This window comes from Rattus rattus, chromosome 1, assembly GCF_011064425.1.
Source record: "Rattus rattus isolate New Zealand chromosome 1, Rrattus_CSIRO_v1, whole genome shotgun sequence".
Lineage (NCBI taxonomy): Eukaryota > Metazoa > Chordata > Mammalia > Rodentia > Muridae > Rattus > Rattus rattus.
The window spans coordinates 126,654,059-126,726,147 of record NC_046154.1 but is presented as its reverse complement, the minus strand read 5'-3'; the positions used below and the strand labels follow the sequence as shown (position 1 = coordinate 126,726,147).

Sequence of the window (72,089 nt, the reverse complement as noted above, 5' to 3'; positions counted from 1 at the left end):
GGAGACATGTGTAATACTACACAGAAACTCTTTTCTAATATCCCTCCAGGAAATAAAATGCTGAACCTTCTTCTGCAGAACTTTGCAATAATCTTTAGTTAGATAAAATAACAGGATAAAAAAAGACCAATTCAATAAAATAGCCTTCAAATACACTAAAATGATGCTGTAAAATCACACAATTTTAGAATCCCCTGGCTGTACTAAACAATGAAAGTTAGAACTCTTGGAGGTTTAGTTATGTGGCAGAAAGTTTTATATATTCACTAAAATGTGTACTATTTTCTGCATTCTGGGTCTATATCTTTTCTGAACAGCAACTATTTGTGATAGTAAACCTTTGATTGGATTCATTATAATGCATACTACTTGGATGAAATTAAGCTATTTCACTTCAGACATATTTTCTTAGAAAATGGAAATTGGGAGGGAAGCTCTAATTTAATAGGAGGTCACAAGGATCCAAATTGGAAAGGACAAAGTCAAAATATCACTATTTGCAAATGATATGTTAGTATACTTAAGTGATCCTAAAAATTCCACCAGAGAACTCATTTAGCTGGGAAACAACTGCAGCAAAGTGACTGGATATAACATTAACTCAAATCAGCAACTTCCCTCTACTCAGAGGATAAATAGGCTGAAAAAGAAATCAGGGAAATTATATCCTTTAAAATAGTCAAAAATAGTATAAAATATCTTGGTGTGACTCTAACCAAACAAGTGAAAGATCTGTATGGTGAGAACTTCAAGTCTCTGTAGAAAAAAATTAGATAGAAGACCTCAGAAGTCAGAAAGATCTCCCATGCCCATGGATTTTCAGATTAACATAGTAATAGTGATAAAAACAACGGACGAACAAACAAAAAAACATGGTATTAGTACTGAGACAGGCTTGTAGAGCAATGGAATAGGATCAAAGTCCCAGAAATGAACCCATACACCTACAGTCACTTGATCTTTGACAAAGAAGCTAAAATCATCTAGTAGAAAAAAAGACAGCACATTGAAAAAATGGTGCTGGGTTAAGTGGTGATTGGCATGTCGACGAATACAAATTGACTCATTCTTATCTCTTTTTACAAAGATCAAGTCCAAGTCGATCACAGATCTCCACATAACCAGATACACTGAATCTATTAAAAGATAAATTGGGAAAGAGACTCAAAACTTGGCACAAGGGGAAACTTCATGAAAAGAACAATAAGATTAAATATTGACAAATGGGACTACATAAAATTGAAAAGCTTCTGTAAGGCAAAGGACACTATCATTAAGACAAAACAGCAACCTACAGATTTGTAAAAAATCTTTACTGCCCCTTCATCAGATAGACAGCTAAAATCCATTATGTACAAAGAATTCAAGAAGTTAGACTCCAGAGAATCAAATAACCCTATTGAAAATGGGGTACAGAACTAAACAAAGAATTCTCAACTGAGGTTTCTCCAATGGTCAAGACTCACCTAAAGAAATCTTCAACATCCTTAGTCATCAGGGAAATGTAAATCAAAACAACCCTGAAATTATACCTCATACTAGGCAGAATGGCTAAGATAAATCCTCAGGTGACAGCAGACAGCAAGTGCTAGATGTAGAAAAAGAGGAATACTGTGCTATTGATGGTGCAATTCAAGCTGGTACAACACTGGAAATCAGTCTGACTATTTCTCAGGAAATTGAACAAAGTACTACCTGAAGACCCAGCTATACCACTTCTGGGCATATACCCAAAAGATGCTCCAACAAGGACACATGCTACACTATGTTCATAGCAGCCTTATTTATAATAGCCAGAAACTAGAAAGAAACCAGATGTCCCTCAACAGAGAAACAGATACAGAAAATGTGATACATTTACACAATGTAGTACCACTCAGTCATTAAAAACAATGACTTCATAAAATTCATAGGCAAATGTTTGAAACTAGGAAATATCATTCTGAGTGAGGTAACCCAGTCAGTCACCAAAGAACACACATGGTATGTACTCACTGCTAAATGGATACCAGGCAAAAAGCTTGGAATACCAATGATATAACTGAAGCCCAAAAAGAAGGAAGACTAAAGTGTGGATATTTCATTCATACTAGAAGGGGGAACAAAATCATTATAGGAGGTAAAGGGTGAGAGGGACTTAGGAGGAATAGTGAAGGGGGAGAGGAAAAAGAATGGGGAGGTTGAAGTGTGGGAGGGGATGTGGGAAATGCACAGTAGGTCAGAAAATTCAACAGAAGTTTGTAACAATGGGGGATTGGGATTTGGAGGTAGCTACTAGAAAGTCCCAGCTTCCAGGAAAGCAAGAGTCTCCCAGGACTCAACAGGGATGACATTAACTGAAATGCCCAACAAAGGAAAGAGAGACTTGGTAGAGATCACATCCAGAGTTTAGGCAAGACCCCTGGTTTTGTGATGGGGCCACCTACCCTTCTAAAATATATAAACCAGAATTGTTCCTGTCTAAAGAAAATAGAGGGTCAGAGTGAAGGGCAGAGACTAAAGGAAAGGTCATCCAAAGATTACCCCACCAAACCCAGTCATTATTGCTAATGCCAAAGAGTACTTTCTGACAGGAGCCTAATGTGCATGTCTCCTGAGAACCTTGTCAATACAGATGTGGATGACTGTAGCCATCCATCGGACCGAGCACAGGGACCCCAATGGAGGACTTAGGGAAAGAACTAAGGGAGCTGAGTGGGTTTGCAATCATATATGAAGAACAACAATATCTACCAACCTGACCCCCCCTCCATGAGAGATCCCAGGGACTAAAGAACCAATAAAAGAATACACTGGGAGGGACCAATGGTTCCAGCTGAATATGTAGCAGAGGGTTAGTTTTATTTGGTTTCTATGAGTGGGGAGGCCCTTGGTCCTTTGAAGGCTTTATGCCGCAGCATATGGGAATGCTAGGGTGGTAAGGCAGGAATGGGTGGCAGGATGGGTGAGCAACCATATAGAAGCAGGGGGAGGGGATGAGAGAGGAGGAATTCTGATGGAAAACAGGGAAGTGAGATGACATTTGAAATGTAAGTAAATAACATTAAAAAATAACAATTTTAAAAAAATGAAATAAAAAGGGAAAAAGACAGTCAACACAGGAGAGGAAGCTGCAAATAACAGAAAGTATGTTTTTATCTTTTTTTCTTCCATTTTTATTAAATTGAATATTGCTTATTTACATTTAAAATTTTATTCCCTTTCCTGGTTTCCTATGCTTTATTCCCCACCCTCCTCTCCCTCCCCTTCTATATGAGTGTTCCCCTTCCCATCTACTCCCCCACTACAGCCCCCACAAAAATCCCATACACTGGGGGTCCAGCCTTGGCAGGACCAAGGGCATCCCCTATCACCGGTGCCCCAACAAGGCTATTCACTGTTACCAATGCAGTTGGAGTCCAGGGTCAGTCCATGTATATAGTCTGGGTAGTGGTTTAGTCCCTGGAAGCTCTGGTTGGTTGGCATTGCTGTTCTTATGGGGTTGCAAGCTCCTCCAACTCTTTCAATCCTTCCTCTAATTCCCCCCAAGGGGGTTCTGTTCTCAGTTCAATGATTTGCTGCTAGCATTGACCTGGAGGCTTTCCTGTTTTCTTTCATCCGGTTGTGGGAACAGAGTATTCTGCTCTCAGTCGTGTAGTTGCTCCTAGAGGCTGGCTTCCAGCTATCCGTGAAGGCTGGAACCAGAAGGATCCTTCCCCTACTTCTTCTATGTCCCTGTGCGCAGAGTGCACAGACGGCACAAGGTTTTTTTTTCTTCTTGAGTCAGGAATGTGGTAGTTTCCTCTGGTTTCACAGAGTGTCTGCATCTCTGATGGTCTAGCTCTCCCTCCCAAGGGATTTGGGTGCAGGGAGCTGTTTGACCAGTTCAGTGCAGATCAGGGCACAGATCTGGACCACGGGGCTCCTGCAGCTGACTGCCCTTATATTCCTGTTTCCAGAGGCACTATGCAGTTTCTTCTTGGGCCAGGGATGTGTCTCAGGATTGCCCACACTTCTGGGTGTTCTGCTCTCTCTCCCACGGGAGGGATTTGGGAGCAGGAAGCTGTGGACAGGGATCAGAGAGTTTCGGGTCACAGCCAAGAACAGGAAGTCAACAGGAATTATGCTAATAATTCCTCAATTAAGTGAATTTATATATATATATATATATATATATATATATATCTTGACTTAAATCTCACACAATAAAAGATAATCATGACTTGCACTAGTATTTAACCAACTACTCAGTGATAGTGAGGTTATGGACCTTAGAATATAACCTGCTATGCTATACTCATTTTCTAGGTAAATGTAATTGTGAACTACATCCTAAAATGTATTCTTATACCCACTAATATATGTAGCCTCTACCCTCATCAAAACAGCTTCTATTTATACCTAATAGAGACCATGACACAAAAACACAAGTCATAAAACAGAGATCAACATATCACATGATACATAGACCCAACCAATACTTCTAAAATACAACTATTACATCTAAAACACAAAGACTGTCTTAGGTGATAGAAAAATTTTGAGAGCCAGAAAAGCAAGATAGCCTCCTGCAAAGCTGTATCTTCTAGAAATGACAAAGTGGCTATAGCAATAATACTTTAACAGAATTATTTGCTAAGCAAACCTGAACAATGATGACTGCTGCAAGAGGGAGAGCCCTAAGTTGTTTGATTATTCTATACCAAGTTATAAGCCATGAAATTATACAAATCACACTAAATGGATTCAGTGTGTGTCTGTCTGTGGGAGGGGGAGCTAAGGAAGTGATTCATTTTAGAGGGTATAAAGGGAGATGTGGAAAGACTTCAATAGAGGACAAGTAGTAAGCAAAGTGATATCCACATATTTTAGCTTAATTTTAAAAAATAATAAAAGATAGAAAACATTAAAACCATCTTCCTTTAATAAATTCACCCCTCCTCCATTGTTTGAGATGCAAGTGACAACAATGATTCTCTTAGCTACTATTCAGATCGTTCTTTCAGCAAGAAATAAGCTTCTATGTAAATAACTTAGAGGATACAGAGGACCTTCCTCTCACAAAGAATCACCAAGAGAATCAGGAATGTTAATCATGCAAGGTTGGCTCCTAAGTAAATGAGATAAAATCAAATACCTGCATTCCATCCAGAAAGATGAAACGAATTGGTAATGACCTGGTAACCTTTTTGCAACACACCTCACCCAACATTTGCTATAAAGGTAGATGTCATCCCAATTTTCCAGAATGTTCATACCAGACCTTTCAGTATCTCTAAGGTAAAAGAATCCATCCTTAGAGGTGATGTCTTGTGCTCTTTATAGCCTTTGACCTCTATTCTATCTTGGTCAGAGGTTATACTAGACTTTGGGCCTTTTATCATTAGGAACCACCCTTGTGACAAAATGCACATTGTAAAGAGGTGTCTATGTAATCATAACTTCAGCTTTATCTTGTACCTGGGACTTCATAGATTGTTGCCTTGAAACCTCTTCCTAAATTTAAAACCTATGTTCTGAATATACCGACAATGGAGCTGACAATAGACTCCCTCTAAGATTGTCATCAAGTACATTGTTTCCAAGTATAACACCCTACAGGGACCCTGTCAATGTTAACTTCTGCCTTGTGGGAAGCATTGTTCATATTGGAGATTAAACTGTACTTAGAGATACAATTTTAACACCAAATCATAGAGTGCTGTTAATTCTGACTCTAATTAGCAAAACATTCTATATCTGTGAAGAAGATGTGCATGGTTGCTTTAAAACATGAGTGATATACTTGAATAAACGTCTAAATGTATCCCCTACTGATGCTATGCTCTTTATTCAATATTTATTGCACATTGACTCCAACAAGCACAAATATGAGTGAAGAGTAGGATCATGAATGCTTTCCTCAAGTGGCTATCTGCAGACATGGTCAATAATTACCTTAGAAAGCATTTATAGGTTCTTTCTAAAACAAGAATATTAAGTAATCAAAGTCCCAAAGACTCCTTACCAAAAACCACAGCCAAAGCAATTTTAGCATGGATAACCTTCAATGCACATAATGTCAAGTGACTATCATGAGGATAAGTAAGTCTCCAACAAAATAGCCTTGCAGCCTCAATTTTGAGAATATTTGTGTAAATTCCTGCAACATTCAAAAAGTTGGATAATTTGAAAAATCTAAAAATCGATTTAATATGATTTTCTAAATAAAAATTTGAGATAGAAACCAACTGAGATAAGAAGATTATCTTTAATAATGAAATATTTGACTTAAAAATAATTGTTGTTACATCTTTTCCCCAAAGATAACTTTTTACCTTCAGGAGAATTAATTCTGTTATAATAACATGTTATTTATTATCAGCTTTTACTAAAATTCCTTCACAGGGGAATACTTTAGTGATTTCTATCACTCCTGTCAGGTATCATGAAGAAATTACCACAAGATTTCATCATTTATTGCTCTGGAGAACCAATTGATTTATTGGGTTTACTTTCTGATAGAATTTAGGTGAGGGTTTATTACAGGATAGTGGCCACTCTGAATCTGTAAAACTGAAATGTTTAACCGCTCATGGAAGAGAACATGCTATAGTCATGACACAAATGTAGAATCCATTCTAGTTTTCTCCAGACTATATGTACTCTACTTTATTTCCTGGCACATTAAAAGATTTTGACTATTAAAAAAGATATTAATGAAAGAATATTGCCCTATATTTAGGGGTATAAACCATCAAGAATGCCAACTGGATGATCTTTTCAAGTTACCTTCTACATAGCAGAACTCACAATATGGGAGTTGCTTGGCTTTGGTCACAGCCATTGACTCTTAGCATCTGCAGAGGAAAACTTCTTCCCCCCAGTGGTAAAAAGACTATAGAGATCTTGATCAATACTACACTTATAATGATACCATTTTCTGCCTAAGTTAACCAGATAAGTAACAAAGAGCACATGCTTGAAGAAATAACCCATACATACAGATAAAATTATATACCTTGAATTCTAAAGGATTTTAAATTCCTTTAATGGTGTATAGCATATTTAAATCAATCTTGCATTTTGTTTTATTTTACATTTGAAATATTTATTTTTTATTTATTTTCTTTTATTAACTTGAGTATTTCTTATTTACATTTCGAGTGTTATTCCCTTTCCCGGTTTCCGGGCCAACATCCCCCTATCCCCTACCTCTCCCCTTCTTTATGGGTGTTCCCCTCCCCATCCTCCCCCCATTGCCGCCCTCCCCCCAACAATCACGTTCACTGGGGGATCAGTCTTAGCAGGACCCAGGGCTTCCCCTTACACTGCTGATCTTACTAGGATATTCAATGCTACCTATGACGCTCAGAGTCCAGGGTCAGTCCATGTATAGTCTTTTGGTAGTGGCTTAGTCCCTGGAAGCTCTGGTTGCTTGGCATTGTTGTTCATATGGGGTCTCAAGCCTCTTCAAACTCTTCCAGTCCTTTCTCTGATTCCTTCAACAGGGGTCCTGTTCTCAATTCAGTGGTTTGCTGCTGGCATTAGCCTCTGTATTTGCTGTATTCTGGCTGTGTCTCTCAGGAGAGATCTACATCCGGTTCCTGTCTGCCTGCACTTCTTTGCTTCATCCATCTTGTCTAATTGGATAGCTGTATATGTATGGGCCACATGTGGGGCAGGCTCTGAATGGGTGTTCCTTCTGTCTCTGTTTTAATCTTTGCCTCTCTATTCCCTGCCAAGGGTATTCTTGTTCCCCTTTTAAAGAAGGAGTGAAGCATTCACATTTTGATCATCCATCTTGAGTTTCATGTGTTCTAGGCATCTAGGGTAATTCAAGCATTTGGGCCCATAGCCACTTATCAATGAGTACATACCATGTGTGTTTTTCTGTGATTGGGTTACCTCACTCAGGATGATATTTTCCAGTTCCAACCATTTGCCTATGAATTTCATAAAGTCATTGATTTTGATACCTGAGTAGTTTTCCATTGTGTAGATGTACCACATTTTCTGTATCCATTCCTCTGTTGAAGGGCATCTGGGTTCTTTCCAGCTTCTGGCTATTATAAATAAGGCTGCTATGAACATAGTGGAGCACATGTCTTTTTTTATATGTTGGGGCATCTTTTGGGTATATGCCCAGGAGAGGTATAGCTGGATCCTCAGGCAGTTCAATGTCCAATTTTCTGAGGAACCTCCAGACTGATTTCCAGAATGGTTGTACCAGTCTGCAATCCCACCAAAAATGGAGGAGTGTTCCTCTTTCTCCGCATCCTCGCCAGCATCTGCTGTCACCTGAGTTTTTGATCTTAGCCATTCTCACTGGTGTGAGGTGAAATCTCAGGGTTGTTTTGATTTGCATTTCCCTTATGACTAAAGAGGTTGAACATTTCTTTAGGTGTTTCTTAGCCATCCCGCATTCCTCAGCTGTGAATTCTTTGTTTAGCTCTGAACCCCATTTTTTAATAGGGTTATTTGTCTCCCTGCGGTCTAACTTCTTGAGTTCTTTGTATATTTTGGATATAAGGCCTCTATCTGTTGTAGGAATGGTAAAGATCTTTTCCCAATCTGTTGGTTGCCGTTTCGTCCTAACCACAGTGTCCTTTGCCTTACAGAAGCTTTGTAGTTTTATGAGATCCCATTTGTCGATTCTTGATCTTAGAGCATAAGCCATTGGTGTTTTGTTCAGGAAATTTTTCCAGTGCCCATGTGTTCCAGATGCTTCCTAGTTTTTCTTCTATTAGTTTGAGTGTGTCTGGTTTGATGTGGAGGTCCTTGATCCACTTGGACTTAAGTTTTGTACAGGGTGATAAGCATGAATCGATCTGCATTCTTCTACATGTTGACCTCCAGTTGAACCAGCACCATTTGCTGAAAATGCTATCTTTTTTCCATTGGATGGTTTTGGCTCCTTTGTCAAACATCAAGTGACCATAGGTGTGTGGGTTCATTTCTGGGTCTTCATTTCTATTCTCTTGATCTACCTGCCTGTTTCTGTATCAATACCATACAGGTTTTTTTTTTATCACTATTGCTCTGTAATACAGCCTGAGTTCAGGGATGGTGATTTCTCCAGAATATCTTTTATTGTTGAGGATATATATATATTTTTTGCTATCCTGGATTTTTTGTTATTACAATTATATTTGCAAATTACTCTTTCTAACTCTATGAAGAATTGAGTTGGAATTTTGATGGAGATTGCATTGAATCTGTAGGGTATTTTTGGCATGACAGCCATTTTTACAATTTTAGTCCTGCCATTCTATGAGCATAGATCTTTCCATCTTTTGAGATCATCTTCAATTCCTTTCTTCAGAGACTTGAAGTTCTTATCATTCAGATCTTTCACTTGCTTGGTAGAGTTAAACAGAGTTATTTTATGTTATTTGTGATTATTGAAAATGGTGTCTTTTCCTAAATCTCTCTTTTAGCCTGTTTAGCCTTTGAGCAGAGGAAGTCTATTGCTCTGTTTGAGTTAATTTTATATTCAGACACTTTGCTGAAGTTATCAGGTTTAGCAGTTCTCTGGTGGAACTTATGTGATCACTAAAGTATACTATCTTATCATCTGAAAATAGTGACATTTTGATTTCTTCGTTTTAAATTTCTTTCCCTTTGACCTCCTTTTGTTGTCTGATTACTCTGGCTAGGACTTCGAGTACTATATTTAATAAGTAGGGAGAGAGTATGCAGACTTACTTAGTCCCTGATTTTAGTTGGATTGCTTCAAATTTCTCTCCATTTAGTTTGATGTTGGCTACTGGTTTGCTGTATATTGCTTTTACTATATTTAGTTACGGGCCTTGAATTCATGATCTTTCCAAGACTTTTAAAATGAAAGGGTGTTGAATTCTGTCAAATGCTTTCTCAGCATCTAATGAGATGATCAGTGTTTTTTTTTTTCCCATGAGTTTGTTTATATAATGGTTTGTGTTCATGAATTTCTGTATATTGAACTATCTCTGCATCCCTGAAATGAAGCCTACTTGATCATGATGGATGATCATTTTGATGTGTTCTTGAATTCGGTTTAAGAGAATTTTATTGAGTATTTTTGCATCAATATTCATAAGGAAAATTGGTCTGAAGCTCTCTTTCTTTGTTGGGTCTTTGTGTGGTTTAAGTATAAGCGTAATTGTGGTTCATAGAAGGAATAGGGTAGTGGTTCTTTTATTTACATTTTATGGAATAGTTTGGACAGTATTGATATTAGGTCTTCTATGAATGTCTGATAGAATTCTCCAATAAACCATATGGTCCTGGGCTTTTTTGGGTTGGGAGACTAATAACTACTTCTATTTCTTTAGGAGTTATGAGACCGATTATACAGTTTATATGGTTTAACATTTGTACCTGGTATCTGTTTCTAAAATTTTGCATTTCATCCAGACTTTCCAGTTTTGTTGAATATAAGCTTTTATAGTAGGATCTAATGACTTTTTTGAATTTCTTCAGATTCTGTTGTTATGTCTCCCTTTTCATTTCTGATTTTGTTAATTTGGATACTGTCTCTTTCGCTCTCTCGTTAGCCTGGCTAAGGTTTTTTCTATCTTGTTTATTTTCTCAAAGAACCAGGTCCTGATTTTGTTGATTCATTGTATAGTTTTTTTTTGTTTCTACTTGGTTGAGTTCAGCCCTGAACTTGATGATTTCTTGCTATCTATTACTCTTGGGTGTATTTTCTTCTTTCTGTTCAAGAGCTTTTACATGTGTTGTCAAGCTGCTAGTGTATGCTTTCTCCAGTTTCTTTTGGAGGCACTCAGAGTTATGAGTTTTCCTTGTAGCACTGCTTTCATTGTGTCCCATAAGTTTGGGTATGTTGTGTCTTTATATTTATTAAATTCTAAAAAAGACTTTAATTTAATTCTTTATTTCTTCCTTGATCAAATTATCATTGAGTAGAGCAATGTTATCTTCCATGTGTATGTGGGCTTTCTGTCATTTTTGTTGTTATCGAAAACCAGCCTTTGTTCATGGTGACCTGATAGGATGCATGGGTTTCTTTCAATCTTCCTGTGTCTGTTGAGGCCTGTTTTGTGACTCTTATATTGTCAGTTTTGGAGAAGGTACCATGAGGTGCTGAGAAAGTGTATATTCTTTTTGTTTTATGATGAAATGTTCTATAGATATATGATAAATCCATTTGTTTCATAACTTCTCTGAGTTTCTCCATGTCTCTGTTTAGTTTTTGTGTCCATGATGGGTTCATTGATAAGAGTAGCCAGTCTCCTGCGTAAAGTGAATACACACTGTTTAGGAAGACCCAGAGATGCAGCGTCTTAAGAATTTGCAATACATGAAAGGACATTCAAGCATTTAGTGCCCTTGGGGCACTTATGCTTTTGTAACTAATTCCAGTAAGCATACCGATTCATTAAGAAAGACTTAAAAGAAATATTTTGCTTTCTTCTGTCTTGGTTTGGTTTGGTTTGGTTTTCAGTTTTTGCTTTTTGGTTTTGATTTTGTTTTTGTTTTGTTGGGTTTTTTTTTGTTTGTTTGTTTTGGTCTTTCTCTGGTACCTTATCTATGGTGAATAAAAATATGTATTCACAATTCTTGGGAAAAGGACTATTATAATTTATATTTTATTATAAACCAAATTCTTCTTAGCTATTTATCTATTGATAGGGATCTAACATACTTACTTAATTTGGTAATTGTGCCTGGTGCTACACTTAGCATGGATATGTATCTTTGATCGTTTTTGGCATGTACCCAGGAATAATAAAGCTGGAACATCTGGTAGTTCGATTTTTAATAGTTTGTGAAATTTCATAGTCACTAGACTAATCTACATTTCTCATTAAAGATTATTTAAGTATCTTTATTTCCACATACTTGACTACGAAGTTGTTTTTGATTGTTTATTTATTGATAATAGCCATACTAATAGGATAAAATAAATCTCAACTTACATGTTATTTGTATTTCCCTGAAGAGTAAAGATATGGAACGTGTTTTATATTGTTACAGACCACTTATGTTTCTTTTTTGAGAACTATGTTCAGTTCATTGAACATTTACTGATTTAGTTATTTGTATGAGGCTTTTTTGTTCTTTTTATTTCTTTCTGTAGTCTTAATGGTAATTCTCTGTTGGATAAATAGCTTGAAAGATCTTATCCCATTGTGTCATTTGTCTCTTAACTAATTGCTTTTCTGGCTGTGAAGAACTTTTTAATATCATGTTATTTATTTGTCAAAACTTGGAATTATTTCTCCTGGTATTGGTGGACTCATCATAAAGTTCATGTCTATGTTTATATCTAGAATTGTTTCATCTGCTTTTCCTCTTGTAGTGTCAGTTTTGAGTCTCATTCAGGACATTAGCACATTTTTATTAATTTTGCAAGGCTCTGATTTTACTTCTATAATGGTTTATATTTATTTTGATTAATGCAACTTTTTACAGAGAATTTTCCCCTCTAATATGTATATCCTTTGTTCAAAATTTGTTGGTATTTTAATTTATTTCTGCATTTTATTCTATTAACATATCCATGTATGATATTTTATTACTCATTTTTGTTAGTTCTTTAAGAATTTTATGTAACACACTTGATCAAATTCACTACATCTCCGAATTCTTCACAAATATACTTCATACTAACTTACCCACCAAATTTTGTGTTCTCTCTCTCTCTCTGTCTCTCTCTCTCTCTCTTTGTCACACACACACACACACACACACACACACACACACACACACAAACACCACCTCTCATTTCCAGTTCCAATTTCTGCTTACTTTTATTGTCTATCATATGTGGCCTTCCATTAGAGAGTGGTCAAACTTCAAAAGGTCATACACTTAAAAAGAACTGATTCTAGTTAATGTCCTGGCTTCTTGTACTTCCTGGTGGCTACACCCAGGTCCCCATTCCTCATTGCTACACACTTCTGTTCAATTTCCTGACCCCTGTCTTAGAGTTTCTATTCCTGCACAAACATCATGACCAAGAAGCAAGTTGGGGAGGAGTTTCTTCAGCTTATACTTGCACACTGCTACTCATCACCAAAGGAAGTGAGGACTGGAACTCAAGCAGACCAGGAAGCAGGAGCTGATATAGAGGCCATAGAGGCATGTTACTTACTGGCTTGCTTCCCCTGGCTTGCTCAGCTTGCCAACATATGGCACCACCCAGGAATGGCACCACCCACAATGAGCAGGGTCCTCCCCACTTGATCACTACTTGAAAATGCCTTAAGGTTGGATCTTTGAGAGCATTTCCTTAGCTGAGGCTTCTTTCTCTGTGATAATTTCAGCTTGTGTCAAGTTGACACACAAAACCAGCCAGTACAATCGACCCCTTGTCAACTTGACACAAACACATAACTATTAAGCCACAACAGTTACTTGCTTATTCATCCCCAAGATCTAAATAACTTTAAAAATTCCACAGTCTGTACAAATTCTTACATATTAAACTTTCAGTCCCTTTAAATTATTCAATCTCTTTTAAATTCAAAGTCTTTTTTTCCATTCAGTCTCTTAACTGTGGGCTCCACTAAAATACTTTCTTCCTTCAAGAGGAAAACATACCAGGGCACAGTCACAATCAAGAGCAAAATCAACATCAAAATACCAATCCAATTCTTCAAAGAGTTAGACAGAACAATTTGCAAATTCATCTGGAATAACAAAAACCCAGGATAGCTAAAACTATCCTCAACAATAAAAAGGACTTCAGGGGAATAAGCTGTCCCTGAACTCAAGCAGTATTACAGAGCAATAGTGATAAAAAACTGCATGGTATTGATTAGTACAGAGACAGACAGATAGACCAATGGAATAGAAATGAAGACCCAGAAATGAACCCACACACCTATGGTCACTTGATTTTTGACAAAGGAGCCCAAACCATCCAATGGAAAAAAGATAGCATTTTCAGCAAATGGTGCTGGTTCAACTGGAGGTCAACATGTAGAAGAATGCAGATCGATCCATGCTTATCACCCTGTACAAAGCTTAAGTCCAAGTGGATCAAGGACCTCCACATCAAACCAGACACACTCAAACTAATAGAAGAAAAACTGGGGAAGCATCTGGAACACATGGGCACTGGAAAAAATTTCCTGAACAAAACACCAATTGCTTATGCTCTAAGATCAAGAATCGACAAATGGGATCTCTTAAAACTACAAAGCTTCTGTAAGGCAAAAGGACACTGTGGTTAGGACAAACGGCAACCAACAGATTGGGAAAAAGATCTTTACCAATCCTACAACAATATAGCCTTATATCCAAAATATACAAAGAACTCAAAAAAAAGTTAGACTGCAGGGGACAAATAACCCTATTAAAAAATGGGGTTCAGAGCTAAACAAAGAATTCACAGCTGAGGAATGCGAATGGCTGAGAAACACCTAAAAAAGAAATGTTCAACATCTTTAGTCATAAAGGGAAATGCAAATCAAAACAACCCTGAGATTTCACCTCCACCAGTGAGAATGGCTAGCTGAATCAAAAACTCAGGTGACAGCAAATGCTGGCGAGGATCTTGGAGAAAGAGAACACTCCTCCATTGTTGGTGGGGTTGCAGACTGGTACAACCATTCTGGAAATCAGTCTGGAGGTTTCTCAGAAAATTGGACATTGAACTGCCTGAGGATCCAGCTATACCTCTCTTGGGCATATACCCAAAAGATGCCCCAACATATAAAAAAAACACGTGCTCCACTATGTTCATCGCAGCCTTATTTATAATAGCCAGAAGCTGGAAAGAACCCAGATGCCCTTCAACAGAGGAATGGATACAGAAAATGTGGTACTCATCTACACAATGGAATATTACTCAGCTATCAAAACAACGACTTTATGAAATTTGTAGGCAAATGGTTGGAACTGGAAAATATCATCCTGAGTGAGCTAACCCAATCACAGAAAGACATACATGGTATGCACTCACTGATAAGTGGCTATTAGCCCAAATGCTTGAATTACCCTAGTTGCCTAGAACAAATGAAACCCAAGACGGATGATCAAAATGTGAATGCTTCACTCCTTCTTTAAAAGGGGAACAAGAATACCCTTGGCAGGGAAGAGAGAGGCAAAGATTAAAACAGAGACTGAAGGGACACCATTCAGAGCCTGCCCCACATGTGGCCCATACATATACAGCCACCCAATTAGACAAGATGGATGAAGCAAAAAAGTGCAGACCGACAGGAGCGGATGTAGATCGATCCCTGAGAGACACAGCCAGAATACAGCAAATACAGAGGCGAATGCCAGCAGCAAACCACTGAACTGAGAAACAGGGACCCCGTTGAAGGAATCAGAGAATGAACTGGAAGAGCTTGAAGGGGCTTGAGACCCCATATGTACAACAATGCCAAGCAACCAGAGCTTCCAGGGACTAAGCCACTACCTAAAGACTATACATGGACTGACCCTGGACTCTGACCTCATAGGTAGCAATGAATATCCTAGTAAGAGCACCAGTGGAAGGGGAAGCCCTGGGTCCTGCTAAGACTGAACCCCCAGTGAACTAGACTGTTGGGGAGGGGGCAATGGGGGGAGGGTGGGGAGGAACACCCACAAGAAAGGGGGAGGGAAGGGATGTTTGCCGGAAACAGGAAAGGAATAACACTCAGGAAATGTACATAAGAAATACTCAAGTTAATAAAAAAAAAAAAAAAAAAAAAGAGCAAAATCAAACTACCCATCCACCATCTGGAATCTACCCATGATCTTCTGGCCTCCTCCGGGGGTTGGGTCACCTCTCCAGCTCTACCTTTTATAGCACATACCTTGTCTTCTAGGATCCAGATGCCTGTTCTCCACTTCTGCTGCTGTTCTTGATGGTTATCTCATGGTACCGGCATCTCTGAAACACTGCTGTCTTCCTCTTCAACTAGGCTTCACCAATAGCCTCTCATAGGCTCTCTTCCTGGTGCCAAGCCTCCATTCATTTGCATGACCCTTTCTCAATCGCAACTGAGGCTGCACCTTTACCAACAGCCTTCCGTGGCATCTCACAGTGCAGAGCATCCACTGTGTTTCATGAACACTTCATGCCTTCAAAACCAGTACCACCTGGGTGATTCTTACAGATGACCAAGTCCAGCCACAGCATGAGGTACAAGCTTGGCTATCTGTGGAACATAGCCTCTTTGTGCTCTTAAAAAAAACACTTCCCTGAATATTTCACCTAAATGATGCTGGTCTCTTCTTATCTACCAGTAATATCTTAGCTCCAGCTAACAAGCATTAATAGTCCCAGGAATGCAAAGGGAGTTCTGGTATCTTTTTAATCACAGCTGATTCTTCAGCCCCTGCTAATCCAAACCACAGAATTGTCACAATCAAAATAGCAATGCCCCTGATAAGAGTCTTTAATCTTCTCTGTGAAATTTTACAAGCTAGACCTCTATCTTCTGTACTGTTCTCAACATTATCTTCAAAGTGCCTACAGAAGATCCAGGAAGCTCTTAACATCCCAATGACTCTTCTAGCTCAAACTTCCGAAGTCCTTCCATGTTCTGCCCCAAACATTGTTAAGTTGTCACAGGAATACACCACATGCTGGTACCAATTTGTGTTAGTCAGGGTTCCTATTCCTGCACAAACATCATAACCAAGAAACAAGTTGGGGAGGAAAGTTGTTTATTCAGCTTACACTTCCACATTGCTGTTCATCACCAATGGAAGTCAGGAATGAAACTCAAGCAGGTCAAGAAGCAGGGACTGATGCAGAGGCTATGGAGGGATATTACTTACTGGCTTGGTTTCCTAGATTGCTCAGTTTGCTTTCTTATAGAACCCAAGAGATTCCACCTTAAAGGGATTGCACCACCCACAATGGGCCAGGCCTTCCCCACTTAATCAATAGTTTGAGAAAATGCCTTATAGCTGCTTCTCCTGGAGACATTCCTTCAGCTGAGGCTACTTTCTCTGTGGTAATTCCAGCCTGTGTCAAGTTGACACACAAAAACAGACAATACAACCCCTGTCTCCTCCCATACCTGATCCTGCCTCCCTTTTCCCCCTCTTCCTCTTCTCTTCCTCCCAAGCCCCTCCCACCATCTACCTCCCTTAAATTTATTGTTCCCCTTCTCCCAATAACTGAAGTATCCACACTTCGGTCTTATTTCTTCTTGAGCTTCACGTTGTCTGTGGACTGTATCTTGTTACAGCCGGAACTTTTAGGATAAAATCCACTTATTGGGGAATACATGACATGTTTGTTCTTTCGTGACTGGGTTACTTTACTGAGAATGATATTTTCTAGTTCCGTCCATTTGCCTGCAAATTTCATGAAGTCATTGTCCATTGTGAAATATACCCCATTTTCTGTGCCCATTCCTCTGTTGAGGGAAATCTGGGTTCTTTCTAGCTTCTGGCTATTATAAATAAGGCTGCTATGAACATAGTGGAGCATGTGTCCTTGTTATATGCTGGAGCATTTGGGGGTATATGCCCAGGAGTGGTATAGCTGGGTCCTCAGGTAGTACTATGTCAAATTTTCTGAGGAACCTCCAGACTGAGTGCCAGAGTGATTTGACCAGCTTGAAATCCCACAATGAAGGAGTGTTCCTCTTTCTCCACATACTAACCAGCATCTGTTGTCACCTGAGTTTTTAATCTTAGCCATTCTGACTGGTGTGAGGTGGAATCTCTGGGTGGTTTTGATTTGCATTTCCCTGATGACTAAGGATGTTGAACATTTCCTTAGGTGCTTCTCAGCCATTCATCATTCCTCAGTTGAGAATTCTTTGTTTAGTCTGTACCCATTTTTAATAGGGTTATTTGATTCTCTGGAGTCTAACTTTGTATATATTGGATATTACCCTTCTAAAGGATGTCGAATTTGAAAAGATTTTTCCCAATCTGTTGGTTGCTGTTTTGTCCTATTTACAATATCCTTTGTGTTACAGAAACATTTCAATTTTAAGAGGTCCTATTTGTCAAGTTTTGACCTTAGAGCATTGCCACTGGTATTCTGTTCAAGAAATTTTCAAGTGCTTGAGGCTCATCCCCACTGTCTCTTCTTTTGGATTCAGTGTATTTGGTTTTATGTGTAGGTCTTGACCCACATGGCCTTAAGCTTTGTACGAGGTGATAAAAATAAATCAGTTTGCATTCTTCTACCAGCAGACTGCCAGTTGAACCAACACCATTTGTTGAAAATGCTATCTATTGTCCACTGGATGGTTTTAGCTTCTTTGTCAAAATCAAGTGTCTGTAAGTGTGTGGGTCTTCAATTCTATTCCTCTAATCAACCTACCTGTCTCTGTATTAAAACTATGCAGTTTTTATCACTATTTCTTTGTAGTTCAGGCTGAAGTCAGGTATGGTGATTCCCCCCAGAAGTTCTTTTATTGTTGAGAATAATTTTCACTATACTTTTGCATAGTTTAAACTCAGATATTACAATATTTTCCTTGTTGAACTTTTAATCAAATTACTTTGACTATTTGCAGAGTTTTATGCTTCTATATGAGTGCTAACATTTCTTTTCTTCCTTTTTGTAAAGAATATCATTTGGAATTTGATAACATGTGTATTGAATGCTTATATTGCTGTCAGTTATTTGAAGATGTTAATAACATTACTTCTGTACTTCAGGAATATGGGACTTTCTTTCATCCCTACTCTATTCTTTGATTTCTTTCTTTGGTATAGGTTACGTTTTCTTAGTCTTTCTGCAGGTGATTATTTGCCCTCATTTCCCCACATTATTCCTTTCTCAATTACTTTGTTATTGGGTAATAGGAACATTATTGAATTTTATGTTGACAATATGGTATAAAAATAGATTAATATTACTATTATTGACAGCAATTAGTTATAATATTCATAGTTGATAATCTTAGTTCTTATAGTTATTTAGCAAGGTAATTAGATTACAAAATTATATGTAAAAGCTATATCCATCCGGTACTCAGTTCCTTGAAGTAGACTCAGGATCAATGCAGAAATTGTGTATAATACAATCAGAGATTTTGAGATCTATTACATACTTTAATATAAGAAGCATATGAGAGTAACAATACGATGGCATGGAATAGAATGAGTGTGACTATAAATTATTTTTTATTTTCCTCAATATCCCTAAGGAACATTTAATGTTTGAAACAATCAATGCATCAAAATTTTAAAATAATATTTATTTCTGAATTTCCATACATGGAAAAGTATTTGTAGAACTCTTAAATAGTAAAACAAGAAAAAATTTAGAGCCATTGCTTAACATGAATATTAATTATTGACTGAAATATATACTTGATAATTTTTCAAAACAGGGGTTTCTGAAAATCCTAATTATTGATTTTTTTCTAGAAATGCAGAACTGAAATTATGAACAAATCCTACAATGTGTATATAATCTTGATTCAATTAATATAATAAAATGAATTCTCTTTAATAGTAAATGTAGATTAATATTAAATATTGTTCATAAATGTAATTATTATACTTTTCTGTGTAAAAATCAGGACTACTACAAGATAGTTAATATTATTATACTTGTGTCTACTTGATGAGTAAATACAATAACTTTAAAAATATATATATATATACTCAAGATGTAATTGAATGTAAATGAATAGAATAAAAGAAATAACTTTTGTTGCAAACAATGAATTTCACATAATAAATCCAAGAAAATAAGATTTCCTTTTAATTGAGAAGAGTTTATAAGCTTGGTAAATGTTAAAAGCAATTTAAAGAAGTTAATAAATTCTGAACACATTAACAAATAGAAACTGAAGTGAAATAAGAAATATTTAACATAGCCACAAAATTAAATTATATTAAACAAATCTAAAATTATATAAAGAAATTTTATAAAATTTTGAAACCTCTGAAAAGATGCAAAGGAAAATCTAAATAAATGGAATAATAGCAGGGTTTTAATGATCAAAGATATATCTAACAATTGCAGTTTTGATTCAGTCATGAACAACATAACAAAAGAATTTTCAAAAGACTTTTAATTTGTCTTTTGTTCTTTACATTGAGACTTTTTTATTAACCACACTAATTATTTACATTTCAAATGTTATTCCCCTTCTTGTTCTTCCCTCCATGAACTCCCCACTCCAAAGCAGTCTCCTTTGGTTCTAAGAGGATGCTCCCCCACCCACCCAAACACAAACCCATTCCTGCATTACCCCCAGCATCCCCCTTCTCTGGGATATCAAGCTTCAACAGGACTGAACACCGCCCTTTCCACTGATGCCAGACGAAGCAATCCTCCTCCACATATGTAGTAGGAGTCATGATCCGGCCCACATAAACTCTTTGACTGGTGGTTTAGTCCCTAGGATCTCTGAGGGGTCAGGTTCAATGATACTGCTGTTCTTTCTATAGGGTGCAATCCTCTTCAGCTCCTTCAGCCCTTTCCCTAAATCTTATATTGGGCCCTCTGGACTCAGTACAATGTTTGATCCCTTCCTCACTCTCTGCCTTGACATTCTCCTACACAGGAGGGTTTAGCTTGGAAGGACCAAGGGCTTCTCTTCCCATTGGTGTCCAACAAGGCCAACATCTGCTACATATGCAGCTGGAGCCATGGGTCTGTACTCTTTGAGTAGACCCTAGGACCACCGGTTGGTTGCTATTGTTGTTCTTAAGGGTTTGCAAGTCCCTCCAGCTCCTTCAGTCTTTTCTCTAACTCCTCCAGTGGGGACCCTGTTCTTACTTCAGCAGTTGGCTGCTAGCATTCACCTCTGTATTTGTCATGCTTTGACAGAGCCTTTCAGGAGACAGCTATATCAGGCTTCTGTCAGTATGCACTTCTTGGCATCAGCAATATTGTCTGAGGTTGATGGCTGTATGTATATGGGCTGGATCCCCAGGTGGGGCAGACTCTGAACGACTACTCTTTCAGTCTCTACTCCAAACTTAGTCTCCATATCTCCTCCTATGAATATTTTTGTTCCCCCTTTTAAGAAGGACTGAACCATCTGTACTTTGGTTGTCCTTCTTCTTGAGCTTCGTGTGGTCTGTGGATTGTATCTTGGTCAACTCGAGCTTTGGGGCTAATATCCACATATCAGTGAGTACATGTGTGTGTGTGTGTGTGTGTGTGTGTGTGTGTGTGTGTGTGTGTTTTGTGATGGAGTTATCTCACTCAGGATATTTTCTAGTTCTATCCTATTACCTATGAATTTCGTGAAGTCATTGTTTTTAATATTTGAGTAGTATTCCATTGTATCCATGTACCATATTATCTGTCTTCATTTCTCTGTTGAAGGACATCTGGGTTCTATCCAGCTTCTAGCTATTATAAATAAGGCTGCTATGAATATAGTGGGGCAAGTGCACTTGTTATATGCTGGAGCATATGCTCAGGAGAGGTATAGCTGGGTCCTCAGGTATTGTAATGTCCAATTTTCTGAGGAACCTCCAGACTGGAGTGTTTGGACCAGCTTGTAATACCACCAACAATGGAGGGGTGTTGCTCTTTCTCCATATCCTCACCAGCATCTGTTGTCACCTTAGTTTTGAACTTAGCCATTCTGACTGGTGTGAGGTGGAACCTCAAGGGTGTTTTGATTTGCATTTCCCTGATGACTAAATATGCTGAACACTCTTTTAGACATTTGATATTCCTAACCTGAGAACTCTTTGTTTAGCTCTGTGACCCATTTTTATAGCGTTATTTTAGTCTCTGGAGTCTAACTTCTTGAGTTCTTTGTATATATTGGATATTAGCTCTCTATCAGATGTAGGATTGGTAAAGATCTTTTCGCAATCTGTTGGTTGCCATTTTTGTCCTAATGGCAGTGTCCTTTCCCTTATAGAAGTTTACAGTTTTATGAGGTTCCATTTGTTGATTTTTGATCTTGGAGCATAAGCCATTGGTTCAGGAAAATTTCCCCAGTGCCCATGCATTTGAAGCTCCTTTATAAATGTGTGCCTTTGCATTTGGGGGCATAGATCTTCGGAACTGAAAGTTTATCTTGGTGGATATTTCCTTTAATGAATATGAATTGTCCTTCCCCATCTCTTTTGATAACTTTTGGTTGAAAATCTATTTTATTGGATATTAGATTGGCTACCCTAGCATTTTGTTGTTCTCATGGTTTCAGCAGAGAGAGGAAGAGGAGGTCAGGAAATGGGCAGCTTGCGGGGGAGGTTTGACCTGCCACAGCTGCCACAGCTGCTCCATCCTGGTACTCATGGCATGAGAAATGATGACAAGTGAAATTGGGTGTGAGCTACAGTAGGATAGATGGTGGGATGGCAACTATATTGATAAATTCAAAATCTACATATCATCTAATGGTTCCTGGAAGTAAGAGGGTTAAAGCTAGGCAAGAAAGTCCAGCTCCCGGAGAATGAAATCCAAGGACTCTGCTGAAAGTCTCAGGAGATCTTCCTCAGTCAGCCTATCCTTTTAAAACTTGATGCACTACTCAAGATATGTGGTGACATCCACAGGCAGTGCTGATTTGTTCTGTCTGTTTGAATAAGCCGACTTCCCTCCAGATAAAAAGTATTTGTTTCTCTAGGACTTTGTGGACAGGAGCAAACAGTCACTAGAGACAATCTGCCTCTTTCTGGCCTACAAAATCAAGTATCAGGAGAACATTTTCCTTTTCAGAGGGAACCATGAGTGTAGCAGCATCAATAGAATCTACGGATTTTATGATAAATGTAAAACATCATTAAGCTGTGGAGAAAGTTCACAGGCTGTTTTAACTGCTTACCAATAGCAGCCATCGTGAACAAGATCATGCTGTCATGGAGGATTAACACCAGATCTTCAATCTATGGAGCAGATTATGAGACCAAATGATGTACCCTATCAAGGTCTTCTTTGTGATCTTTTGTGGCCTAACATGATAAAGGTATCTTATGCTGGGTTGAAAATGACAAAGGTGTGTCCTACACATTTCATGCAGAAGTGATTGCAAAATTTCTCCATAAGCGTGATTTGGATCTTATATGTAGAACCCATCAGGTGTTTAAAGGTGGGTAAGAGTTTTTTGCACAGTGGCAGTTAGTCACTCAGTTTTCTAGATCCAACTACTAACGCAAGTTTGACAATGAAGGCACTATGAAAGTGTGGATGAAACCCTCTTGTGTTCCTTTCCAGATTTTAAAGCCTGCAGAGAAAAGGAAGCTTGGAGACCTGTTACATTGCCACCAGGTATGATCACAAAGCAGTCAAAGAAATAGATGCCACTTGACACTGCCTAGTTGTGACTTGTAACATAGCGTACATAACCTTCCTTTGAAAATTATAATGTGTGCTGGTCAGCTTGCTCAGGAAGATCTGTCAGGCCCTCCTCCATTTTGATCCTCCTGGCACATGCTGCTTATAGCAGCCACTGAAAGGCACTTCATTCTCAAGAAAGTGATTTTTATATTGTTTTGTTTTGTTTTAAACCTCTGTTCTCTTTTCAGACAGTTCTGATGATGCTGTTAAGCTATACACCGTGACAGTTTATTCTGGGAGGGGAGAAATTATACAACTGAGAAAGTGTGCAATTAATCTTTATAAAATCAGTATAAATCATAATTAATGTAAATGCTTATTTTCTTCCGGATATAAAGATAGTCATAAGGTGCAGGAATCTGTACATGTAATTGTCATAAATACATTCTGTTGATACAAACCACTGTGATTTTTTTTTCAAGTTAGTTGGAAAGGGACTGCTTTCTCTCATTGTCTTGTCATGTACAAACTAGTATCTTTTGCTGTAGGCAGCAGGAGTAATTGCCAGCCCCTCTGCCCAGACTATCTGTAGCATGCTCCCTCTGAATTCTGCACACTGAATAACGATTAAAGCCATTCTTTGCATTGTCTGTGATTCCTTCCTAAAGCCAAAGTTTCTGTTAGACTGTATTTATTGGCATGTCCTGGATATGAGATGGCCAGGGCATTAAGGCTATGTGCCCAGGCCGCCTCTGTGGCTACTCAGAAGAAGGTTATTTTAACTAGTAATAGTGATCTAGTGCTGGGTAAGCTCTTAACGATGGAAGTTAATGACACTTTGTACAGTTCCCATATAGTCTATTCACTGAGTAATCTTTTTTACAGTTGGATTAGGCCTGAACCCACCCATTCAGAAAGCTTCAAATTATAGAAATGACATTTTCCTATATGAGTAACTGATAATTCTTTCTTTGGCTACATTCTTTATTCTGAGGTGGCATTGAGGCTTATAAATCAAAAGGAAGTAACTTGCTGTCCACTAGTTTTGTTTTATTTTGCTTTGTTTTTGTTTTAAAAAAGAATGGAACTTAATCTTTATTTATAGGACATGACAGGGTATGAAATTCCACATAGAAATAAACTCAGAGGACAGCTTCATTGAGCATGTACAGTTTATAACTGTTTAAGGATAGATTCTTTTGTAAAAAGTGATACAATAACAAACCACATTTAAAAAGAGTTCTTAGTAGAGAAACAGTAAGACAAACTTATGAGAACACAGCATAGCACAGCACATAGCTGAGAACACAGCATAGTACAGCACATAACTAACAACTTTATGTTATGTACTTGTTTGGACATTAGAAGTTAAAGGTCCTGGGAGCTCCATCCTGAACTTGGAAGGCAAAGCCTTCAGAGGTAGTTTCTGGAACCAGATTTTGATCTTCCCCTTTCTCTACTGAGAAGTACTTCTCAAGTAAGTTTAATGAGCCCTTGTATACAGACTCATTTTCATGGCTTTGTAGTGCTTCAATTTTATCAAAGTCTTTACATTCTTCAATTATTATACTGATATTTTCTGTTTTACTTATTTTCCTGGCAGCCTGAAAGGTATTTGAAATGGCATCAAGAATAACCTGAATAATTGTGGTATCTTTTACACTCAAGAGGTTCATTATCCCACAATAATCAAGATATACAGTCTGTTCAATAGTCCCACCATGGGTATAATTAGTTACAGCCCACGCAGCTTTCTTCTGTGTCTTAAACTCTGCCTTAGAGAGGACACCAACAAGAAATGGGACTAGGCCATGATTCACAACTTGCTGTATCTGGTCCTAGTGTCTGGCTGTAATGTTCAACGTTGTCCACATGGCCTCCTTCTGAATATTAGTTTGGGGCTCTGTTAGCAGTCTGGGAAAGACTGCAAGTGCTCCTGCATCTATCACTTTCTGAGTCTGTTCATCCATTCCGGCGACAATATTCCCTATGGCTCTTACTACTGGTGTCACAAGGGGCAATTCAGTAGCTCCTGGAAGCGTCACAAGTTGGGGAACAACTCCTTTCCTCACAATCATCTCAATGCGTTCATTTGGACCATCAGTCATGTAGGAAATGGCCCAGCAGAAATCTTATAGTACTTCTGGATCATTGTGGTGCAGGGGTCGAACTAAAATAGGAAAAATCTGCTCAACAGCGTCTAAGGGAGTCCAGGAGTCTTGTTTCAACAAAGGTTTGAAAGTATCCAGGTAAGATTACGTAAGTAACCACATGCCAAGGATGACAGATCAGGAACTGCGTGAAGTGCCAAAAGTGGGTCAATTATACCATGTTTGATAACTAAGTCTCAGAAAACTGAACCATCACCTGCAACGTTTCCAAAAGCCTATACAGCCTGCTTGCTAATGTTAGCATGGGGAGATGCCTAGAGAGAAATAAGTGCTGGGATAGCGCCTCCATCCACCACAGCTTTGGTCTGTTCAGATGTTCCAGAATCAGTGCTGGTGAGTACCCAAGCAGATTCAGACTGAACAGACTACAATCAGTTTGCCCAAGAAGGGCACACATTTTGGAATCAAACCAGCCGGGAAGATGATGTCTGTAGGAGGCTGTTATTCTCTGGAAAGCAGTTTCCGACCAGTTTGAGTAGCTTGGAGCTGGCTTTCCAAATTTTTACTGTTTATGCCTTTAACACTGTACTAAACAGATTAATTTTCAGTACCCTGCTTGTTTTGGTTTTCCGATCGTGGAGAAATAGCATCATCAGGAAATGAGCTGACATTTCTCCTTTTCAGCATCTGGTCATCTCTTTTAGCTTTCCTAAGTTCCACATTAACTTCTATTCGGCCACGCCACATTTTTTTAATGTCTTTCCCCTTGTTCTTGAATCTCTTGTGCCGGGCAGCTGTTGAATTAGCATTCTCATTGGTGGATATGTTTGCAGGAACCAGGAGGAAAGCTTCACAGTCGGTGGCTGTCAACGTCCCCTACCCCTCAGCCCTCAGACTTTGTCGCCATCCACCAGTTTATACAGAACTCATAGTATCTATGATTTTTTAAAAAACTACAACCTGTTAAAAATGAATCTGTTTCCACAGATGCCTGTGTACAATGCCATGTGCTGAGAATGATTTCAGACTTGTTAACAACAACAAAAAAAGAATGATTTCTCCAGCTTGTTTCTTGGGACCATTTGCTTGGAATTACTTTTTTCAGCCTTTCAGTCTGAGTGCTGTCTGTCTTTGTCTCTGAGGAGTGTTTCCTGCATGAAACAAATCCTAGGTTCTGTTTAAGTATCCAGCCTGTTACCCTATCTCTTTTTATTGGGGAATGGAGTCCATTGATATTGAGAGATAGTAAAAATCATTAATTGTTGGTTCCTGTTATTTTTGTTGTTTGTGTTGGTATTATGTTTTTTAGGTTCTCTTCTTTTGGATGTATTGTGAGGTGATTAATATCTTGGTTCTTCTTAGGTATATTTTCCCTCCTTGTGTTGCAATTTTTCTTCTGTTGTCCTTGGTTGGACTGGATTTTCAGAAAGATATTGTGTAAATTTTGTTATTTTAACAGAATATCTTGGTTTATCCATTTGTGGTAATTTAGAGTTTTGCTGGGTGTAGTAGCCTGGGCTGGCATTTATGTTATTTTAGGGGCTGTATGACTTTGGCCCAGGATCTTCTAGATTTTAGAGCCTCTTGAGAAGTCAGGTATAATTATGATAGGTCTGCCTTTATATGATACATGGCCCTTTTCTCTTACCACTTTTAATATTCTTTATTCTGTGCATTTAGTGTTTTGATTATTAGGTGCCAGGATGAATTCCTTTGTAAGACGAATCTATTTGGTGTTCTATAGGCTTCTTTTATGTTTATAACCATTTTTTTCTTTAGGTTAGGGAAGTTTTCATCTATAATTTTGTTGAAGACGTTTCCTGACCCTTTGCAATGGGAATCTTCTCTTTCTTGCATTGCTACTTTCTTAGATATGGTCTTTTCATTGTACCCTAAATTTCCTGGATATTTTGGATTAGGAGACTTATGCACTTTGTATTTTTCTTTGACTATTGTTTCAATATCTTCTATGGAAACTTTTACGGCTGAGATTTTCTCTTCTTTCTCTTGTATTCTGTTGGTGATGTTTGTATTTGTAACTTGTGATATCTTTCCTAGGTTTTCCATCTCCAGAGTTACTTTATTTTGTGATTTCTTTATTGTTTCTATTTCCATTATTATATCTTTTACCTGTTTGGTTGTGTTTTGATGTATTCCTTTAATGTACTTATGGATTCAGTGTCACCACAACATAAGGAAGATTAAGAACCACTGTTCTAAATGATCTGAGATTCTTCTAAAGACTAATTTGTTCTAAAGCTCTGATGATCCAGATAGTATGTTACCAAGTCAAAATGAACAAATAGATAAGTATAAGGGAACTGAACACCTACATAACACAACACACAATGTAGCAACTAATTCTGTAGAAAAACTTATAACCCAGATAATTGAACTTCTTTTCCACAAATCACTAGGACAATGGTTAGCCATAGAAAAAGGAATTGAATCATTTTATTTTACAGATTAATTCAAATGTTATAGTGATAGCTAGTTTTTGATTTCAAATATATACCATCTGAATTGACTATTCAGAATTAATTTATGGATAAAAGTCACAAAATTAGACTGCTTTATTTTTTTATTTTTTTATTAATCTTTCCATTCATTTACATCTTAAATGGTATCCCACTTCCTGGTTATCCTCTCCACCATCCCTCCCATACCACATCTGCCCATCTCCCTCCCCTTTCCCTGTATGAGAAATTTTTAAACGCAAAATTTTATTTTATTTCATTAAAAAAGTCCACATACATTTTTAAGCATGTGCCCTGAAAGAAGTATTTATATCCACAATGAAAGAAACTATAAACAACACAATTAGTCTTTAAAAATGCCTATTGTACTCATAAAAAATACTCGTTAGAAATCATCAAAGACTGATTCTTACACACTAGGTTGATTAAAATGGCAATGCTAAAGCCATTAAATATTCATGAAAAGTAGAATATGTGAAAAAACCTGGTGTGGTGGTTTGAATATGCTTGGCCCATGGGAAATGGTGCTATTGGAAGTCCGGCCTTTTGTAGAATATATGTGGCCATGTTGGGTTAAGTATGTCACGGGGCAGGTGGTTTTTAGGTTACCTAGTATCCAAACTCTCCTCCTGGCTGCCTGCAGAAGATAGTGCCAACTCTTTAATCACCATGTCTACTACCTGCATGCTGCCATGCTTCCTGCCATGATGATAATGCACAGAACCTCTGAAACTGAAACCCAGCTCCAATTAAATGCTTTCTTTTATAAAAGTTTCTTTGGTTCTACTGTCTCTTCACAGCAATAAAACTCTTAACTAAAATACCTATGTTCTGAAACTGAGGGAAAATGTGAACATTGTTAAGATGCTTCCAAGCCCCTTACCTGCCTAATTGTATAAGCTTCTGATCCTTGCAAGAATGATGTTAAAATACAAGAATGAGGTGAGAGTAGCCTGTGCTCTAACGGTGTCCCTGTATTTTAAAGTCATTGAATCTCATATCTTTCTACTTAGCACAAAAGACATAAGACAGATCAGCTGATCCTATCTATATCTCTATCTGACTGTCATCCATTTGAAGAAACCACTCATTTTTCCCTCATAAGAAGAAATAGCAATATTTGGCTCTTCTAACTTTACAATTGCTCACTCTCCCTTACTGAATTCTCCTTTATTCTACTGAGCATAAATAACCTCTTAATTGAGTTCTTTTCACATTTCCCAATTTGAGTGGTCCATTTATCCTTAAATGGATATCCATGATCCAGGATTATGTAAATAAATATGTATAACAACAGGTAAGAAGTACTAATGTGAATATGTGAATATAAGTTGATAAAAAAGATGGACATATAAAATTTTTAAAAATGTGCATACTGTGCATATTTACTGATTCCATTCCTAAATTTATGTCTAAAGAAGCTTTAAAGATGATTTTATACAGCAATTTTTATAGAAGAGTTTGAATGTAAACCAAATGTCAATCAAAGTAAAATGGATCAATAAAACATTTTTTCTTATAATAGAATGTTACATAAATCTAAGAGTAAACATAGGACAACCAAACTAATGGCTTAATCCAAAATAAAATAATATGACAGAACATTTATAAATAAACCACCCTTAGTTTTATTTTAAGTAAATTTTCAAGTGTATGTAACATATAGAAAATCCATGGAAATATAATCTATGGAATAACTATTAGGTGTTTAAAAGCAGAGCAAACAAAAGACAGTAAGTGGAGGAAGAAATGGGACATTTCCAGGAAACAATCTCCATTAACAAATACAAAGCAATTTAATTCGTAAGTAAGTACTGTATAAAAGAGAACAACCCTGGACATTTGAAGAGGTATAATATTATACATAGGGGAATAAATTTAATGCCAAAATATTGATTACTATGTAACTAAGCTGTGATTCTATCTATAACCTAAACAAATAGTATTAAAATGAGTAGCGTGAAAACAAGAGCTAAACTGTGATCATAATACAAGTAATGAACATGCGTAGGTTTTCTAGTATTCATTTATTTTCAAATCCATCATTTATCCATGCATGAGTATATAGTTCTCAGAATTCGTAATGAGCACAGTGCAAACTCATAAAGGCATTTGACAGTGTATCCCTTCCCTGCTGGGGTTCCTTTCCATTGCATTTCCTGTTTAGCAATCCTCTCACTCATGTCTAGAAGGTTGCCTGAGTGTTTCTCAAATATAAAATAAATATTATTGAAGGGTATAGATTAATACAAGATGAATATTTTTCTCTTTATAATGTCAAATAAATTTCAGTCAATACCCAGAGAATAATACACAGTCATTGTAACCATACAACCATTAATGTATCTTGGTTCAAAGAAAACCTGGTAGGATCACAGACACAGAAGGGATTTCCACACCCCACATTATGTACAACAAATGCTCAACCCTCCTTGGTGCTTTTTTTTTTAATGTAACAATTATTTCTCACTCAGATTTTTGTTCTAAAGGTTTTTTAAATATATGTGTGAGAAAACAAATCTCCCAATTTTAATAATTTCCAGAGAAATTGCATAAAATTCACTATCTCATTATGTTTAATATTTCAGAAATGCTTCGATCTATTGAGTATATATAAATAAATATTGATATCTACCATTTCTATCTGTTTTTTCTATATAGTGGACCCTAATGCACAGATAATTTCTCTGAATCTACTTCAGTAACTCTATCAAGTCCTTAATTTAATAACTAATAACAATAGTATCACAAAGTAGATAATATAAACAGAAAAAATATTAAAGGAAGAAAATTGCATGATTGCATACTGTCAATCTATATCACCACTACATTGCCAATCAATTTGAATTTCACGGACAGTCAGTTTGAATAAATATTTTGTTTATCAACCTGAGTATATTGCCTCTCAATGTATATGTGTATAACTACAATGTCAATCAAACTGGATGGCTATATTTTTGCCAGCACATTGGGAAAACTAGAAAAAGGGAAATATTTAGCAGAACCATGTATAGGTTATTGGAAATTTTACTAGGAAGCAGGTACTCAAAGATCAGTGTTTTATAATGTAACTTCAATGTCAATGATTCCTTGCCTAAGTTATAAAGGCCAGAATGAAAGCTGACCCTCAAGTCCACTGCTAAAACTTGAATATCAAATATCTGTTGAGTGCTTGAGACCCCATTGGCTGTGCAGTTTGTGAAGGTTATGAAAAATTAGGGGATAGGACATTATTGAAGGCAGTTAGTCAAGTAGAAGCATTCTTTGAAGGCTATACTTATTCTCCAGTCTTTCTTACTTCTGCTGCCTATCTGCCATGACAGAAGTAGCTTCCATTATTCATGCCCCTGATGTCATAGTGCTTCGCCTCAGAATAGGACCATAGACAATAGAGTTTGAGAGATTGTGACCTGAAATGTCTGAAACTTCAAGTCATAATTAATATCTCTTCCCTTAGTATGTTAATGCCAGGCGTTTTGTCAGAGAGATGTAAAGTCTGCTATATGTGTATGTGTGTGTGTGTGTGTGTGTGTATACTTTCTTAAATTAAATTATAATTGCATTTAAACATAACTTTTTTTCTCAATAGTAAATTGAGATCTTTATTATAAAGGTCATATTTTTAAAAATAAATTGTTCTGCTTATAAAGCATAACACATTAAGTCATAACTTCATATAATAACTCTTTATTACATAATGTTTTTCAGCTTAACATCTGTCAACCCTCTTGGTAGACAACCTAGAATTTCTGAAACAATTTACAAATAACAAGATTTCATGCACACTTACTATTCTTAGATATTATCGGATTCCTCCCCAGGGTCTTGTGGGAGCTTCTTTTATCAGGCATTGATAAATATCACCGATTCTTCTGAAAGAAGGTAATTTTAAGAGACATGAGACAAAAGAGACCAATGTGTCCTTTCAAGAGACAATAAAGAGTCACCACTCCAAAAGACCAACTAGGGAGGAAAAATAAAATTAATAGAAAACGTTAAACACAAGAAATAAAGCAGAGAATAATTGATATAACTGAATAAAATTTGTATTTCAAAGAAATCAAGATTAGAAATCAATCACAAAACTTGTGTGAAATGGAGAGAGCCAGTACCAAGTACCCCAGACCTGAAGTCACACATTGTATGTGTTTTCTTTTATGTCAAGAGTTAGCACTTGAATATTTGGTATGCATGTTTCACTTAGACTATCCATAGGTTAAGTAGATCCGAAGGACCCAGGGCAGATGAAAGCTCTTCTAAGAAGGAAAATACAAATCAGCAGTATAAAAGGGTAAAATGATGTGAGGTCAGGATGAAGAAGGGAATATGGAGAGATACAACTAGCACTAAAGGTCCTTTCAAAGCCCTATGGAAACCTGACATTTTTGAAGCTTCTGGAAATATATAAAAGAAATGTAAATAGTATCAACTATCAAGAATCACAAAGACCTCTCAGAAACATCACAAACTATTGCAGAGGCTATTGGTTTCTTTTCACAACATGACAATAACACATATTTTTGCTGAAGACAATACTTCCACATGTAGTTTTACATAGAGAACTTGAGATGGTGCCTGACTAGAAGCTTAACCCCACTGAGTAGCATCCATGATGCTAAAAGGTACTTTGCACATTACTAAAAGGGAAAATTAATCATTAATAGCATCCACCTACAAATCCTGTGACCTACAGTAGCAACCTTCCTGCAAAATATTGTGGTGCAATGGTTGCATGCATGTTATGGGTGTAATTAATCACGTTTTAGTTGGGTTTCAGACTTATGCCATGAGCTAGAACCCGTTGACAGTGTTAATGAGCAAAGATGATAAGAATAAATAGGTGAAAGAACCTACAGGCAAACCTTCTAGTAGTATTCTGATAATGAAAATAGGAATAAAATGACTTTTAATGACATTTGTTGTCAGTGCATTTATTCAACCCTATTTAGAAATGTTTCTTTCAATAGATTTAAAGCATTAAGATTTAAATGGTTACCCAATCCTTCCTCTTCAGGCCAAGGTATTTATTAGGAAGAGAAGGCAAAAAGATTGTATGTACTAAAGCTGGTGGATGACTCCAAGGAAAGAGTGTTTTTCTGACACAACAGGAAAGATGCAAATATGAATACACAGAGACTCTGACAACATGTGCAAAGCATACAGGTCTAAACTACATAACAACCCAGCACAGAGAAGAAAAAGTAGATGCAAACTTTGACCCTTAATCATGAATCTGTTTGCAACTAATACATGCTAGGAAAGGAAAAATTAGTTTTCTCCAGTTTAATGTCACTGGGTACAACAATTACACTCAGGGAAGTTCCTGTGTGCCACTGTATTCTGTTTTCTGAACAAAAGTCATTATTCTCTTCTTTCTTTGGATCTTTAGTATAATTATAGCTATCTTTTAGACAGCTTCCTAATGAAACATAAATAAATGGCCATGTATTATTTCAGTGTTTCTAAGTTTTTAAAACATTAAGTAGAATTAGCCTCAGTGTCAGAATGCTTGATGTTTTGTAGATAACACACACACACACATACACATGCACACACATACACATACACACACACACATACACATACATACATACATACATACATACATACACACACAAACACACACACACAAACACAAACACACACAAACACAAACACAAACACACAAAATAAAAGACATTTCTGAAATCTTCCTTTTCTGACCCAGCTCTGCCTGACTTGTACTCCCTTCTATTGTAGGGTAAAATACCTTTGAAAATATATTATTAACACAGTCAAAGAATCAACAAATACCTTTCCTGCACTACTAAAACCTTTCTGATTTTGTAAGTTATTTACTGTGGCTTCTGTAGATACCATACTTTCTACTTTTTTTTTTTAATCTGTTGGTCATCTTCCTTAAGGACCAAGAGAAGGAGGATACACAAAAGTTGAGAGAGCTCATAGTATTTACTAGAAGAACATAATAAAAATATGCCATGTAACTCTCAGTGGGATGAGTAAACTTTATTTTTTCTTTCATTTTATTGGATATTTTCTTTATTTATATTTCAAATATTAACCCCTTTCCTTGTTGCTTCCATCCCATTCCCCTCCCCTTGCTTCTATGAGGGTGCTTCCCCAACCACACACCCACTCTTTCCTGCCTCCCCACCCTGGTATTCTTTTACACTGGGGAATGGGGCCTTCAAAGGACCATTGATGATCCCCACAAGGCTATCCTGGGCTACATACGAGGGCAACATATGAGACTGGAACCATGGTTCCCTCTATGTGTACTCTTCGGTTAGTGGTTTATTTCCTGGGAGCTCTGGGGCGTCTAGTTGGTTGGTATTGTTCTTCTTCCTGTGGGGTTTCAAACCCTTTCAGCTACTCCAGTCTTTTCTCTAACTCCTCCATTGGGGAACCTGTTCTCAGTCCAATGATTGACCATGAGCATCTGCATGTATTTGTCAGGCTCTGGCAGAGCCTCTCAGAAGACATCCATATCAGGCTCCTGTTAGCAAGCACTTCTTGGTATCTGCAATAGTGGCTAGGTTTGGTGACTACATATGGGATGGATCCACAGGTGGGGCAGTCTCTGGATGACCTTTCCTTCTTGTGAACAACACCTCAGTAAAATTTTCCACACTTCATATTCCACAAATTAAAAAAATATGGAATCAGCTGAAATATTTTTAGCCCAGCAAATCCTGCAAATTAAGTTTAAGAAGACAAACATGAAGTTCAATATAAACTCCAAGCCATGAATTATCCATATTTTTTATTAAAATTCTATTTTGTCAGCTTTTCTGTGACATGCATGTAGTTTTTACTGTTCATAGTAGACCCACATTAAAGATTTAGCTTTACAATGCATGAATCTATCTATTAAAAATCAAATTTAATTCTTTGAAAAATCCATGCATGCACATAGTGTTTTGGGAACAAATCCACTCACATTTCCACATTTCCTCCTCTTCAGTATTTTCTACTTTCCCCACACTCGTTCCCTAGCAAGTTCTCTCTCTCTCTCTCTCTCTCTCTCTCTCTCTCTCTCTCTTTCTCTCTCTCCTTTTTATACCATACTGAGAGCATTTAGTGCTGCTTGTGTATACATGAGTGTAGGAACAACTATTGGGGCATGTGTAGATTCTGTGGGTCAGTATCTCTGAAGAAACAACTTTGCCCTTTCCAAGCAATCATAAGTTGTCAATAGCTCTTTAACTAGGGCTGGGACTTCATAACCCCTTCCAAAACTCATTTTGGAATTTTGGGAGATTGCTCTTGAGCAAGCTGAATGTAGTCACAGCTATTGTTAGCTCATGTGGGCTATAGTCTAGTGTCCAGCAATTACTTTTCTGCTATAGATGGCTACCCGCTCTGGCTCTTGTACTCTTTCCACTCCCTTAACCATGGTGAAATCTGAGCCCTGAGAGGAAGAACATGTAATATAGTTGCCATATTTAGAGCCAATATTACTATAGTCCTTATTGTCTGCATGCTGACAAATTGTAGGTCTATGTATTAACCTCTATCTGCTGCTTCAAGAAGAGATACTTTAATGATGGTTGCGAGATGCACTAGCCTAACAATCTACAGATAAGAATTTAAGAGACAATTTATTATCAAGTCTATTTAACAGTAATTATATTAAAATCAGTGATACATTATCCTTTAGTAAATATTATTTTCAAATTTATATTACTAGAGGCAATATTTATTTTATGAGTATCATAATATACCAATTTGCCATATTAAAATAGAAATACTGAAGCATGTAACTGAAATATATAATACTTCTAAGAGATTAGCTCCTCATGTGAGCATGTCAATTTGTCAAAACTACTTAGTTAATTTAACTATTAACTTATTAGTTAACAATTTTGGTCCCACATTCTGATCTTAGTCATTCATCTTATATTCATTCCTATCATCTGTAAATATATTTTTTAAAGTATGCAATTTTCTTTCTCAAAGGAAACATAATTTGAAAATTGACACGTAAACGCACAATTGAAAAAGTGTTTAAGCACTTAAGGTTTTAAGTTGCAAGCTTGATAACTAGAAAATCTGAGGTAGAGTGGAAAATACTTTACTTTTTTATGTTGAGATTCTGTTGTATAAAAGAAAAAAACATATTAAAACATAAGCTTAAATGGTCTACTTCTTAATTCATCAAAAGCTCCCTATGAAATCAGCCACAGTACATGTTTTTCCCCTCACTCCCTTTCTAGTTTGACTGTCAGCCTTCTTCAGTAGGCCTCAAACAACCACATGATACTTTTCTTGGACATGGTCTATTGAAAACTAAAATATGATAATGGGCAGTCAAATGATTAGAAGCTAGTTAAAGCCCTCTGCTGATTTTCACTGTGTATCCCAAACCTATCTTCTCAACAATAAGTAACAGAGTAAAATTCTGATTTAATGTACCCCTTCCTTTAAGATCCAGATCATTAAATTTTACTGGGAATGTAATAATTACCCAATTATTTAATATGGTTACACATTTTCTAGTATTATAATTTGCTATTTCACAGCAAAGAAAAGTCTATGAGAATACAACATGTTGAAAAGTAACAGACTTTGTCAAACACAAACATATGTAGTGCCTTGTGATATATATATATATATATATATATATATATATATGTATATGTTGTTACGGTTCTGAAAATCATGACACTATCCAACAAAAGGAGCAAGGTAAGGTTTTGGCCACACTTCTGTTAACTACAACATCCCCCATATTTCAACGAAATGTTTAAAATTTTGTCCCATTGCTGTTTAATCTCTTTCTCTCAGCTCTTCATGGAAGACTCACCTTATTTCACACTCGATGGCTGATAACTTTTGAAAGCATAGCAAGGACAGAGGCAGCATCTTAGTTAAAGAGTCTCAAAAATGCCCTTATTCTTGAAGGCTGTATATTTCTGTCCCAATCATCCTTTAACTAGCATAGCCAAACACCTTTCTGTCATATCTAATCTCACAATTATGACAGTGTAATGGTTTGAAAATTATTCAGAAGTTGTTATTTTTGTAAATTTTCTTAGCACGTTATTTTGGCTAAAATTGATACTCAGGACTACAAGATATTATGTAAGTTTCATCAACTATGACTGGTTGATTGACTGAGAACATTTATCTTTATTTTAAATTAAGAATAAGAAAGCACTTCATTACCAGATAGCTTTCCTTTCTTCTCATGAAGAACTTAAGCTTTAATACGTTTTTAAATATCAATTGAGGTTTGTGACTTTTTATATTCTCATTTAATAAAATGATTAAATTTAATAGTATTTTATGTTAATTTTTATAATTATGTTTTTATCATGAAAATTAAGGCAGAATTTTCCTCAAAGTGAAATATTCTCCTCACAAAGAAAGACTAGACAGGATTTCTTTAAACCTTTATATATTTTTAGAAAACATATAAAGGAATTCTTGTAGATAACATTATACCTAAAATAAGGAACAAAGCCAAAACGTTCCCTCTTTCCACTACTTAGGTATCAAAATAAAGCAAAAACATTCTGAGTAGGAGGGAGAGTAAAACACTAAATGGTGAAGCTAGAGAAGAGGCTCCACAGGTAAGCACTGCCTGCTGCTCAGTCACAATGACCTTAGATAAAAGCTGGTGGCCACATAAAAGACCAAGCATGACCACCAGTCTGCACCTGCGATGCCTTGGAGAATGGAACAGGCTTAAGAGGCTTGCTAGCTACAGACCAGAAACCAAGCTCCAGGTTCAGTAGAGAGAATTTTGCAAGGAAATGAGGCCAAATCAATAGAGTCAGAACCCAAAATCTTCCTCTGGTCTCCACCTGCTCACACAGTCGTACACCCATACCGGAAGAACCATCTGTAGGCACATGGACACATAAACACACATGTACACAGACACGTAAAACACACGCGTGTGCAGGGCACACACACACACACACACACACACACACACACACACACACACACACACACACACACACACACACACACGGTTATCAAGGCTCTGTGACCTAAAGAGGAGATTGACAAGTCCACTAGCAAAGGAGTTAGATCTTATTCTTTACTTAATGTCTACCATTAAACCTAGGACTGTACCAGTTACTTAGATACTCAAAATAAATCTATATTGAACCTTCCTTTAAAATGTCATCTTTCTTATACTAAGTAACTAAAATATAAAAAGGAATTACTAAAATACATTTCTGGTAGAAGTATCAGATTGTAGAAGATCCACTGATTCCGTAGGCTTTAAAAGAAGACACCTCTTCACAGTGTGTTTAATTTTTACATTGCATGCATGAAAAGAGTTCATTACTGAGAAAAATTAAAGTTGAATGTAATATTTGAAGTATTTGTCTTTAGGCTTCCTGGTTTAAAAACGATGAAACTCATAAAAGAAAAATAAACCTAACTTTCTTTAAATAGAGTCGGCATTAGGAATTAATCCTGTTTAAAATTTCTTACCATAAAACCTGATCCAAAACTTTATCTTTATACCTGTTAAAGTATAATTTAATAAAACTTTATCAACAATAGAGATGAGAATGTAAATGTGTACATTGCTGTGAAAATGTAATTACTCGAACATAAGGATCTCATCACCTTTGCTCATGTGTTCTTCAAAATACATTTACAATTTCCATGTTAGATTCTGATATTGGCTAAATAAAGGAATAAATGAGGCAGCTAATTCAAGTGTGCCTATCAGCTCTAAGAGCCACCCTTCTTGGCATCAATGTGTAAAAGAACATTCATTCTTCAGTTTTGCAATTCTGTTGCAATTTTGTTAAGCCCACGTGCAGCAAAATTAATACACAACCATTTAAAAGTATACAATGAAGTAATATTAATTAAGTATATTCTAAACATAGTATGAATATCATCCATTTTCACAATTTCAGTACACCTGAAGGGAGTCCACAAACACTTCAGTTATAAGTCTTCTTTCTCCATATTTTCAACCTCTGGAATCACTAATACTATCTCTACGCTTTTACCTGCTCTGGATGCTTCCTGTTAATGGAGCCCTAGAATGTCTGAATTGTAAAACTCTATGCTTATGAAATTGGAAAGACTGAAAAGAAAAGACCTGTTGCTTTCTACCTTAATTATTTTAAAAGTGTGCTTTATTCAAGCTTGTTCATTAAATACTTAAGGAATATCCATTGGTGTTTACAAATGAGGGAAGAGTCTGTGGTGTATTGAAGAAATTAACATGAAGGAGAAAGTAGAAGGATTAAATATTTATTTTACAAGTTATCTGTGTGGAATATATCTATTTATGATGATCCTATAGAACAGATTTTCAAATAAATTTATAAACTAATATGAAATAATAATTGTTTTCAATTGCTGAAGTTAGCATTACAATTTTACTTATTTTGAGCCTATGTTTGGCTGTAATTTTGAAACAAAGCCCAGGTCTGTTTTTATCTACTCCTTTCCATCTACTACTTTGCTCAATGCTAATTCTTCTTTAGTATTTTTCTGTTCATATGATCAAAAAGAGGGCAATAAAGTTAACACCCATACCCCCAGGCAAACATACAAACAAACAAAGCTGACTGAGCCTTACGAAGTTGAAGGAGACCCTGTAGGTGTCCAAAGAGGTGAGAAATAAAGCTTACTTCATACTGACTTCTTTAATCTGGATCGGACTTTCAAAGCATATTAAACACATAGTATAGTTCAGGAAAAAAAGTACTAAAAACATAATATATCATAAATTCATACCTAGGAATGTGGGATGTTGCTGTGATGGTCATGACCATGTTGGCTTTGGTGCGCATTATGGAAGAACTTGAAGTCTTTGGATTGAAAAAAATCCTTAAGTGCTTAAAATCTAATGGGTTATTCTATAAGATCTTGGAAGAAACGGATACTGAGAAAGAGTTTATTATGGATATCTGGGCTATGAATAAAAAATGTTCCTCAAAAATGCTATCACAGGTATTTTTTTTGATATTTTGAATAAATATCTGTAGTTTCTGGTTCTGGGACCGAAGAACTAGCTATGAATAAAAGACACAAATACCAATAATGTGACATATTTACTTTATTGGTACAATGGTGCTGGTTATCTAGGACTGAAAAATCAGTGTGATTAATAAGAGATGAGTACAAACAAGGTGAAATCTCGTGCAAGTATTTCTTCAGAGACAGCACATAGAAATTGTGTTCTGTGGACTACAGGGCTGCATCTGAAGCTAGCTGGAGAACTTGGCAAATAATATATAAGCATTTTCCATGTGGTTCTTGTTTTGAAGGCCTGAAAGAGTCAGAGAAGTTGAAGCTTGCTACTATGTACTATGTATGTGGAGATAAAACTTAGATCATTAGGTTTTCATTGTAAATGCTTTCATTCACTTAAACTTCATTTGAAGTCCATCAATATTTTCTTTCTACATATGGATATGTTTCAGAAAAATAAAAAAATGTAGAAAAAGGAAAATCTCAGTCAATTCTATTCAAATTTGGCTCACATTATTCTCTTCCTAACACACACACAAATACACACACACACACACACACACACACACATTCTTTCTTGTGATAACATCAGTGAAGAATATAACAGCTTTCTCCTTATCCCCAGAAATGTATACATTTATCGTAACCCTCTTTCTTTCTTTCTTTTTTTTTTTTTTTTTTGTAAAATTCATTGAATTGGAGAGAAATCTGGGGTGGTGGCTGATAGCTCTTTGAGCAAACACGATTTAGGGCATACATGCCTCCTTTGGTTCTTATCGTATTCAAGTTTAATATTAACCATTTGCAATATAAAGAAAACTTATAAGAACAGAGTATATTTTGATTAAAACTATCCCAAAGTAGGTCACTTATGAAATCTCCTCATTGAGAAATGATCCAAAAAGAACACTAAAACTAGAATAATTCTGAAGAGAATTGTACCTATCCAATGTGTAGTGTTCATTTTTCAATTCATCAAGGAGATTATTCATTTTACTTAATGGACTGCATATCCATCTTCCTCTTATTATCTTTCTTTTCTTCCATCTCTGCACAGAATTTCAAACCTTAATAATTTTCCTCCATTTTACATAAAATTGGATGACCTTAAACAATATGAAAAGTTTTTCTGTTAAAAAAATTTGTTTGTAAGGCAAAGGACATAGTCAAGAGGACAAATCACCAACCTACAGATTAGGAAAAAATTTTTTCAGTAACCCCAATCCAATCGAGAACTAATATCTAAAATATATGAATACCTCAAGAAGCTAACCACCAAAAAAAACTGAATCAAGAAATGGGGTATAGAACTAAACACAGAATTCATAACAGAGGACTCTCAAATGGCTGAGAAGAACTTAAAGAAATGTTCAAAGTCCTTAGTGATCAGGGAAATGCAAATCAAAATGACCCTATAATTTCACCTTACACCAATCAAAATGGCTAAGATCAAAATCTCAGGTAACAGCATATGTTGGCGAAGATGTGGTAAAAGAGGAACACTCCTCCATTGTTGGTGGGAGTGCAAACTGGTACAACCACTCTGGAAATCAATCTGGAGTTTCTTTACACAATTGGAAATAGATGTTTCTGAATCTAACTATAACACTCTTGGGCATATAACCAAAAGATGCCCCACCATGCCACTGGGGCACTAGTTCTATTATGTTCATAGCAACCTTCTTCATGATAGCCAGAAGCTGTCAACAACCCAGATGTCCCACTACAGAAGAATGGATACAGAAAATGTGGTTCATTTCCACAATGGAATACTACATGATGTGGTCTTCAGCAATAGGGTTTTACCATAAATTTGTGGAAATCAACCAACAGCCATGGCTACATCCTGGGTTATTTTGGGGGTTTCTATGAGACCCTTTTGACCAACAGCTAAGTTAGATGTAACCTACTCCCAATAAAGGAATTTTCATTAATTGACAACAATGTTCAGTTGGTAATCTGTCTCCTTCATTATCTGGCAATTTCATTTAAATAAGCTTGATGTATGAATGTATTATTTTAGGAAGCTTATATAGTATTAGCTTTCCATACAACCCCTTGCATGGCCCTTACTTTTAGCTTCCCCTACCTGTATTCCTTCTTCTTTATCTCTTTTCCAGCTTCTGTTTGAGAAACCTGTTTTTAATCTAGCAGTCGCCCATTACCAAATACCTTTCTGTCCTTTGTGCAAAATGGTGACTCCCTTTATGAACGGGTAAACAGTCTGCATGGGTTCCTGGCCTTGTCTGAAAAGTGACCTTGCCCAGAACTATCTGCAAGAATACATAATTCAGCACACTTCCGGCTCTGGCATCCTGCCTGTATGATGCAGTATTATAACTAATAAGCCCTTACAGATATCTTGATGCTATGACCCATTAGCCCTCTCCACTGAACCCTTAAAAATGCCCTTAGATATACTATCTCTGAAACAATAAAGTAAACTTGTCTCAGTGCAGCAGTCTCTACAGGTTATTCTGCTATGCTCACATATGTTCTTAGTGCTGAACATTTGGCACTGAACAACCAACATGGGTGCACGTTTCTGGAGAAGGCAATGTCTCTCATTACCAACTTTACTCCGATACCTCTAGTTCTTTACAGGGTTGAGGCCTCATGGGCTTTTCTCCATCCAGTTTACTATGTTGTTGGTACCTTCTCTGTTCATCTCATGTTTTGGCTGTCATGTTAATGAGACTTTATGAGTAATCTCAACTTTAAAGAGTGCTAAACGTTTTCCATTGAATGAAAAATATTGCTAGGTCATAATGCAATAATTTTCTCAGTAATCAATTGAAAATATTTTATCAATAAAAATTTTAAATATCTTTATATCCACTTTAAGTGATTTGGTGACTGATAATGTGAGATGCTCTTGTCAAATACCACAATAGTCAAAAAGAAGGGAAATAGAATTACATTTACCAAATTTTACCATTTGATAGTTGATAAATCATGGGAACATGATGTCATGTGACTTGGTAAGAGATGGTATAACACAATTGAAGGTAGAAGAGAAAATCTTAGTTATAACAATAATTTCAGGAAAAATGAAAATAGAAATTATCTCATAATGATTTAAAATAAAAATCTTAAACAGAAATTAAAGTAAAATATATAATAATGGTAATGTAAATAGAGCACAGCTTGTAATAGAGACAATAAGACTAAGCAGGTCAAGGAAAGCTTCTGGGGAAAATGATAATAGAAATAAAATCTGCCTGCAAACACTGCAGAAAATGTAATCAGTAATGGGAAAGACAAACTCATGAAGTGACTCCAAATTTCAACAAAAACATAAAATTTTTCCCTTATTGTCTCTGGTGACAAACTTTGGCAACATTCCATCTCAAAATTTAAAGTTGCCTGTATTCCAGCCAACAATGAATTCTACGGATTTTTCCCTATGGGTGGATAACAGTTCAGAAAAGCAATAACCTGCAAAGTCTAGACAGATGAACAAATGGTCCCCAATTGACAACTAATGTTTCCTTGATCCAAAGTCAGTGAGACATAAAAATGTAGGGTAGGGTGAGGAATCTGGATCTATGCTCCAAAGCATGAATAAACAGCTCTACATGCAGACTTACATTACCTAAGCCAAGGATTGTGTTACTTAGCCAATTAACACTTATATTGTCATTGTAGTACCATTTCTATAGAATGCAGAATAGTGTATGAAAGCATGCTGATTTAAATGAGCAGTTGTCACTCTTATAATCAGCACAGAAATGCTGAAATTCAAGTCTAATATACTAAACACTAAAGGGTAAAATCATTTAGAAGCTGTATACTCAATGTTGAAATTATAGTAAGCACAGAACATACTTTTGCAACTTTATCATAAACTTGGGAAAGTGAAGCTACCTAAAACCCAGGCGTGTTTGATGTTCCTAGTTAATTAGACACACTGCAAGGGGTCATTAGATGCTATCACATCAGAAAGAGAAGCATGAAAGTCAGAAATAATCCTCAGTGTTCAGGAAATTTGAATCACTTGTGGTTTTGTGTGGTTTTTTTTCATTGGATATTTTTTATTTACAATTCAAGTGTTATTCCCTTTCCCAGTTTCCCCTCCAGAAACTTGCTATCTCCCCCTGCTTCTATGACGGTGCTTCCCACAAAAAACTCTCTCCCAACTTCCCATCTTGAAATTTTCCTACACTGGGGCATGGAGCCATGAAATGACCAAGGACCTCTCCCCCGAGGGATGCCCGACAAGGCCATCCTCTGCTACATACGCAGCTAGTGCCATGGGTCCATCTAAGTGTACTCTGGGATGATGGTTTAATTCCTGTGAGCTCTGGGGGGACTATTTGGTTGATATTGTTGCTCTTCTTATGGGGTTACAAACCCCTACAGCTTTTTCAGTCCTTTCTCTAAATCCTCCACAGGGGACCACGTTCTCACTTCAATGGTTGGCTACAAGCATCCACCTCTGTATTTGCCAGGCTCATTTGGGTTTAATGGATAAATATGGGGTGGACTCTGGATGATCTGTTCCTGGCTTTGTCTCCATATTTCCTCCTACGAGTATGTTTGTTCCACCTTTTAAGGATTTAAGCATCCATACTTTGGTCTCCATTCTTCTTAAGCTTTATATTGTCTCTGAATTGTATCTTGGGTATTCTGGACTTGGGTATCTTGAGATTTGTGGCTAATAATCACTTATCAGTTAGTGCATACCATGTGCTGTTTTGTTATTGGGTTACCTCACTCAGGATGATATTTTCTAGTACCATCCATTTGCCTATGAATTTCATAAAGTCATTGTTTCAAGAGCTGAATAGTACTCCATTGTGTAAATGTACCACATTTTCTGTATCCAATCCTCTGTTGAAAGACATCTGGGTCCTTTCCCTCTTCTGGCTATTATAAATAAGGCTGTTATGAAAGTAGTGGATCGTGTGTCTTATTATATGTTGGAGCATCTTCCAGGTATATGCCCAGGAATGGTAAAGCTGGGTCCTTAGGTAGTACATTGTCTAGTTTTCTGAGGAACCTCCAGACTGATTTCCAGGGTGGTTGTACCAACTTGCAATCCTACCAACAATGGAAAAGTGTTCCTCTTTTCTATATCCTTGCAAGTATCTGCTGTCACCTGAGTTTTTTGATCTTAGCCATTCTCACTGGTGTGAGGTGGAATCTCAGGGTTGTTTTGAATCTCATTTCCCTGATGACTAAGGATGTTGAAGATTTTTTAGGTACTCAGCTCTTTGATATTTCTCAGTTGAGAATTCTTTGTTTAGCCCATTTTTAATAGGGTTGCTTGATTTTCTGAAGTCTAACTTCTTGAGTTCTTTGTAATATATTGGATATTAGCCCTCTATCACATATAGCATTGTTAAATATCTTTTCTCAATCTGTTGGTTCCCATTTTGTGTTATTGACATTTTCCTTTGCCTTACAGAAGATTTGCAGTTCTAGGAAGTCCCATTTGTTGAATCTTCATCTTAGAGTATAAGCCATTAGTGTTCTGTTCAGGAAATTTTCCCCTGTGCTCATGTGTTCAGGTTTATCATCATTTTATCTTCTATTAGTTTCAGTGTATCTGGTTTTATGTGGAGGTCCTTGATCCACTTAGACTTAAGCTTTGTACAAGACAGTAAGAATGGAAGGATCTGCCTTCTTCTACATGTTGACCTCCAGTTGAACCAGGACCATTTGTTGAAAATGCTATCTTTTTTCCACTGGATGGTTTTAGCTCCTTTGTCAAAGATCAAGTGACCATAGGTGTGTGCGTTCATTTCTGGGTCTTCACTTCTATTCCACTCATCTACCTGCCTGTTTCTGTACCAATACCATACAGTTTCTTATCACAATTACATTGTAATGCAGCTGTTAGGAATGGTGATTCCCTCAGAAGTTCTTTAATTGTTGAGAATAGATTTTGCTATCCTGGGTTTTCTGTTATTCCATATGAATTTGCAAATTGATTTTCTAACTCTGTGACTACTTGAGTTGAAATTTTGATAGGGATTGCACTGAATCTTTAAATCGCTTGTAGCAAGATGAATATATTTTCTGTATTAATCCTGCCAATGCATGAGCATGGGAGTTATTTGCATCTTCTGAGAACCTTGATTTCTTTCTTCTGAGTCTTGAAGTTCTTGTCACATAGACCTTTCACTTGCTTGGCTAGAGTGACACCAAGGTATTTTATATTATTTGTGACTATTGTAAATGGTGTCATGTTTCTAATTTCTTTGTCAACCTGATTATCTTTTAAGTAGAGGAAGTCGACAAATTTGTTTGAGTTAATTTTATGTCCAACAACTTTCCTGAACTTGTTTTTCACCTTTAGGTGTTCTCTGGTGGAAGTTTTGGCATCATTTAGGGATACTATTATATCAACTGCAAATAGTGATACTTTGACTTCTTCCCTTCCAATTTATATCCTCTTTTTTGTTGTCTAATTGCTCTGGCTAGGACTTTGAGTACTATATTGAATAGGTAGTGAAAGAGCGGGCACCCTTGTCTAGTCCTGATTTTAGTGGGATTATTTGAAGTTTCTCTCCCTTTAATTTGATGTTAGCTACTGGTTTGCTATATATTGCTTTTACTGTGTTTAGATATGGGCCTTGAATTCCTGATCTTTCCAAGACTTTTATCATGAGGGGGTGTGGAATTTTATCAAATGTTTTCTCAGCATTTAATGAGATGATCATGTGGGTTTTTTTCTTTGTGTTTGTTTATATAGTGAATCACATTAATGGATTTCCATATATTGAACCATCACTGCATCCCTGGGATGAACTGTATTTGATCAAGATGGATGATCATTTTGAGGTGTTCTTTTAATGGGTTTGTGCACATATTACTGTGTATTTTGGCATTGATATTCATACTGGAAAATATTCTGAAGTTCTCTTTCTTGGTTGTGTCTTTGTGTTGTGTAAGTATAAGTGTAATTGTGGCTTTGTAGAATGAATTGGGTAGTTTTTCTTTTGCTTCTATTTTGTGAAATAGTTTGGAGAGTGTTGGCATTAGGTCTTCTAGGAAGGTCTGATAGAATTCTGCACTAAACCCATATGGCCCAGAGCTTCCTTGGCAGGGTGGGGGACTTTATGATTGCTTCTATTTATTTAGGGGATATTGGACTGTTCAGATAGTTTACCTGATCCTGATTTTACTTTGGTACCTGGTATCTATCTAGAAAATTGTCCATTTCATCCAAATTTTTCCAGTTTTGTTGAATATATGCTTTTGTAGTATAATCTGGTGATGTTTTTTTTAATTTTCTCAATTTCTGTTGTTATGTCTCCATTTTAATTTCTGATTTTGTTAATTTGGATACTGTCTCCATGCCCTCCAATTAGTCTGGCTAAGTGTTTAATCTATCTTCTTGATTTTCTCAAAGTACCAGCTCCTAGTTTTGTTGATTCTTTCTGTAGATCTTTTTGTTTCTTCTTGGTTGATTTCAGCTCTAAGTTTGATTATTTCCTGCTGTCTATTCCTCTTGGGAGTATTTGCTTCTTTTTGTTCTAGAGCTTTCATGAGTGTTGTCAAGTTGCTAGTGTATGCTCTCCCCAGTTTCTTTTTGGAAGCACTCAGAGCTATGAGTTTTCCTTTTAGCATTCCTTTCATTGTATCCCATAAGTTTGGGTATATTGTGCCTTGATTTTCACTAAATTCTAAAAAGTCTTTAATTTCCTTTTTATTTCCTTGACCAAGTTATCTTTGAGTAGAGCATTGTTCAGCTTCCGTTTGTATATGGGCTCTTTGTCATTTTTATTGTTATTGAAGACCAACCTTAGTCCATAGTGAAATGATAGGATGCATGGGATTATTTCTGTCTCCTTGTATTTGTTGAGATCTGTTTTGTTATCATATGCTTAATTTTGGAGAAGGTTCCATGAGGTGGTGGGAAGAAGGTATATTCTTTAGATATCTGTTAAATCCATTTGGTTCAGAATTTCTGTTAGTTTCACCATGTCTCTGTTTAGTTTCTGTTTCCATGATCCTTCCATTGGTTAAAGTGAGGTTGTTTTTTGGTTTTTGTTTGTTTTTGTTTTGTTTGGTTTGTTTCTTTCTGTTTGTTTGTTTTCTGTAACATGAATTCAGATTTAGCACATTATCATGACATTAAGTGAGGAAGAGTATGGGAATAATCATCAGAAACTTTCCAATATGCTTGTAATAATTATACGTTTCAGGAAACTTGGGTACATAATAATGTACTGAGCAACAGTTACTGACTACAAAAGAATATTTAAAAGAAAGAGGAGATAGAAAAAAATGGAAAGTGTGCTTTAAATTGTTTCTGGGTTAAAAAAGAAATGAATAATAAGTAATTAATCATAAAAAATAATTTTTATGAAAAATGGAGTTTTGCAAAATTAACAATTGTAAGCAAGAAACTACAAGCATAAATCACAAAAGAACAGTTTGCCATAAAAAGAAGGAAAATTACAGATGTATAAAAAATTCATATGAAATTTCTAAGATTGATAAATTCTATTCTGCTTTTTAAGTCTATGAGGGTCTATTTACCAAAAACCAGGGAAGTATTATAAAAGCTCTGAGTAACAAGGTAAGAATCTTGAAAAGGATTTTATTTATACATACATATACATATACATATATATACTTATGTTAAGTATAGATATGGAGACAAGTAATCAATGATCATTAATTATGTTAGGCATACAGAGAGACTGTTTCATTTAAATTTATGTGTAAGACTATGAATGCATAGAAGTATTGATAATAAATTCACATACAAGTTTGTAAAAGTTTATGTATTTTAAAATATACTATTATATTAATAATTAATAATGGTTAACTTTAAACAATTTTAATAAAACAAATAGAAATTCTAATAATGAATCAAAGAGTTTTCAACTTCCACTGGCCCTTAAGTCTTAGAAAGGATAAATAATATTAAATGTCCTTTTACTAATTTTTCAGCAAAACATGAAATACCATACCTGCAAATTTTCTAGAAAAAAATAATGGTAACAAAATTTCCTAACAAAATCAGTTAGATGAAGTAAAAATAGATATCAGAGGAAAATTCATTGTATTAGAGAGTTGTTACATCAATATACAAGAAATAATCAGAGACATTATTCAATATCTTGCTAGCCATATTTCAAAACTAGATTTTTCAGACCTTATCTTAAATGTCCTGCAAGGTCTTTTCCAACTACAGCTGATTGAAACTTAAGGACCTACTGTCAAGTTTAGGTCATGGATGCCATGGTTCCTAAGAGAGCACTGGCTTGTGGGTATATATCTCTTTCACTCATCTGTTTTCTGCAATGGTGTGACAGTTTTACTCCCTCAGATGATCCCATACACATGTAATGTCCTGATAACAAAGGACTGAGTAAGGGGTCTTGTTGATTGTGCATGGGGACCTCCAAATCTCTGATCCAAAATGAATATTTGTTTTATAACTTGTTTATCATAGGAAAATGAATGTGGGAGTGTGTGTAGGGGGAGTGAGGTATTTTCTAGTATTTACTTTTGTAGTTTTCCTCTTTGTATTTTTTCCATCAATTCTTTTCACTGCTGTTGTTTTGAACCACAATATTGTGTAGCACAGGTTGGCCTACAGTTCACAATCTTCCTAGCTCAATCTCTCAAGAGATATGTCTGGCACATAGTCTACGGATTAAAAACAAGTTGCTTTATTTTGAAAAACTATCCAATTTGTATTCTATTGATGTGGTAAAAACACCATGACCAAAAACAGCTTGAGGAGGAAATGGTTTCTTTGGATAATATTTCCACATCACTGTCTATTGGGCAAATGGAGAATTAATAAGTCCCTGACATCTGCTTACCTCTGCACCTAGGTTCTACAGAGTTAATCCACCTCTGTTATCAATGCCTCAGTCACAGCTGCCCTATTTTTTTTTACTTTTAAATATATATGCCCCTGCTCATCTTATATTTTACCTCTATGTGAGCATATTCTTGGATACCTTGTATAAACTTCTATCTCAGATATATTTAATTCTGATTCTGGTTTCTATTGAGAGGCAGCCATTTTGTGTCTTATCTTAATAAATCTCTCAAGTGAGACCCTGCCCTTTGGTGTGATTCTGGGGTCACTTGCAAGCTTCTAAAAAAATCTGGGAAACTTCATCACTGAGGAAAGTTGGGGTATGAACTCATGCTAGGAAAAGGGAGGCAGGAACTGCAGCAGAGACTACTGGAATGCTGCTTTCTGCCTTGTTTCCCAGGGCTTGCTCAGCTTGCCTTCTCAAAAAATCAAGGACCATTTTCTTAGAATCACATATCCTACAGTAGCCTTTTTTATCAATCAAACTAATCTAGAAAATTCTCCAATAGCCTTATGTACAAGACCATCTAGTGAAAATCATAAATCATCTGAAATTCCTGTGGAAGATTACCTCAAGTTTGTGTTGTTAGCAAAAAAAACCAAACAACAAACAAAAACTTTCCTATAGAGAAGCCTTGTTTGCTTGTTTTTATTCTTAACCTAGGGTCCCATAAAGAACAAGCTGACCTCACACTTACTCTGCAGCCATGAATAAAGTTAAGCATCCACCTGCACCTACTTGCAGGTGATATGATTATAGATATGTGCCACCTAGCTATTTTTTGATATTCAATTAGTGGAAATGAATTGCATTTTAAATCTTCATAATTAACTTCAAATACATCTTAGTCAAAGTCAGGAACAAACACAATCAACAAATGGTTGTCGTGAGAGATAAGTTTGCTTCTTTTTCTAGCAGAAAGGAATGTGTTCATCTCATTGATCAGCCTGCTTCACAGATGCAGTGGTTGCATAGGTATTAAGACAGTTGTAGTGGACAAGATGAGCGTCACACTACCAAACAATAATAATAATCTCTATTTTTAGTTTCCTTAATAGTTTAATGTTTTATTTGGTATAGATCCTCTCATTAGTCCAAATGAGCAACTCCTCAGAATTTTTCTATGAAATCCACTTCTGACTACACATCAAAAACCCAATAGAGATTGTTCCTGGTTGTAATATGTCTGAAAAGATAGAAGGAAAGAGAAATTGAAACTGTCAGGAAACAAAGGGCTTGATTTTTGGCACCCATATGACAGCTCACAACTTCCTATAATCCAATTTTCAAGAGATACCACAGGTCATAGACACAAAAGTGTGGCTCATACATTCAAGCATTCAGTTACACAACATATTAAATAAAATAAAAGATCTTTAAAAATTAAATTAACTTTATGTCTGTAAAAAAGATGAATGAAGGTGAAGAAAAGAGAGGAAAAGAAAAGAAGGGAAGAAGAGAGGGGAGAGGAGAGGAGAGGAGGAGGAGAGGAGAGGAGGAGAGAGAGAGGAGAGGAGAGGAGAGGAGAGGAGAGGAGAGGAGAGGAGAGGAGGAGAAGAGAAGAAGCAAAGGCATTTTTGACTATTGGGAAGTGTGGTTGTTTCTTCCTCATGACACAGCCACTTATTGAGCATTTTCACCATTCCAATTTTCTTCAAATGCTGAGCAGCCCTTGAATGGTCAATGTTGGTCAATTTTGCAGTTTGTGTATCTGTAAGAGGATCACCTTTAGTGATTGCTCCCAATGTCTATCAATTTCTAATGACCATCCACTAATTTCCTCATTGTCAATGCTGCTGTCCCCTTTACAAAACTTCAGCCCACACTGCACTTGATGCCACTCTCTGTATGTACTTACTGGGTAGATGCAAAAAGGAGGCAGTCCTCTGGGTTCGTTTTTACAAGGGAACCTGTACAGTTCCTGAGGAATCTACCATCCTCACTTAACCATTTCTCAACAGTCTTGCCCTCCCAATCATATTGTATCGAGAGCAGATTAAAGTATGTGCATAGCGAAAACTAACAAACACTAAGACTATAGAAAATATGCTGACTAGTGAAGCAGCAAGATAAGTTAAATATAAAGCCCCAATAGTCAAATTGACTCTAAATTTGATTAATCAAGTCGCCAATACTGTTCTTTCATCTTCACTGAGGCTTTCTTATAACTTTATCACAGAGTGAAAGAAATAAAAATATCTCATCTATCAGGAACAATGACATAAAATGAGATTCACAATACAAACTTTTGCACATGTAAAATATATTTATCAATGGAAATTGTACTAGCTTATATTATGATTAATCCATCAGACTAGACTGCATTTACTGTATTCCATGTTGAGGGAGGAAGTCAATATAACTCTGAATAAATGTGCTATGCCTTCTTCAACTCTACTCCCATAAAAAACATACTAGACCCCAGAAAGAAGCAACACAGAAGACAGGACTATTGCTTTTGTAGGAAGGCTAAAATTCCCCATTAACTTTATTTTACCTAATGAATTATGTTTACATTGGGACATTGGGAAGAAAGAATTCTATTATCTTTACCAGTTCTTACATAATTTATTCCTGGGGACAAATACATAGTCTAAATTTTTATGATACATGAAATGTCTCAATATTTGTAAAAAATGAAAAAAATAATTAAATACCCATGTCCAAAGTTTTCAGATAAATACTGTGTTCCATATGTTTTGATTTTATCTGGAATTTTATTTACATTTCTCCTAATTGTGGCCTACCTTTAAACCAGTGGATCTTAATCTCTGTGATATGATCCTGAATGTCAAGTGTTTACATTGTGCAAATTGTTTGTATATCAGATATTTACATCAACATTCATAGCAATAGCAAAATTACAGTTATGAAGAAGTAATGAAATAATGTTATGATTTGGAGTCATCACAGCATGGACAGGATTAACAGGTTGTAGCACCAGGAAGGTTGAGGAACACAATTCTAAGTGTGTCTATTTTTTGTTTCCTTGTCTTCTTGACACAACAAATACAAAACTTTATCACTTCAGAGTAGGAAATACTTCGCATATTCTCCTACTGATGAATCCCACAAGTATGTATATGCAGTATACATACTTCAACAGCATGGAAATTATACAGACTGTCAAATCTCGGTAATTTTGATGCTACAGAATTTATCAAAGTAGAGAATGCTTACTAGAAATAAGTCCTTCAAGTCAATGAAAGCCCTAAGGAAAGGAAGCACACACTGTTGGACACATTACCACATATACGACATCTGATTGAAATATATCTACATTTTACCAGATGGAAACAAGTCAGCACAATAATTCTTCAGTTTTTAAATTGTCATAGAAAATGCTACTATGTTATTTCATCAATTGGCGCAAAATGGCAACTCTATCAAATGTGCCTTCTGCACATTTTTTGTTTTATTTTATTGTGATATCATTCTTAAGGATACATTCAAACTTAACAGTTTGATTGTATATAAAAAGAAAATAAATAAATAAATAAAATATCAACAAAGTTAAATGGCAAAAAGAAATTGTGATTTATCCTTCTTTCCTGCCTACTTCATTAACACATTTTTAGAGTGTTACTACATCTATTACTTAATGCTTACTTCACTTATAACACTTTCTCTTATATTTTGCAGGTTATCTCTAAATGGAACTACTAGAGGGGAGATGCTTGCAACCAATTTATTCATCATTAAATTAAATCATTAAATCTATCGTAGTGGAATCCAATGAGATGTTTTATTATCAATATCTTTAATTTCTAGATAAAATTGAGTGGAAATCAATACAGATAACTGTTATTTCTTCCTAAAATAACAGACTCACCAGCCCCCCCAATAGTAAGCAATTAAATCTCTGAAACTAATTACTTAACATGAAGCAAATCATATCTATCTCTACTGCTTTAGGCATTTGCATAATAGCACCCAAACAGTGGCTTGAACTGGAATTAATTCAGGTATCCACATGAAGTATCTAAGCAATAAACTGATTATAAAGGAACAATAGCTACACAGAGAGAAAAATGATCTCAGTATGCTGATGCTTGGCAACAATCTGATAAGCAGTAAGCTCTGACAACCTCAGAATGAGAAATGTGCCAGGGGAGTACTCATTTAAAGACAAAGGGTGACTTTCAATGTCTTGAATTAAAAGGATGCTGTTCTGTCCAAAATTACACATTTATTGTAAATTCATTGTCTATGAATGGTGAGACTTTTGTGATTTAGTCAAGTGGATTTCTGAGAATATGTAAATTTCGAAATAATAAAATGAAGTAGATTTTACTGTTTTAAAGATTGCATATGTGTTATCAAAATAGATTGAGGGAATTAAAATTCTGTCTTAGGTATTGAAATATATTTTATGAAAATACAGAAACGTTAAATAAAAGTTGAACTGTTTGTTTTACCATGTTGAATAATGAGTGATGGTATACATCTGCAATGGGAAGTTCTTCCTAGATTGCATGATTTTATGTCTGTTTGTTCCAGCAGAAACTTATTTCTAATTGTAGTCCTGGCTGGGATATATGTATGGTTCTTCATTATTGTTGTTTGGTCAGATGGAAAGTGAATCTCTCTCTCTCTCTCTCTCTCTCTCTCTCTCTCTCTCTCTCTCTCTCTCTCTCTCTCTCCTCCTTCCCTCCCTCCCCCTTTCTCCCCCCTCTGTGTGTGTTACTGTCTGCCTATCTCTCCATATGTGTGTATATGTGCATGTATGTGGAAATACTTGTAATTATACAAAAACCTGAAGAAAAAATTATGGAAAAGGAAAAGCAATGACTTGAATCACTAACTTGACTGCAATTGTATTAAACCTGGGTTTAATACTTTGAGTGGAAGGAAATAAAGAGTGTTTTTAAATAGGTCTGTGCTTCTCAAGACTCATCTAACAGAGTCTTAAGATATTTATATATAAGTACTTTGTGAAAGGCATCTCTTCTGACCTAGCAACATATGTCCTTGTGCCTAAAGCTCATTTTATTTTTGGAAAACTAGTATTTACTAAAAATATATAAATGCTATGCTAATAACAATCTGATAATAACAGTAAAGTATATGAATTAAATTATTGAATTGTTTTATATTTTTATTGCTTATTCTATTTATTTACATTTCAAATGTTATCCCCCTTCCGTGTTTCCCCTTTGCAAACCCCCTACACTGTCCCCACTCCCCATGCTTCAATGAGGGTACTACCATGCCCACCTACCCACTCCTACCTTACCACCCTAGCATTCCCCTAAGATGGGGCATCAAGACCCTGCAGGGCCAAGGGCCTCCACTCCCACCGATGCCATATCAGCCATTCCTCTGCTACTTATGCAGCTGGAGCCATGGGTCTGTCCATGTGTACTCTTTGGTTGGGGGTTAGTCCCTGGGAATGTTATGCACAGTTCATGAAAACCCCAGGAGACGACCAGGGTCCACAACACTGATGGAAGCACAGGAGTGTCTTTTTATTCTTGTTCAAACCCAGGAGGTAACCCTCCTGCAAGGCAGATTAGGAATGGGACAAGTCTAGGAGCTTAGGGTTTATGTAGGGGAAATGCACAAGCTTGATTTTCAAGCCTTGGCTTTACATGGTTGGATAAAGGGGTAAAGGAATATTACCTTCAAACTGATAGCTTATTCAGACAGCTAGGATGGACCATACATCTGGGAAATAACCTCTTTGACCTGGGAAGAAATAACTTTTCTCTCCTGTTGCTGCAAGTTGGCTACAGCAGTTATGTCTCTTTAAACAGCTGGGAAATGTTCGCTGTCTATTTCCCAGAGCTTAAGGGGGGGAGTCTTACACTTGAGGTATATTAGTTTATTAATTTTTTTGCTTTCTCCAAGAACAGGAGACAGCTTTGTCAGAGGGGGTGCTGGCTGCATAGGGGAAGGGGGGAGGCAGTGCTGCTGTTAAACTCAGCACCTGGACTTACACCAATGGCAGAATTGGCTTTTTTTTTTTTCACTTCAGGAGTTCTGGGGGATCTGGTTGGTGGATTTTGCTGTTCTCTCTGTGGGGTTGCAAACCCCTTCAGCTCCTTCATTCCTTTCCCTAGCTCTGCCATTGGGGTCCCTGGGATCAGTCCATTGGTTGGCTATAAGTTTGTGCATCTGTATTAGTCAGTGCTGGTAGAACCTCTCAGGGAACAGCTTTACCAGGCTCCTGTCAGCAAATACCTCTGGTGTCAGCAACAGTGATGGAGTTTGGTGTCTGTAGATGTCATGGATCCCTAGGTGGGGTTGTCCCAGGATGGCCTTTCCTTCAGGCTCTGTTTGATTTTTGTCCCTGCATTTCCTTTGGACAGAAACAACTCTAGGTTGATGGGGTGGCCCCATCCCTCAACCAGAGGCTGCGCCTAACCTTTGGATATGTTCTCTACAGGTTCTCTCTCCATTTTGTTAGGTATTCCAGCTAAAGCCATCCCTGTTGGGTCCTGGAAGCCTCTTTGCTTTCCTAGCATTTGGAACTTCCTAGTGGCTACCCTCAACTCAGTTCCCCATCCCATATTGCTAAAAACTTCCATTCAATTTCCGGACTGTCTGTAATTCCACCGTGTCTCCTCCCATACCTGACTTTACCCCCCTTTTTCCTCCCCCTCCTTTCTTCCTCCCAGGTCCCTCCCTCTACCTATTGTGATTATTTTGTTACCCCTTCTAAGTAAGACTGAGTCATCTAAGTAAGATAGTCATGAAAAATGGGTTACAAAAATAAAATTCAGATAATTGGATATGTTTAACTTATCTGTACAACAATAGTTTATGAAGATTGCATATTTTGAAAATGTCTTACACAGTTCACATTTGCTGGGTTGAGGACTGTGGACATGGTGGTTGAAGTTGTAGACTGCATCTGTGCTGTAAGGTCCGATTCTCATTTTGTTACTTAATGAAGCAGGCAACCCTCAGCATATAATCATCTCTACTATTGCCTATCGCAACCCAAATTCTGAAAAAAAATGTAATGTAATATCTACAAGTCCATGCAAGAAAATCTTTGTAAATGTTATTTTAAATATTTAATTATAAGAATATAGGCATATTCTGTTTTTCACAGAGATAAATACTTAAAGTATTGTGGAGAACAGAAATATAGGGAAGCTGGTCAGAAAATCATTATAGGAAATTAACCTAGATTTCCAAGATGTTAAATGAAATGAATTTGGAGGTTGTTAGATGGGTAGTCAAAATTGTCAGATAACCTTCACTTAACTCAAGGATTTTTGGAGTGAAAAAATAGCTGTATAAGTTCTTTCAAAATAAAATTTCTAGGGAGTCTAGGAATACAGAAGCAATGTACAATAGGCTCACAGCCAAATTCATGGTAAATGTGGAAAAAAGCCACAAAGCATTCTCACTAAAATAAGCAATAAGATCTATGTCCTCTCTGCTCCTATTCACTACAGTGTTTGAAGTTTTACAGAGTGATGTGACAAGTAATAAGAGCATAAGGGAAGGAAAAGTCAAATTATCGTTATTTCAGAATATAATTCAGTATAAAAGGCCTTAGGGACTCCATCAGAATGCTGATACCATTGACAAATGCACTTAGCAAAGATGAAGCACGGTGCAAAATGAACACACAAACTTCAGCCCACCTATATACAAATAACAAGCTTACAGAGAAAGCTATCACAATCCCACTCGTGATAGGAAGAAAATGTAGATCTTGGGTTAAATCTAACTAAGGAAAGGGCAAATATTATAAGAAATACTTCAAGACACTGAAGAGAGAAACTGAATTTGATACCAGAACATGGAAAGACCTTCCTGTACCACATTACTTTTAAACCAGATTCCCTTCCTCAAATTGGGGCCCACTGTTCTGTCTAGGTTAAGTAGGGAATGAGATACTATGAACTTTCTGTCTCTATCTTTCAAGCAAGAACTTTATAGGAAGTCCTTGTCATTCCTGGTTTTTGTGTAGGAAATAGAGATCAGAGCTCAAGCCTCGTGCTTACTTTAACAACTGGGCCTTTTTTGATGACCTCTGATACCTACATATGAAAGTATTATTTCCCAAACCTGTTTTCGCTGTGCTTCCTTTGCAATATCTTACTACATAATGTTGATAACTTTTTAATGATTAAACAACCAAATTTTCAAATAATTGTGTGTGGGTGGTGTGAGAGAGAGATGTTTCATGTTCAGAAAATATAATATATTGCTCTATTTAAGTAAAATACTTACCTTGATTGGTTTAGATCATTGGGGTTGAAAATTTACAGCAGTTACTCTGGCCAATACAAGTCTTAAAGTTAACTTTCAAACACAAATGTTCTCAATCTACAAGACACATCTACCATTAAATTTCAATATCCATCCTAAATGTCATTTCCCTTATTCCCATTTGCAACAAGGCATTTGCAGTGAAGGCAAACAGCTAGTTATTTTATCAACTACAGCATCTCACCCATAGCAGGAGAAAACTGCCCAAGTATGTCCAAGAGCCTCTGCCTGCTTGTACCTGTCCTCCTTCAGACAAGCTTGAACGCTGGTCTCAGCTTTCAAACAACCTGCTCCCACATGCATCTCTTAAATATCGCTGAATTCAACAACCTTTGAGATTCTGATATATCGGAGAGCATACATGAGCGTTTTCAACAAACTCACCCTGGGAAAAATGAGGCAATCAAACGTTTTCTTAGTTGGGATAGTATAATGGCTAAATATTACATTATGGTTGTTGAAATAGAGTGTATGTTTGTGCCTGATCTTAATTTGGACCATGAGAGATGAAAATAAAACACCAAGAAGCAATCTAGTGCATATTCTACAGCTACTTTATAGGAAAATATCAATATGGAAATAAAATTATATCCTATACACTCCTAAGAATTCATAGAATTTTGAGGAAAAGGAATGTGTTTCGTTTTACTTTGTCTGAGCCTCAATATCAGTTATAAAGATTATAAAATATTAGGAGCTCCAGATAATTATATCCTTTCACTTGTCTGCATACTACATTTCTTACTTCAAAACACATTTTTGATTTTATGGTATAGAGCATATATGAATGTAAAATAAGAATAACTAGGAGAAATAGAAGAAGACTTATATGTAAGCTATCTTAATCTAAGAATAATAATTTACATCTCTAATACTTCTTAGCAGCTCACATAAATAATGACAGGAAGGTCCAGAATGCCTATACATAAGCTCTTTCATATATTTGGGAGTAATAACATTTTAAATTTACTTATTTTCACGTTATGTGTGTGAGTGTTTGTCTACATGTATGGAATTTTATCATCAGTATATCTGGCACTTGCAGAAACCTGAACGTGGCATCAAATCCCTTGGAGTTGGAGTTACAGACAGTTGGAATCTGCTGTATGAGTGCCGAGAACCGAGCTTGTTTCCTCTATAAATGTAGACATCACTCTTAACCACTGAGCCATTTCTCTTGGTCCCAGCAATAACATGTTTTCAACTTGTATTCAGATTTCCTGTAGAAAACAGTCAAAGCTTTTGGATGATTCTCTTCTGAAAATTTTGCTCTATATTATTGCTAAAAAAGGAATTTGTAAGAAGAGTGAAACCCCTGGAAATCCCTGCCATGTCATTGTGCTATTTCCTTTGTATTTTTAGAGAAACCAGATGCTGTGGTGACATCAAGTCTGGCATTAAGATGTTAGAAGATTTAGGAAATCCTCTTTATTGGTGTCAGTGTCCACTCTTCTAATTCACAGAAGATTTAAAATTCTTCTCAGCATCTTTCTCACTTTCAATGTCTGCCAGCCACAAAGGCAATCATATGAGAACTTTGAACTATAAAGTAGCTGATATTAAACTTAATATACGTATTAATGAGGACACAAAGTGAGTGAAAATATGCACATATCTTTAATAAATTTTCACAAGTGACAACATTAAAAATAGAGAGTAGGCAGTAGGATAACAATAACTGAGTGGGAACTGGATGTCCTTCTGATGATAAGAAACTCTGAGCACAGGTTGTTAGCATCTTCAATGTCATTTACACAATTTGGAAAATGTTTCTGGTATTAGAGGTAGTGACGACTTGTTACTGTTATAATCATGAACATGAAAAGTGAATGCGCACAACAAGCCATATTTCCTGTGATCTTTGCACAGTAAGCTAACACATAAAGCAGTGGTCATTTCAGTTGTGGCAGGGTAGTGTCTTAGTAAAGGTTTCTATTCATGAACAAGCATCATGACCAAGAAGCAAGTTGGGGAGGAAAGGGTTTATTCAGCTTACACTTCCACATCTTTCAACTTACACTTTCACATAGTTGTTCACCACCAAAGGAAGTCAGGACTGGAACTCAAGCAGGTCAGAAAACAAGAGCTGATGTGGAGGCCATGGAGGCATGATACTTACTGGCTTGCGGCCCCTGGTTTGTTTATCTTGCTCTATTATAAAACCCAAGACTACCAGCACAGGGACAGCACTAACCACAATGGTCAGCGTCCTCCCCACCTTGATTACTAGTTGAGAAAATACCTCAGAATTGGGTCTCATTTAGGCATTTTAACAACTGAGGCTTATTTCTCTGTGAAAAATTCAGCTTGTTTCAAGTTGACACACAGAGCCAGCAAGTACAGGAAGTATTTAGTTCTCAATGACATTGTACATGTCCTAATCTGACTGCCTGTGGCACCTTATTCAAGATTCATTCACACTGAATGTGAATATTTATTCGTACTTATATAGAAGCAAATTTAAATTTAGATAAAATATTTTCTCTTTTAATTCAACATTTATGTAACATATGTTTAAAGGAAATATATTATATTATACACATGATAATTTTGAAACATAGTTAATCTTGTCAGCTATGTAAAATAACAAGTATAAATGAGAATTTGGGGAAAACTGAACCAATTGTTATTAGCGACATGTCAAAATTTATAAACTAAGCAATAGTTCTAATCTTTAAAATGTTTTAACAACAATCATGCACAAATTTTAAAACACCTTTTATGATCATCCAAAATACAGTATTTATAACAGCATGGGGGTGAGTTAAGAGATCACCCATGCTCATGGATTGGCAGGATTAATATAGTAAAAATGGCCATATCACTGAAAGCCATCTACACGTTTGATGCAAGCCCAACCAAAGAGTACACATCGAGGGAACCATGTCTCCAGTCACATATGGAGCAGAGGACGGCATTGTCTGGCATCAATAAGAGGAGAAGCCCTTGGTGCTGGGAAGGCTCATTTCCCCTCTTTAGGGGAATGGTAGGGTGTTGAGGTGGGAATGGGTGGGTGTGAGAGGGAGCACCCCCATAGAAGCAGGAGGAGGGGGTATGGGAAGAGGGTTTTCTGGGAAAAGAGATAACATTTAATGTGAATACATAAAATATCCAATAATAATAGAAGAAAAAGAAAATTAGGATCTGTAACAATAAAAGGAAATTCTTGCAGTTTGAAATTTAACTAGCTTCCAAATAGTATGTAGGTATGTTCATGTTTTATATGATCAAAATTGCACATTAGAGAAAACATTGACTCAATGTCTTTTTTCCATGTATATGATCCCCTCCATCTTCACTTTAGACACTTTTAGACTCCCACAATCATCTCCTTAGATGCCATGACATATGTGTGAGATAAAATATGTGATTTTTGTTTTTCTCACTCTGACTTATTTGTTTCATGCAACACATCCTAGTCAGGATTCCTATCTTTAGTGTTTAATTAATTAATATGAATACATAAATATTTCAAGTTTCTCTGACTTAGATTCTTTCACATTTATAACTAGAAGTGTCAAATTTGGATCATATGAAATTCATATTTTTCATTTCTTGATAAATCATTAGTGATGATTTCTGTATTGGATCTACTAGTTTACATTCTAAAACTATAGAATATAGATTTTTTTTCCTGCATCCTCAACCAAGAAATTTCTTCTTTTTTCAGGTTTTTTTGACTAGGAAGAGATGAAATAGAATATATTCTTTATTTACATTTTCCTAATAGCTAAGTATGGTGATCATATTTAAATTTTTAAATTAATTTATTCTTTGACAATTTCATACGTGTATATAATACATTTTGGTCACATTTCTCTTCAACCCTTTCTAATCTTCCTCTCTCATATACCCAATCTCTTTCCCCTTTTTCTGCAAAGTCCCCATCCCACTTTCATGTAGTATTTTTCTTTGTTTTTATTTTTTTTTTTTTGTGACACACTACGTTTAACCAAGACCACTGATACGACCAAGAATGTGGAAATGTCCATGGAGTTTGAGGAATTCGTCAAGGCTATGTCCCTGAAGACAATGACTTTCTAACTTTTCCAGCTACTCTTACATTGCATTTCCTCCTCTGCAAGGAGCAGCATGCCATGTGACTCTCCCTCGAATATGACTGAATGGTTAGCAGCTTACTCTCTTCATTACTAGACAAGAACTGTCATAATTAGTGTTGTCTTGAAATGCCTATTTCTCCATTATTTTAAAGTATGAATTTGCCATATATTATAAAACTTTTTGGTAATTATGTGCTGTGGGGCTTAAAATAAATCAAAGCATGCTTCCTAATCTCAACAGACAGTTTCAAATTTTTACTGATATGTTTGCTTTTATAAAATGAGGTAGAATTTTTTCGTAAAGGGATTTAATATATTTTGGTTGTATACTCTTAACTCCTCTCTCCAGTTTTCTATCTCTGGTATTATTTTTCTACTTAATCTGTTACTTAATCTATTGCTGATGATTTTCACTGTTTTTTATTAGACTGAGTTTTTCTTCAGCAACACAATTTTTTCAAAACATCTGTTTCCTTTCTGCATTTCCTGTCATGATTTCTGACTTTCTCTTCTTTTTCTGACTTTCTCATTCACATTGTACATTGACTCCCTAACTTTATTCAATGATTGTATACTTTTTAAAACAATAGATCATTTTCATAAGAATTTTTATTTTTTTCCCCAATGTTTCAACTGTTCCAGTATATTTAGATTCACTAATTGAGGAATTATGTTCATCTAGAAATATTAGGTTGCCTTGATTTTTCACATTTCTTGTATTATGATTTGCACATGTGTTTTTACTGACACATCTTCTGGCTTGATCTTGGGCTCCTTAAATATTACTGTCTACAAAAGAGAAAATAAAAATACATTATGATGGTAATAACATCAAACCAGTAAGATGTAGAAGTACACATAAAATTGATTACATCCAACCACTGTAACATCAAGAACAATGGAACAAAAAGTGACAGAAATCATACTATAAAGTGACAGATTACTAATAGTAAAGATAAAATTAGTAAATGAAAAAAATAAAGGGCAAAAAATAGAAAAAGAAGAAGAAAAAGAAAATGGGAGACAATGTGTTATAGTTAAATAAAGGAAATGATAAGAAGAATGAAAAACAGAATGCTCTGAACTGGCAAGAAAAGAGTGCAACAGAGAAAATTGCACATAAAGTTAGATTTTAAAGAGAGAAATTAATATTATAAAGAATATCTTTTCAAAAATTGAATAAAATGTGGCTTAGTTGTTAAGAGTGTTTGCTGCTCATGCACAGAATCTATGTTCAGTTTTCTATACAAAACTCAAAACTCTGTGGAGACCCTCTTCTTGCTTCCCTTTACACCCATGCCCACCACACACATATACACATAAAATAGATACACACAAATTAAAAGTAAATACCTTAGACTATAATAAGATAAAACTAAGATTGAAAGTACTGTGGAAGCAAAATGTAGGGGAAGGAAATAAAGTGAAAAAGGTTTGCAGTGGTTTTCATCTGGCCCTTTCAATAGTGTAATCTACCCGGTATAAGAGGTGTCCAGTTCAAGTTGAAGTCTCTTATCTTTCTTATGGTTGAGGCTAGTGATGAACTGAGACAGAGGAAGAGTCAGATAGACACACATGTAACCTTCCCTTTAAGAGTCTTCTTTTATTGATAGCCTGGAGTATCTCTCTGTCGTCTGCACTTCCCTTTAAGGCTTATGGGTCAACCATGCTCTGGATATTTTTTATTTAATATTCCCTGGAATATATTCTAAATTTAAAATGTATCACCCAAGTATGCTGTGGTATTAAAGAAGACAAAGGGGCTCTACATTTTATACAAATGATTTATTCTCAGTGATTCCAAAACCTGCTCAATATGAAGCATGGCCTAAAGGAAGAGTTGTAGAAGGCAAGTACTCCCCAGAGCTGTCAGTTTTTGATGGTGTTTAGCAGATAAAAAATTAGCTCAGTCCTACCACTGAGGTCAGCATCCAGGATAAACATATTCTTTTGCCTCTGAGGTTGGTAAAGTGCTGGGGTTATCAAGAGTGACAAAGTGGATACCCTTATGCTTACGGATGCACAGGAGTACTCACTGTCATCGTCAAATCCTCCAAATGGACTTTGAACTTCCAAGAACTGTGGACTTGTTCAGATTGTGACTCCCCATCTCTTTTCACCAGGGCCATCTCATGGACGATCAGATTGAGGTTCTGTATCTTCTGTCTTTGCTAGGTAAAAGCTAGAGAAACTTTTCTGTATACTCCTTTTTATTACAGCATACTTTTGTTTATTTCCATTTATCCTATGATCTCTTTTGTGATTCATATTTTTAACTTAACTTTTTCTTTTTGGAATAGAATATAATATTTGTTGGGTTGAACTTCTTATTTACTATTCATATTTAAATCTACCATACAACCTAACTCCAAATAATCAATTATTTTAAAAAGCAGCAAGAGTGACTTTATTAATCTTTTAAAATTGTTTATTTGCTTATATATCTTTCTTCACACGTACATTATAAATATATACATATTTACTTTATGCCTGCACAACTAATCAATACCTAATACCTTGGAATGGTGTACAACACTCTGCTATATATTTTTCCAATCTTGGCTTTCACTGCTGTTGTTTACATAATGGGTTTTTAAGTAATCATAGTGTTAAATAAAAATTACCAACTTTAGGGGCATGGCATCCACTATTTTCTGTCATTAGAATATCCTTCTCTGGGTCTTTTTTATCCTTTCTCCTTAGATGAGTCTTGAAACTAAAGAACAAAATCTCATGGGGCTTCAACTAGTTATTCCATTCAAAGTTCTGTCTCCCACTTGTATGTTCCCTTCCTGTAACAACTTTTAATTATTTATTTATTTTCATATATTATTTATGGTTTGACTATTGAGATACACACACACACACACACACACACACACACACACACACAGAGACACTATGATTTTCCATAGTTCAAAAAAACCTAAGATGGTAATTCTGAAAAAGAAAGGTATTTGAGAAATAAGCAACATGCTTTAAAAAGAGAAAAAAAAAACCTAGAAGTGCTGATTTGTTGATTGTTCAGAAAACATTTCTGTCATGTTCGCTACTGTATCTTGACCATGTTACAGAATTCTCAGACAGTATTTATTATGTTCTTAAAAGTAAAGAAGGAAAGGACTATTGAAACATGATTCAAAGTCATATTCCTAGGAGCCAAAACACAGATGAGTCACAGAACTGTGAAGAAAGAAGCCTACGAAGCAAGAAAGGAAGTTTTTCTTAAATGTTATCTATAAAGAGAAAGAAAAAGGATTCATTAGCAAATGTCCTTACTGTCATGACATATCCTCGTGGTCACACAAAGCAAATACCATATTGCATGAGACAAACATGTCTCAAAAGTAGGGGAATGATTATTGTGACAAGCAGAATGATATGATAGCTGTATTATCCTCATGAGTACATGGTAGGTTCCTATGTTCGTCTTCTCTGAGGTCCACAAAACAACAGCATACTTATGTATTTGATCAGTACACTAAAGAATAAACAGTGAAAAATAAACATATTTTCTTCTGGCTGTCCTTTGAACTGCATTGTTCTACATTTTATTTTCATTAATTTATTTTCACAAGATACAACAAAATAAAAAAAGATGAGTTAGTGTAGTTCTGTGGTAAATCTTTCATACAGGAACAAGGAACCATTTATACACAAATTACAAAGTTATTTCAATGGACCAAGGCACCTATTAACTTAGTATAGTCACTACATTTGCTTGGTAATAATGTGCTATATGCATTAACTCAGTACTGAGGGAAATAGTGAAAAATAATATGATTGTGTTCACTACATATTTTTTCTTTTTCCACATGCTATGAAGAAAAATGGACAATGAATAAATGATCCTTTTTTTCATATCAGCCATACTGTAACAGTATTGGAAACCAATAAGAGGAAACAGTGTAAGGATGATTCCAAGAAATGTGAAGTGTGATAAAAATATTTTATTAATGCATATCTATGATTGTAAGGTGACCTGTATTTGGAATCTTACATGTTATAAAACTGTCCATTCAGAACTGAAATAATATAAATTTTACTAGAATTTTTTTTTTTTTTTTTTGGTTCTTTTTTTCGGAGCTGGGGACCGAACCCAGGGCCTTGCGCTTCCTAGGCAAGTGCTCTACCACTGAGCCAAATCCCCAACCCCTAGAATTTTTAAATATACCAAAACAGTGAGACCAAAGTCTCAACTATCAAAAAGTATAATAATTCTCATAAAACTTCTTTCATGTGTCTAAAGAGAATTCAACAAAGCATCACTCTACGTCATATTTTAAAGATGAATTTAATCAGTCATACTTTTAGTTACGAATTTTAATACAACCCTGAAAACAATACAATCATTTGATGTGTACTTATAGGTGGTATCTTTTACCCTCAATAACTGAATTAGGTCAAATGCATTTAACTAAGTTCTAAACAACTAACTTTATATATGACTTTGAAAGTGGTAAACACTGTGGTCAAATCTATATTCATAGTTGGATAAAATCTATACCTAAGCTCCTGTTCTAACTAAATCACTTCCAAATTGTCTAGGCCACAACATGATAGATGGACTGTCTGTATTCTCTTAAAACCCATGATAAATAACATTGTTACATTGTTTCTTTTTAATATTTAAGTGACATTGTATAAGATTTCAATACTTTCTTTCCACATCTAGAAATTTTCAAATAAAACCCAAATCACTTTGTTCAGTGGAGACCTTGCCCATGATAATATCTGATAAAAGAACGAAATAAAAAGCCCTAAACATTGAGAAAACAAACAACCCATTTAAAAATTGGGGAAAGAACTAAAGTGAGAATTCTCAAAAGGTTAAATACAAAAAGCCTAGAAATAGTTTTAAATTTGTTCAATGTACTAAACCATCAGAAAAATATAAATTAAATTACTCTATGATTTTATCTTACTCCAGGTTGAATGGCTAAGATAAAAAAAAAGAAGGGAAAAATAAAGGGACAATAAATATTTGTGTGGATTTGTGGAAGTAAAGAGATACTCATTCTTTCTGGGAGTTCAATCATTATGCAAATCACTATGGAGTTCCCTAAAAATGCTAGAAGTAGATACATCACATAATTCTATTTTACTACCCTTAAGCGTATTCCCAAATGACTCTTTATCTTACCATGAATATATTTGTTTATTCAAGTTCACTGTAATTCTATAGCCAATAGTTAAAATGTGGAAGCAGCCTAGATGCTCACCAACTAATAAATCAATAATAGAAAGGTGGCATGTTTAAATAATGGAATATTATTCTGATGTTAATTAACATGAAATTTGCATATAAATGGATGTATTTGGACAGAGTTATTCTGAATGAGGTTAACTCAGACACAGAATAATAAACAGCATGTTTTCTCTGATATGTGTGCATGGTATCTTTAAATATTTAGATATTTGTTTCCACAGAAAATGTTCAGAAGTTAAAAGAAACTAAGAAATATTCATTAAATGTTACATTTATTAACTGGTTATTACAAAAATCTGACAGATTATATTACCCATTATTGTCATGGTTGGAACATAGCAGTGTGAAAGCAAAAATGGTGTTGGCAAAGGAATTAAGAGTTCTACATATTGATCTGGAGCCAGCAGGAGACTGTGTTCCATAGTGGACATAGCTTGAGTATAGGAGACCAAAAATCCCAACTCTATAGAGACATACTTCCTCTAACAAGACCACACCTACTCCAACAAGGCCATACCTCCTAATAGTGCCACTTCCGATCTACCAAGCAATCAAACACGTGAGAATGTGGGGGTCATACCTATTCAAACCACCACACTACTGTTGAGAAAAATAAACCCTCACTAGAAACCCAAGAGGGAATGAACCAAGTTGTAGATTAAAGATCACAAAAATAAATAAATAAATAAATAAATAAATAAATAAATAAATAAATAAAATACGGAAGTGGCAAAAAGTGAAGTAAGGGAAGTCATCTCCTAGTTACAGTATTCTACTTACATGTATTCATTTTCAAAAATCTTAATTGTTTATTAGTTTTTTCCACATGTTGAGACTTAAATGTTTATCTCTTAGATTTAAATGATTATGACTTAGACACAGCATCATTCACATAATTGTATTGCATACAAAAAAGGCATGATTCTAGCAAAACACTAAATACTGACTAAACTAAAACCTCAAAGTATATTGAAAGCTACAACTTTCAGTTCCTTGCTTGCTCACTGACTTCACAATGGAGACAGAAACTGCCATATATATGCACCTTACAGTCTATAAATTATTCAGCAATTGCAAATGTCAAAGCTATAGTAAGCTATGCATTATTATGATCACCATTAATTATTGGCACAGTTATTTATAGTTCTCCAATGACAGCCTTTGAATTCAATTTTGGTTTCTTATAAATAAAAGTTTATGGAAGCTAAGGGAATGGTAATAGAATACTAAACACTTATGTAGGCTTAGATTTTTCAAAACCTATTTTAATATGATTCTTTAATGCTTCATCCTTTCTTCTAGGCCATTGCCCACCCAAACTAGGAGAAAAGAAAGATTTAGAGGAAACAAGGTTGTGGAGTTGTTTAGAAATAGTTCTTTGTGGCAATTCCTGTCTTCATTGTCAGCAGTCAAGTCCACTAGCAAAATATCAAACATGAAACAGCAGTGGCAGTCTAGGTCATTTGGCAAACACTAATCATCCATCAGTAGCAGCAGCTTGATCAGGAAGAAACCTTGAGGTTCTTGCAATCATCATGAGTCTGGAGAAATTCAAGAAGCAGCCAGACACCAGCAGAAGTTCTTTGGCATGTATCTATCTATGAAGCCAGGACAAGTGAAGATCAGCAAAAAAAACAAGGCAAATCAATACAAAAGTGGCATCAGTGAAGACCAACATCAGTGAAACCAATGATGATCAACAAAATATTGGAAGACCAAGCAATGCCAGAGTGCTGTCCACTGTCTCTTGGGTTATATTTATATTCTTCTCAAACTTCCGTCACCACACAAGCATCTGCTCCAGTGAAACATCGAATCCCCTTTCAGGCAACGTCCAGAAAAAACACCATGTCTGTTCTCAGCAAACATCCTCTCATAAAACAGTTTCTATAAAAATACCACATGATACAACTGAATCTCCAAGAAAACTAGAAATTTCTACTTCACACCTACTTATTTGTTCTTAATCTGTTCATTTTCTTCCACAGGTGTATAAAATGTGTTCCTTTTCCCATTAGCGTATTTTTCTTCACCAATACTTGAGCTTAGAACCACAGGGCACTTTACAACTCTAAAATTATACAGTATACGATGAATGAAGAAGAGAAAGACCAGGAGTAATCAGTAAAGGAGGTGCATGACTGACTAAGGAGCAATGGTACACAAAAGCTGAAATGGAAGCCATCCAGGAAGGACCTCTGCTGAGAACTTCTCAAGACATTAAATGTCTTAGTAAAGCAGTATCAAAGGCAAACAGAAAGTACTAATATAGAAATAAAAATTCTCCTAAGTTTATCCAGGTCCAGTGACATTTTCACAAATGGAACATTCAGAACTGAGCCACTGGATGTATTTTGGTAGAGTTGGACAAGTATTTTCCTGGAACATTCAGTTTTACCTTTTAAAATTCACTGAATTTATAGACTCAGAAATTAGTTAGAGAACCATCCACATTTTAATATAAAACAGTCATAAAATATAACTACATCAGTATGGTAGTTAATACTAATTGTAACTTTGACAAGATCTCGAATTAGGAGACAAAATTTTATATATAGACACAAACAATTCTGAATGAACTTAATTGAAAAGGAAAGACGAACATATGTGCTTAATTGAATAAAATAATTACAATAGATGCCACAGTGGGGCTGAGAACCCCAGTGAGACATCAACCATACAAAAAGGAGTAAAAGCAACTAAGAAATGCAAAAAAAAAAAAAATAGGAGAAATAGGGTTCCCAGGAGAAGATTATACTAATTTTTAATTATTCACTTTACCTCCAGCCCCCCTCACCATCACTTCCCCCACCACACACACACACACACACACACACACACACACACTCACATACACACACACACACACACACACACACACACACACAAACACACACACACAATCTTTCTGCAATAGCTTCTCAACTGTGCAGGTGGAGGATCCATGATTTTTCTCCAACCCTGCCACATTAAGTCTCTGTGAGACTAGGCACATCCTCTCCTACTGAAGCCAGACAAGGCATCCCAGCTAGAAGAACATATTTCATGAATGGAAACAGCTTTTCGAATAGTCCAGATCCAGTTGTTCAGGACCCACATGAAGACCAAGATGCACATCTGCTACATATGTGCAGGGAGGTCAAGGTTCAGCTCATATATGTTCTTTGGTTGGTTGTTCAGTATCAGAGAGCCCCAAGGGTCCTGGTTAGTTGACTTTGTGGGTTATCCTGTACAGACCCTATCCCCTCCACAGTCCACAACCCTTCTTCCTGTACTTCCATATGAGTCCCTAGGTTTCATTCACTGTTTGACTGTGGTGACTACATCTGTCTGAGTCAGCTGCTGTGTGAAATCTCTCAGAGGACAGCCATGCTAGACTCCTGTCTGCAAGCCTAAGAGAGTATCATTAATAGTGTCAGGGATTGGTTTGCCCATGAGATCAGTCTCAAGTTGAATCTGTTATTGGTTGGGTTATTCCCTCAGGCTCTGCTCCTTGCCCTGTCCCAGCATTTAAATGATAAATATGGGGTCAGAATTATGTGGATGAGATGGTGTTCCTATCATTCCATTGAGGGTACTGCCTGGCTACCGAAGGTGGTCTCTTCAGATTCCATATCCCCCATGTTATGAGTTACAGCTAAGGACACCCCCATTGGTTCTTGGGTGCCTCTTTTATCCTAGGTATCTGTTTCTTCTTAGAGATGGCCTCCTAAATCTCCCAGACAAATCAGTTGCAGATTTACACTTATTCTTATAACCATCTGGCCATCTCTCCTGTCCTTCCTGACACTTGATCCTAAAACCCCCATTCTCCTTCCCATCTCTTCTCCCATCCAGTTGCCTCTTTCCATCTGCCTCTTATGACTATTTTATTCCCCCTTCTAAGTCAGCTTCAAGCATCCTTGCCTTTGCCTTCCTTCTTGTTTAGCTTCTTTGGGTCTGTGGAGTATAACACGGGTATCCTGCATTTTATGACTAATATACATTTATAAGTGAGTACACGCCATTTTATGTGTAGGTTACCTCACTCAGAATATTTTCTCATTCCATCCATTTGTCTGCAAATTTCATAATCTCCTTGTTTTTTAATAAATGAATCATATTTCATTGTGTAAATGCACCACATTTCCTTTATCCATTCTTTATTTGAAGGACATCTAGGCTAATTCCAGTTTCTGTCTACTATGATTAAAGCCAGTAGGAGATAGTAGAGCAAATATCCTTGTGGAAAAGGACCGCATATTTGGGGGATAGGCCGAGGAGTGGTTTAGCTGGGTATTGAAGTAGACCTATTCCCAGTTATCTGAGAACCTACGAAAATAATTTACAAAGTGGTTTTACAAGCTTTCGTTCCCACTATCAAAGGAAGAGTGTTCGTCTTGATCCATATCCTTGTGCTATCTCTTGAATTTTTGATCTTAGTCATTCTGATGGGAGTAAGATAGAACCTCAGAGTTGTTTTCATTTGTATTTTCCTGATGACTAAGGACTTTGAACATTTAAGTGCTTCTTGCCTTCAAGATTTCTCCATTGGCTTTTTAAGTTCTTTGTAAATTTTGCCTATTAGCCTTCTGTCAGATATAGGGTTGATGACAATCCTTTCCCAATCTGTGGACTTGTCCTATTGATAGTGTCATTTGCCTTGTAGAAGTTTAACAGTTCCATGAGGTCCCATTTATCAATTGTTAATCTTAGAATCTGAGCCATTGGTGTTCTATTCAGGAACCTGTCTCCTGTACCAATGTGTCCAAGGCTATTTCCCACTTTCTCTTCTATGAAATTTAGTATATCCAGTTTTATTTTGAGGTCCTTGATTCAATTGAACTTGAGTTTTGTTTAGGGTTAAAATATGAATCTGCTTTCACTCTTCTCCATGTAGTTATCCAGTTAGATTAACATCATTTGTTGAAGATTCTTTTTTTTTTCTTTCCATTGTATGATTTTTGCCTTCCTTATCAATAATCAATTGCCCATAGGTTTGTGGGTTCATTTTTGGGCCTTTGATTTGATTCTGTTAATCACTGTGTCTGTTTCTGTACCAATACCATGCATTTTTTATTACTACTGCTCTGCATTATAGCTTGAGATCAGAAATGGTGATTTTTCCTGAAGAACTTTATTGTGCAGGATTGTTTGGGTATCCTAAATTTCTTGTTTCCCCATA

At 36.1% G+C, this 72,089-nt stretch overlaps 2 pseudogenes; one reads left to right on the top strand and one right to left on the bottom strand.

The window, feature by feature from the left end:
- The first annotated feature begins 22,201 nt into the window (after window positions 1–22,201).
- On the top strand, window positions 22,202–24,036 carry LOC116901981 (annotated as a pseudogene).
- A 405-nt stretch (window positions 24,037–24,441) lies between these two features.
- On the bottom strand, window positions 24,442–63,845 carry LOC116901900 (annotated as a pseudogene).
- Window positions 63,846–72,089: the final 8,244 nt, after the last annotated feature.